The sequence below is a fragment of the Armigeres subalbatus genome, chromosome 3, assembly GCF_024139115.2.
Source record: "Armigeres subalbatus isolate Guangzhou_Male chromosome 3, GZ_Asu_2, whole genome shotgun sequence".
In the NCBI taxonomy this organism is placed as follows: Eukaryota; Metazoa; Arthropoda; class Insecta; order Diptera; family Culicidae; genus Armigeres; species Armigeres subalbatus.
The window spans coordinates 53528351-53600439 of NC_085141.1; the positions used below are offsets into that span (position 1 = coordinate 53528351).

At 42.3% G+C, this 72089-nt stretch overlaps 1 protein-coding gene across 1 annotated transcript; it reads left to right on the plus strand.

Moving 5' to 3' along the window:
- Positions 1-16993: 16993 nt before the first annotated feature.
- Positions 16994-22640, plus strand: LOC134221637 (uncharacterized). The gene is given in 2 exon segments (XM_062700826.1): positions 16994-17239; positions 21630-22640. Coding segments are annotated over 2 exon segments (1257 nt in total).
- The last annotated feature ends 49449 nt before the right edge of the window (positions 22641-72089 follow it).

Sequence of the window (72089 nt, forward strand, 5' to 3'; positions counted from 1 at the left end):
TTGGAGGAAATCCTGACGTAAATCCCGAAACAATTTCTGGAGAAAACTAGACATTTTTTAGGAAAATTCAATGAACATGGTATCGCAAATTCCTTTGAAAACCCCTTCAGGGATTCGTCCAGAAGCTCCTTCATTAATTTATTAATTTATCTAGTTTACATCTAAACAGATAACACCAAATCAACAATTTGACACCATAATACATGGTTCGAGGCCGCATCTCTCCATCCTCGAATGCGCCCCACGCTCGCTAAGTCATTTTGCACCTGGTACGGAAGCGGACATCATCTTTGCAGGGTTGCTGTCTGGCATTCTTACAACATGTCCTGCCCATCGTACCCTTCCGGCTTTAATTACCTCCAGGATACTGGGTTCGCCGTAGAGCTGGGCGAGCTTGTGGTTCATTCTTTGCCGCCACACACCGTCTTCTTGCGCAGCGCAAAAGATGGTCCTAAGCAACTGTCTCTCGAATACTCCGAGTGCTTGCAAGTCCTCCTCGAGCATTGTAAATGTTTCATGTCCGTAGAGGACAACCGGTCTTATTAGCGTCTTGTACATGGCACATTTGGTGCGGTGGCGAATCTTTTTTGACCGCAGTTTCTTTTGGAGCCCATAGTAGGAACGATTTCCACAGATGATGCACCTTCGTATTTCACGACTAACATTGTTATCAGCCGTTAGCAAGGATTCAAGGTAGACAAATTCCTCGACCACCTCGAAGGTATCCCCGTCTATCGTAACTCTGCTTCCCAGGCGGGCCCTGTCGCGCTCGGTTCCGCCCACCAGCATGTACTTTGTCTTTGACGCATTCACCACCAGTTCAACTTTTGTTCTTCTTTTCAGGCGTTTCACGTTGCCACCTTTGCAAATGTTCGGCCGACAATGTCCGTGTCATACGCGAAATAAATAAATTGACTGGATCTGTTGAAAATCGTACCCAGGCTGTTACACCCGGAAGCTCCTTAATTAATTCTTTTCGAACATCCGCTCGGGTTCTTCTTAGGAAAATCTTTCAAAAATTCATTTGTAAATGCCTCCAGAAATACTTTCGAGAGCTTCTCCAGGAGTTTCAAAACATTTTCAAAAAATCCGCCAGTTATTCCATTGAACATTCTTCCAGCGATACCATCGGAAAAGCATTTGAAATTTTTTTCCAGAAGTTTCTTTGGAAGTTTCTACGGGAAATCCTCTGAAAATTCTAAGAAATCCATATAAAATTCCTTAAGGTTTTCCAAAAGAAATGCTGGAGGCAGTTTTAAAGAATGTTCTAGGGGAAATTCCTAAAGAATTATTAGAATTTTTTTTTGACTTTCAAAGGAATATTCGAAGGAATTTCCAAAAAAACTACTGGATTTATTTTTGGAGTAATTTCCTGAGGGTTTTCCAAATAAATCCCTGGAGGAAATCCCGAAAAAAATCTTGGATGGATGTCCACAAGAATTCTTGAAGAAGTTTAAGGATTTTGAAAATTCTTTGGAATTCTAATTTTGTTATTCGTTCGGAAATTGACAAATATCGACAAGAGTGTAACTGAGAACGATATAAGAACGATGGTGTCACGATCTCTATGTGCGCCGCCATCAACCTGCAAAAATGTTGAAAAACTAGTGCCGAAATGGAAAGACATTATTACTTTGGACTACGTGTCATTCAAGATAGTGTTAAGTACCGATCTAAAAACTTTAGCGCTGACACGAAGTACTTGGCCAGATAGAGTGAAGTTTCGAGAATTTATAAACCATTCCAACGCAACATGGAAGCCTAATCAATGAGTATAAAAAAAATTGAGCAACTTTGATGAAATTTTGTTTTATGTATTTTCGTATAACAGTTAAGAATGTGTGATGTATTTTGTGAATCTCTACTAGGGTAAATGATATATTTTGGACATGTACATATTTTGGACAAGCCTGTGCTTCTTCGATCAATTTTAGATAATGGGTAGGAAATTTTTTATCGAAAGTATGATCATTGCATACTTTTACCTCAACTCTAGCGGCTCCTAATGAGAATTCACAAATCAACTATTATTTATCTTTCGAATTACCTAAAATGTAAAGCTTTCTACCAAAGTGCCTGCTGGACGCCAGTATGCAGGAGAACATGCATTATAGGACTCTTCGTAACATGCATTTAAATTGGTTCAAACGGCAATCTTGAGGTCTTGCGGCCAAAGTTTGATTGTAATTGAGATACTAACATATTCCAATCGCTTAACATGAACTTGAGACGGATGAAAAAGGAGTGACCAAAATGAAGTTATGTTTTTATTCATCAGACATTTATTGGTCACCCCATGTACAGTACATGGATGAACCACTAATTGCCAACTTTCAGGCTGTTTCCAATGATATCGATAAGATTGCGAAACAATGTTAATTTCTGGTTCAATCTATGTCAGTTAAGCAAATAAATGCATTTAAATGAATGGGGATACGTGCAGGTAAGTCATACCATTGAGATCTGTAGGTGGTCATTTTTAAATTAGGAGAAAATGACTCTGTCCAAAATATATGCATTTTCCATGTCGAAATTATATATTTGATGTCCAAAAAGAAAATATTTCAGTTCGCAGTATATCACTGTTTACACCTAGTAAACGTAATTTACTCAAGAATTGGGCAATGGAGACACAAGACTAATCATAGGTTATGTATTTGGATGAACCTAGTGGTTTTCAATTGTTTTATACTATTCAATCTCGATATATTTTCTAATGAATGTCCTGCGCTTGTCCAAGATACACCATTTACCCTATTTTATGCAATTATGTTAATTTTAGTTTTAGGTCTCGTTTCGACCGTCTTCCAGTGCGGTTGGTTTTTGTGCTCTACTTTTGTGCGGTGATTCGCCTAAAAGTATTCCGTGTATAGTAGAAAATCGAAAATTTGTTTTCAGTAAAATGAAATATCTGCACTTATCAGACGTCGCAACTCATTTCTGATTAGTGCGCATGATAGTACATACATCCATGGGTGCATGATGCGCACTACTAATGAAATATTTCAAATTGTCGCGATTCGCGTCGCAGCGCGAGTGCTCAATCGCGCGGTCCGGTTTGGTGGCGGCCCGACAATAGAACAATAGAACAAGTGCAGTGACCGTGGTCGAAACAAATGTGTAGTGTATAAAAAAGTGCTGCAGATCCGGAAGACGTGCGCATGTTTGTGCTTGCAAGGGCTGATCGATTGTTATCAAGGACAATGCCCTTGCTAATATCAAGCCTATGTAAATGCTCAAACATGTTCAGCGTCAGATTTATTGAGGAGAGGTAAAGTTTTGATAATTCGTAAATTTAACACGCACGCACTCACACAAACGCACACACACATTCACATTATACACACATACATATACACAAATACATACATATACTGATGGACATGAGTATTCGTCATATTTTCATAGTAGCTCTATTAAAACATGACAAATACTTGTGTACATCATTGTAGACATATAAACACACATACACACTCATATACACACATACAGATATACACAAACACGCTCATATACATCATACAAAAAACACGTCTTCTTCTTCTTCATCTTCTTCATTGGCATTACATCCCCCACTGGGACATCGCCGCCTCGCAGCTTAGTGTTCATTAAGCACTTCCACAGTTATTAACCGCGAGGTTTCTAAGCCAAGTTACCATTTCTGCATTCGTATATCATGAGGCTAGCACGATGATACTTTTATGCCTAGGGAAGTCGAGACAATTTCCAAGCCGAAAATTATCTAGACCGGCACCGGGAATCGAACCCAGCCACCCTCAGCATGGTCTTGCTTTGTAGCCGCGCATCTTACCGCACGGCTAAGGAGGGGCCCTAAAAAAAAACACGTACACGATTTTTATCATATATTAGGTACCTATCTAATATTATTGGAAACGTTTGGTACGGGAGGTCCACGCTTTCTTCCTTTCCCCTCGATTCCAAGCTATTAAGTGACTTTAGGTATTCCTGAAGTCGCTCAATATCTAGGAGTCATCTCTGCGGTACATACTGCATAGTTGGCATGGCCATATGAAAAGAAAAATGACGGAATTCAGAAACCGTCATTTTCCAGGATGCTTTCAAGTATTGGCTACGCATGTATGAGATTAGATTAGATTATGTTAATTTTAGTTTTAATGAATAGTGTACCAGTGATTTTAACATAGTTTTTATAGTTCAATAAGACCAAATTGGTCAGTTGAATGTAATTATAAATAAAGAAATAAAGAAATAAAGGAATTTATCAGAAGTTAATAAAATTCGATAGAAACTCTTTTAGGAGTTTTCGAAGAAACTTCTGAATTTATTTGCGGAGGATTTAAAAAAGAGTCTTGTTGGAATATTGAAATGAATCCCTGGAATAATTTTTGATGAAATTTCTAAAGAATTTCCTTTAAAAAAATAAGGTAGACATTTTTGGATGACTTGCCGAATTAATTTCCCATAGAATTATTTGAGGTTTACAAAAAAAATGTTTGTAAAACGTTTCAAAGATTTTGTGAATAATAATTCAATTTAGGCATTGCTTTGGGCTTGATCCAACGCTATCCTTGCTTGTAGTGACTTTTTTTTTTATTATCTTTATTAAGAATACTTTCAGCCTTCGGCTAGCTTGTCTCCGGATTCGTAGTGACTAATTGTCATCGGAACATTTCCGTCCTTAAAATAGGAAAAGTCTTCTCGGCATTGTTCTCATGTAAGGTTGATATTCAAGAATGCTCAAACCTATTAACACTAAACAGCCAAGTAATTAGAAGTCCATAATATTAAACTGATGTTGAATCAAAAAAAGTTCAATAAATAACATGCGAAAATGTTAGTATCGGCATTGGAAACAGTCACTGTCAAAAATATGTATAGCAACTGCCATTATGACGAGCGTGGAAAACTGTGCCTATAGGGCATTGTGCCTATGAATATCTTTCTTTTTGGATTTTCATGAAAGTTAGGATATAACAAGACCATCAGTAAGTAAAAGTTTTGACGGTTAGTGGTCTTGTTATTATCTAGTTTCTGTGCATTTAGATAAGTTAGATACAGTAGCCGTTCGATAACTGCAACATGTTTACGTTTCAGTTAGCGAATGGTGTTCGATAACTGCAATACCTTCTCGACTAGGGTTTTAGTACCGGGAGTACCGGTACCGGAATTCCCGGGAATACCAACCAATTTTCGGTACCGAAATACAGGTACTGGCTTAATGAAAGTACCGGTATTTTCGGTACTAAGGAAAAAGTTTTGGTTAAAACTTCCGATGGTTAAAACCACATTATTTGAATGCAGCAGCTAGTAAGAAAGATATTATTTTTTTTACTAAAATTTCAAACACCTGACAATAGAGGTAATAAACTATAGAGGACGATTGTCGCTTGAGGCAAGAGTGTTCCTGTAAGTTCGATTACTGCACCAGGATTCGTAAAGAGTGTAAGACAAGAGTTAACTCACGACTCAGAAAAAGCTGAAAGGAAAATACTTGTTAAGCTTCGCTACTAAAATACGATCCCGTATGTCTGACGAAACATTGAATAAGCTGTGTGTTTTGAAAGCATATTTCAAGGATAAGGACAAGCCCCAAGACAAGTGTTGAATACATACAAAGCCGAATGAATAAAGTTTGAATCGTTACCATTAAATCCTGACTTTTTATTGATTTTGATGATTTTCGGAAAAAAAAATCTTCCAGTACCGGTATTTTCCCGGTACTCCCGGTACTGAGGGGTTCAGTACCGCAGTACCGGGACTCGCCAAAAAGGGTCGGTACTAAAAACCCTATTCTCGACGTCGAACAGTTCTCAGTCAATGTCAGATGCAATGAAAGTGCATCTGATTGTGCAACGCATCGCAACTTTCATCGACTTTGGCATCGCTTTGAAGTTTAGCAGTCCGGTAACTGCAAAACTGTTGCAACTATCGAATTGCAGTTAAAAGCATTGGATAACGTATACTGCATCTGTCGTGTAATGTATCCTGATTGTGGATGAAACAGGGACAGCAAAAAAATTTAAGTGAATCTACGGAAGAGATGATGAAACAATCTGGCATTGCCTTGCTACATTTGCACTGTATACCGTGGGGGACTGAAATCCGTACAGCATCGAAATCCGTCCACCTCAAGAAATTTTAATTAATAATTTAAGGAGATTTAAGGTAATTAATTTACAAATAATTTATCTTATCCTGTTCATATATTTGACAGTAAACTTTTAGGCCATTGGGATGGAAAGTAGGCTTTGGATTTAAAACAACACATATCAAAAACAAATCGCCACACTTCAAACGCGGAGTTTCTGACGGCATTTGTTTACGCGTAGAACATAATTGCACGAAAAGTCAGGGTAATTTAATTGTAAATTGCTATTAGTGAAGTAAGCTAAGCGGAATACAAAACAAATGAGTTCGCTCCTCAAGGTGCGTATTTTATTAAACTATTTACAGTAGTAGTTTAGTCAATCAGTCTGCTTTAATTTAAATATTTAGATCAAAAATAGCTATACGAATTTTGATCCTTTGACTTGAAATTCGTCCACAGTAGACGGATTTTGGTTCAGGAGGTGATTCTAATATGTAAAACGGAAATTTTCAAAAGTAGAGGCCTTCGTGCATTCGATTCTTAATTTCAAGAGCCTTTTTCATATGAACCGGTGCCAGCGAAAGTGGTACATGTCATATTGAGTAAATTTTACAGGAGACGCATTTTCCCAAAAAACTTTGAATAATAAATTCAAATTTGCATTTTCTTCAACTAAACTATACCAACATGTTATGACTGATGTGTCTAAAGGTAATAGTGAGAAATATGCGAAGTTTCTTAACAAATTTCAAGTTTATTGGAACAAAATGCAGATGTACCACTATTAATGGGACCCATTGGCCATTGTGACCAGAATTTAAAATGTGCATATCTTCAGATTTATTTGCAAAAATATTTTTTTTTGTTATTTTCTTACTAGATAGAAGAAGCCAAAGAAAATAGAAGCCGTTGGTGTAAAAAACTCAAAATTGTTTATGTACCACTTTTTCTGACAACAGTTCATATACTGAGGTTTTTTACAGATTCCGATGCCCCACGGTAATAGTTTTTGGAGCAGCTTTTCACCATTTCTTGTTCAATGCCCTATTTTTGACAGATCTAAATGCTTTTCGCTTCTAAATACTAAAAATGTAATGTTGAAAATGAAAACAATTTTCAATAAATTAGATATGCTTGAATTGAATTATTCGAATTAACATTTTTCCATCTCAAAACTAGCTGACCCGGCGAACTTTGTCTCGCCCAAAACTGATCAATTTGCTGATTTTTTTACGTACACAATTTATCTAAAAAAACAAACCGGTTATTCAAAATAATTTTTCCTTTTTTTCACATTTGTTTTTATCATGACACTTTCGAATTAATTTAGTAACCAAACCAAAATTAACAAAAATCGATCTTTCCGTTATCTGATGATAATGTCAACTTAGATGACATGATTTGAAATTATCACACAAAATGCAGGACAAACCATTTCATCGCAGAGATTGTATTTTGATCGTCAATTTTTTTTTTCAACTTCATCGTGAATAAAAGAAGGAAAGGGATATACATTAGCAAAAAATGGGTTGTCTATTCTTGAGTGATGCGCGGTCGTACAAATGTTAACTTTGTTTTATATATATAGAAGAAGATGTATGACCACGATAGGAGAGAACATTAGATAGAACATAGTAGCGTAGCGATGCATAGTGATAGCCACACTATCACGCCGCCATCTACATGTGTAGGCACTAAGTTATTTGGAGAGATAATCGCATATTTAAAAAATTTCAGTTGAATTTTTTCATGTGAAATTTGATATTTGTTGTACCGTCTCTGTAGCTATTTAGCAAAGTTAACAACGCTCAATAATTTCATCCTACTGCACAGTTGCCAGCTTGGTACCTGCCGCCTCGTTGCTCACTCCATGGAAAACAATGACGAGAAAGTTCCTTGTCATAGAAATCTAGAACCCTTCGTTGCTCGAACACCATAAATCTCGTCGCTGGAATACGGTCGCAGATGACCGACAGCGATGATAATGGTGATGATGATGTTGCTGACTTCCATCTACAGCTCTACACTGGGTTCTCGGCCACCCCAGCAAGGCTCGGCTCGTAATGGTGGCGGAAAAATTGCGACTCAACCGAGCGTGACCATAAATTTACGATGTCTGATTGCAGGGGAAAAGGGTTACAGCCTATGCGCCAACAACAGGTATCCAGCGCAAGCCGAATGTACGTACATATAAGCGATGTCTCTCTCGCGCGTGGCACGGTTGAATAGATTTGCAAAGGAAATGACCCCGATGACCTTCCGGCAGTGGATAGGCTTTTCTTCGTGCAGCCCCAATTGACGATATATGGAGGCGGTACACGAAGGGCCTTAACCGAGCTGAGAAAAACTTACCCCCAATCGGCGAAGTCATTGGGCCGTAGATCCCCTCCCATAAGCAATTGAGGGAGTTTAAAGGGCTGTTGCTGTGAAGTACCTGCTGGCTGGCTTGCTCGATCCGACCAGTAAGTTTGGTGGTGAAAAGTCAAACATCATTAACTTCCAATTGAGAAGGGTGGAAAATTCACACGTTTCGATTGAATTGCATTAGGGTCTGTTCACAAATTACGTAACGCTTTTGAGGGGGAGGTCCAACTTGCGTTATACTTTGTTACATTGAAAGGTGGGGGAAGGGTTGGGTACTACCAAATGTTACGCATAACGCGAATAAAAATTATTTTAAAAGTATTTTTTAAATCACTGATTGAAGTAATTGCTGTTTATCGTTATCGAACATTAGTCATTATCGAAATCAAGCATGCTGACATAGCGGGACTGATATGCGTAAAAATACCAAGCGAATATTGTATTTCTCGACACCATAGTTCCGCTAAACTGTGTAAATGGTTATGATCGCAAATTCTATTTTCGTTTCTACTAGCTGCATTCTTGATATCCTTGATTTTTGATCATGTGCCGTCCCTAACAGTGTTTAAAAAATACCAAAACCCAAATGCTTCAGCGAAGAAAAAAAATCTGCCTTTAAAAATTTCACAGTTACGCGTAACATGGGGGGGGGAGGGGGTACCAAAAATATTACTTTTTGTTACGAGGGGGAGGGAGGGGGTCAAAAACTCGGATTTTTGCGTTACGTAATTTGTGAACAGGCCCTTAGCATAAATTTCTGCCAGCCAGTGGCAGTGAAGGCGACGTGTTTTGGTACCCCAACCAAACCAAATATCTGTGAATGGCCATCGCCGAAACAGCAACTATATGGAAGTACCGATTAACAATTCCCATACGGTTCCGACGCGGTAGGTGGCGGTCAGTGCGGGAGTGTAGCGTTTCGGTACAGGTGCATTCGATGGCGGCACAGCGGAAAACAATTACCTGTTGTGGAAGATAATAGACGCTGTATGAACCTAACTATAGAATCACTCTCAGCGTCCGTTCACGTCCATGTTACAGCCGGCGGTGATGGGGGGAACATGTGTGTAGGTTTTTGTTATTATTCATACGATAGTGCAACCCCAATTCTTAATTGTGATTTAGGTAGCTGAGTTACGTGTTCTATCGTAGCTGACTAGCAGCAGTTAGGGTAGAATGTTCTCACGTTACTTTGCGTGGATTTGTTTTTCTCTAGGATCCTACTTTTGAAAACAATGCCAGTTAGCTTAGTACAAACACATCAGTCGAGCTCGTTCAATGTCACTAAGCCTTAGGGTATTAGAAAGTATTAGAAATATTTATAACTAGCAGACCCGACAAACTTCGTTTCGTCTAAGATAATTCTCTGATTAATTATCGAGTTCTGAAGATATTTTTGTTTCATTTGTATGGGAGCCCCCTTTCCAAAGGGAGGAGGGGACTCGAACCATCCTATAAACCTTCCCCGGCCCCAAAAACTTCTGCATACAATTTCTCACGCCGATCGGTTCAGTAGTTTCGGAGTCTATAAGGTTCAAACAGACAGAAATTCATTTTTATGTATATAGAAGAGAAGAAGAGATAAACAACAATGGATTATTTACATGCATAATTCCTTATGGAATATGTAGGTATATGATTTTTTCATTCCTGAATTTATTTCAATATTTTCAAACTTGAATGAAATTCAAAAGATTTCCAAAAACTTATTAGGGTATCCAGGATCCATAATATATGAAAGTGCAAAACAATTCGAAACATTTCGGGCTCAAGAATTCTTCTTGAAATCTTTCTAGATTTTTCTTTCTAGCTCCCCTGGGAACTTCCCCGGAAAGTTATCCACAAATTCCTATGAAAATCGTCTGAAAATTCTTCTCATGTAATTGTAATTCCTCCTTATCTAGAAGCCGCTCACTATTTTTTTTTTAATTCATGAGGAAATTCCTTGGAGATTTCTTTTCTTCTCTCCAAGTTTTGTCTCCGGCATTTTCTTCAAGTATACATACGGAATTTCCTCCCAAAATTCCACCAGAAGTTTCCTCAGGACGGAAATCCTCCGATTCCGCTCCATAATTTCATTTGTAAACCTATAAGAAATTCTTCCGTCTTCCATGAATTCTTCCGGAATAACTTCCAGGATTTTTTCCGGGAATTCCTCCATAAACTCAATAGCGAAATCTTCTACGATTTCATTCTGGAACTCTTTTCGCAATTACTTCAGAATATCCTTCAAGATTTTTTTCTGGAAATTTCTTTAGGAATTTCTCCAGGAATTCGTCCAAGAATTTCCCCGGAAATTCTTCCATGTATTTTTCCGGGAATTCCTTCAGGTACTTCTCCAGGAATTTCTGCGGGAATTTTTCCGCGGAATTGTCCTAGAATTCTTTCCAGACTTCACACGGAATTTACTCCAGAATTTTTTTCGGAAATTAATTTGAGCGTCCCTCCAGGATATCTTCCAAGAGTTCTTCCATGAATTCCTTCAGATAAAAACCCCGGGAATTCATCCGGTCATTTCTTCAGCAATTCATCTGGGAATACTTTCAGGATTTCTGCATTAATTCCTCCTGGTACTTTTCCGAGAATTCCTTCAGATATTTCTCTCGAAATTCCTTCAGGAACTTCTTCAAGAATTAATTCAGGACTTCCTTGTGGGAATTCCTCACAGGGAATTTCTGGAGGATATTTGGCAGGAATTTCGCGGGAAATGGAGTTTTCGGAAGTTCCTCTAGAAATTCGATTCCGGGTATTCCACCAATAGTTCCTTGAGGATTTCTTTCAGGCTTTTTTTTCAGGAATTCATTCCCGCAGGAACTGTCAGTGAAACTACCATAAGAATTCCCGGAAATTCATCTCAAATCTCAAACAAATTTCGTCTACCTGAAATCTTTGTAGGGGTATGTAGTTGGACCATCATCATTATCATCATCAGAGGACCTCCCGGAGAATTCCCTGAGGAGCTCCAAGAGAAATTCTCGGAGAAGCTTCTGGAGGAATTTCTATATAATTTCCTGGAGAAGCCTAAATGAATTCCAGAAAGAAGGACAGAATGAATTCCCGGAGGAAGTTTTGAAGAATTTCCCGGAAGAATTTTCTTAGGGACCCCCGTAGGAACTCCCAATAGAACTACCGGAATAATTCTCGGAGGAAACCCTGGAGGAATTCTTGGAGGAACTGCCGGTGGAACTCCTGGAATAATTCCCAGAGAAATTTTCCGAGAAACTCCTGGAGGATCTTCCAGTGGAAATCTTGAAGTTTCCACCGGAATTATATTAGGATTTCGGTAATTAATCTCGGAATTCTTCCGAAAATCCCATTATTGATTTCATTTTCGCTATAATTTCTGTATGAGTTTTCGGTGTAGTTCCTGGAGAAATTTTTTGAAATTTTCACAAGAAATTATTCGAAACTTTCACGGAAAATTTTATGGAATTACACAAGAAATTCAAAGATTTTTCGCGAAAATCTCAGGAATGTTTACTGGTAATTCTTCCCTCTCTCCCGCGAAAGTCGAAGGAATTCCTGGAGAAAGCTTGCGTATTGTTTTTTCTGCCTATTTTATAATAAATAATATTCCAGAGAGGATTTGTTTAGAAGTTCAGATGCATGGTACTAGTTTTCTTTTTCTTATGGAAGAATGCAGGATTTTTATAATAATTCGCATAGTCGATTTTATATTCCTTGTGAATACCAAGTTCGTTAATAATTTTCTCACTTTATTTAAAAATATCTGATGAGCAATAAATCATGCATTTTTAAATCAATTATTGTTTTAATCGTTCATTTCATTTATTTAGTTAACATCTAAACAGATAACACTGAATCAACAATTTGACGCCACAATGCACGGTTCGAGGCCGCATCTCTCCATCCTCGGATACGCCCCACGCTCGCCAAGTCGTTATGTACCTGGTCTGCCCACCTCGCTCGCTGCGCTCCACGCCGTCTCGTACCTCGGTACCTCGGAAGCGAACATCATCTTTGCAGGGTTGATGTCCGACATTCTTGCAACATATCCTGCCCATCGTACCCTTCCGGCTTTAACTACCATCTGGATACTGGGTTCGCCGTAGAGTTGGGCGAGCTCGTGGTTCATTCTTCGCCGCCACACACCGTCTTCTTGCACACCGCCAAAGATGTCCTAAGCACCCGCTCTCGAATACTCCGAGTGCTTGCAAGTCCTCCTCGAGCATTGTCCATGTTTCATGTCCGTAGAGGACAACCGGTCTTATAAGCGTCTTGTACATGACACACTTGGTGCGGTGGAGAATCTTTTTTGACCGCAGTTTCTTCTGAAGCCCGTAGTAGGCCCGACTTCCACAGATGATGCGCCTTCGTATTTCACGACTAACGTTGTTGTCAGCCGTTAGCAAGGATCCGAGGTAGACGAATTCCTCGACCACCTCGAAGGTATCCCCGTCTATCGTAACACTGCTTCCCAGGCGGGCCCTGTCGCGCTCGGTTCCGCCCACAAGCATGTACTTTGTCTTTGACGCATTCACCACCAGTCCAACTTTTGTTGCTTCACGTTTCAGGTGGGTGTACAGTTCTGCCACCTTTGCAAATGTTCGGCCGACAATGTCCATGTCATCCGCGAAGCAAATAAATTGACTGGATCTGTTGAAAATCGTACCCCGGCTGTTACACCCGGCTCTCCGCATGACACCTTCTAGCACAATGTTGAACAACAAGCACGAAAGTCCATCACCTTGTCTTAGTCCCCGGCGTGATTCGAACGAACTGGAGTGTTCGCCCGAAATCTTCACACAGTTTTGCACACCATCCACCGTTGCTTTGATCAGTCTGGTAAGCTTCCCAGGGAAGCTGTTCTCGTCCATAATTTTCCATAGCTCTACGCGGTCTATACTGTCGTATGCCGCCTTGAAATAAACGAACAGATGGTGCGTTGGGATCTGGTATTCACGGCATTTTTGAAGGATTTGCCGTACAGTAAAGATCTGGTCCGTTGTCGAGCGGCCGTCAACGAAGCCGGCTTGATAACTTCCCACGAACTCGTTCACTAATGGTGACAGACGACGGAAGATGATCTGGGATATCACTTTGTAGGCGGCATTAAGGATGGTGATCGCTCGAAAGTTCTCACACTCCAGTTTGTCGCCTTCCTTCCACTCCTCCGGTAGCTGTTCGGTTTCCCAGATTCTGACTATCAGTTTGTGCAGGCAAGTGGCCAGCTTTTCCGGGCCCATCTTGATGAGCTCAGCTCCGATACCATCCTTACCAGCTGCTTTATTGGTCTTTAGCTGTTGAATGGCATCCTTAACTTCCCTCAAGGTGGGGGCTGGTTGGCTTCCATCGTCCGCTGAACTGACGTAGTCATCTCCTCCGCTGCCTTGACTTTCACTGCCTGTACTCTCAGCGCCATTCAGATGTTCCTCGTAGTGCTGCTTCCACCTTTCGATCACCACACGTTCGTCCGTCAAGATGCTCCCATCCTTATCCCGGCACATTTCGGCTCGCGGCACGAAGCCTTTGCGGGATGCGTTGAGCTTCTGATAGAACTTGCGTGTATCTTGAGAAAGGCACAGCTGTTCCATCTCCTCGCACTCCGCTTCCTCCAGGCGGCGTTTCTTCTCCTGAAAAAGGCGGGTCTGCTGTCTCCGCTTCCGTCTATAACGTTCCACGTTCTGCCGGGTACCTTGCTGCAGCGCGACCGCCCGCGCTGCGTCCTTCTCCTCCAGAATCTGTCTGCACTCTTCGTCGAACCAATCGTTCCGTCGACTTCGACCCATATACCCGACGTTGTTCTCCGCTGCGTCGTTAATGGCTGCTTTAACTGTACTCCAGCAGTCCTCAAGAGGGGCCCCATCGAGCTCACCCTCTTCCGGCAACGCTGCCTCGAGATGCTGCGCGTATGCAGTGGCGACATCAGGTTGCTTCAGTCGCTCTAGGTCGTACCGCGGCGGTCGTCGGTACCGAACATTGTTGATGACGGATAGTTTTGGGCGCAGTTTAACCATCACCAGATAGTGGTCAGAGTCGATGTTAGCGCCACGATATTTCCTGACGTCGATAATGTCGGAGAAGTGCCGTCCATCAATCAGAACGTGGTCGATTTGTGATTCTGTCTGCAGTGGTGATCTCCAGGTGTACCGATACGGGAGGCTGTGTTGGAAGTAGGTGCTACGAATGGCCATATTCTTGGAGGCGGCGAAATCAATTAGTCGTAGGCCGTTTTCGTTCGTCAGCCGGTGAGCGCTGAACTTTCCAATAGTCGGTCTAAACTCCTCCTCTTGGCCAACCTGAGCGTTCAAATCTCCTATGATGATTTTGACGTCGTGGCTTGGGCAGCTGTCGTACTCACGTTCCAGCTGCGCGTAGAATGCGTCCTTATCATCATCAGTGCTTCCGGAGTGTGGGCTATGGACGTTGATTATGCTGAAGTTGAAGAACCGGCCTTTGATCCTCAACCTGCACATTCTTTCATTGATCGGCCACCACCCGATCACGCGCCTTTGCATATCGCCCATCACTATGAAAGCTGTTCCCAGCTCATGTGTGTTGCCGCAGCTCTGGTAGATGGTATGATTACCTCTAAACGTTCGCACCATTGATCCCTTCCAACAAACCTCCTGCAGCGCTACGATGCCGAATCCACGGTCCTTGAGCACATCGGCGAGTATGCGTGTGCTCCCGATGAAGTTGAGAGATTTGCAGTTCCACGAACCGAGTTTCCAATCGCTAGTCCTTTTCGTCGCAGTGGTCTTCGCCGATGGTTCCGGTCCGTACTCTCTTGTTGATTGTTCGTTGCTTATGATTTTTAAAGGCAGGCTTGCAGGGCCTGACACCAAACCCCTAAATTTCCGGAGGACCATTCCTCCTTATTTCCGGTGGACCATGGTGCACAGTTTCACTTTAGAGTCCCTCGCTGGCACTCGGACGATGATCAGCCGCCCTAACATGGAGAACAGACGCTGTTGTGAGCCGATCCTGACATGGAGAACAGACGCTCAATGAGATTTGCACCTCCGAGAGGAGCAAACCCCCTTCCCTGTCAGCATACGACCATAGTTCCCACCGGGGTTGGTTACCCGATCTTCCCTAAGGTTGCTCGTATCCCGGCCAGCACCGCGGGGAGGTAGGGATAGGAGTTGCTGGGTAAGAGGCTAAGGACCGCGAGATGGGGTCTATTTTATTCCTTCAGGTACGCGAAGTACCAATGGTACGCTTTACCCAGCATTTGCCGTGCCAATCGTTTTAATCGTTATTGTTGTTAAATAAACACACAAGGCGTCACGATCATTGGCGTTGCATTTTGGTTCTGACTTCAACGCCCAGCGCAACGCGCTATTGTTATCCAGCCATTTCTGTTGGTTGTAGATTTAGTTTCAAAGTGTTTGGAACTTAGAAGGAAATAATGCCAAGCACTAATATTCATGTGTTTTCATAAAACTACTAAGAAATTAAGATTCAGAATACCTTAAAAAGTTGGCCCCGTTACTCGAAATCCTGGCTAAGCCCATGTTTAAAAATGAGTTCTTCGACTCTTGACCTATGTTTTCCTGTCCGGATTCCGGAGGGAATCCTGTCCGGATTCCGGAGGGAATCCTGTCCGGATTCCGGAGGGAATCCTGTCCGGATTCCGGAGGGAATCCTGTCCGGATTCCGGAGGGAATCCTGTCCGGATTCCGGAGGGAATCCTGTCCGGATTCCGGAGGGAATCCTGTCCGGATTCCGGAGGGAATCCTGTCCGGATTCCGGAGGGAATCCTGTCCGGATTCCGGAGGGAATCCTGTCCGAATTCCGGAGGGAATCCTGTCCGGATTCCGGAGGGAATCCTGTCCGGATTCCGGAGGGAATCCTGTCCGGATTCCGGAGGGAATCCTGTCCGGATTCCGGAGGAATCCTGTCCGATTCCGGAGGAATCCTGTCCGGATTCCGGAGGAATCCTGTCCGGATTCCGGAGGAATCCTGTCCGGATTCCGGAGGGAATCCTGTCCGGATTCCGGAGGGAATCCTGTCCGGATTCCGGAGGGAATCCTGTCCAGATTCCGGAGGGAATCCTGTCCGGATTCCGGAGGGAATCCTGTCCGGATTCCGGAGGCAATCCTGTTCGGATTCCGAAGTTAATTCTATCCGGATTCCGAAGCAAATCATGGCTTGATTGAATGATGTGATTTTTTTACAAATCCTTTAAATATTATTATTTCTGTAAAAAACGGTTACTCACTCTTATTTAGCAAAACGAGTTTGTTATTTACACAACGTTTTGTCACGGGGATTGTGTTTTCCTCATAGCGAAATTACTGTCGTTTTTTTGTTTTTAGTTTGGTCTAACTTTAACTGTCACGTTTAAGTTTTTAAAAATACTTGTCGTCAAATACATTTGCTGTTCTGGGATTGGGATTGCGTTTATAAATACGGAGAACTGACCGATTCAATAATCTGCGAATATGAGGGAACATTGAATTCAATTTGTGACTGTTGTTTTTATAATACGAAAGTTTGTTCATATTGGCAGCGAACGGTAGTCAATGTGTATAGCGAACCAACATTGTCCCCACTAAGTCGAATCTAACGGTGCAACTCGAAACGCAGAGGATGACAACAGCGGAAAACGATCAAGAATTGGCATCGTTAACTCATCAATCAATTCCATATGTACGCTCGCAGTGTGTATTGAAAATTGGAAACCGGGAGGACCTGTCCCGCTGGAGGATCATAATCGAAGAAACCGGAATCACGGTCGGCATCAACAATCAGCCGCCAGGCCAGCGACGACGACAGCAAACGGACTGTCGAATGGATACGTGCAAAAAGCTGTACCTATGTACGACGATCATCTATGTTGCTTCTATGGCCAGTAGCTAGGCAAAGCCAGAGGCCTATTAAAACAGGACAGACACGCATTATTCCCGACCCGCAGAGCATTTACGCGGTTTAACTGCTGGCATTACCTTGCTTTACTGTGTGGTTATTTACTTCATGAAGACTACGCCGCTACGCCGACGACGACGCACGGATGGAAAGTAAAAGGAAATGAGCCGAGGCGGACCGAAACAAACGAAACGATTCAAAAAAGGTAGCCAGCGCACGGGTGGCGGGTAATTTCCTTCGGTCAGTCGGTAGTGGCGTAATGTGAATTTGATTTTCTCATAACTTGTGGTAATTTTATGCCATTTAGCAACGACCCCGGGTTTCCCAGGACATTCTGATTTTGTGAAACGGGATCAATTTGGGTTGCATGCGGGTGTATCTCCTTTGTTTGTTGATACCAGGTTCTGTCACGGTCATAGAGCATGGCATTCAATGAGTATGACAATGAAATTATTCAACGGGAAACGTTGTCGTCATCGCTGTCGTTGCTCGAGTGCTGAAAGCACCGAAAGAGACAAATAAAAATTCATTTCCCATAACGGGGGTCCCTGCGAATGGGATTTGAATTGTAAATGGCTATGCGCAGCGAACGGTGATTTTGCGTCAGTAGAACAGAATACGCAGCAAAAGGGTGCGCCCAGTTCTCACAATAGGGAACTATATGCCGAGCTTGGGATTTCACTATTTTCGATAAAATTTCTCCACATATGTATGCAAATCCTTCGCGATGTGGTATGCGGTAACAATGTTTATTAATGTTTTCATTTGTAATAGCAATGCTTCCGCTTTACTTAATGCACACATTTTCGCTACTGTAGGGCTGCAACCAGGGTTTCGACTTTTCGTTTCAATGAGACCAAAGCAAGCGTTTTTCGGGCCAAGGCAGAATTTTTTTTTCGTTGTTTATGTTGAGGATCATCTTTCACCCATCAATCTTTTCTCTAGAATTAGCCTTGGAAGATAAACGAAAATCTTGCCTGTCAGATGAAATTCCTTTTTCGTTTCATCACTTTTATCTCTCACTCACTTTTCGCGAGAATTATCGCAGAACAATTACAAAATTGTATGGCCGCGCCGGGATTCGAACCCAGAATAGTAACAATAATAGCCGTAGGGATGCGCTTACTCTAGCCACACCACCACGCTATCTGTATGAAATAGGGTGGTCTAACCGGTAGTACCGAAACCGGTAATACCGGTATTACCGGCCAATTTTGGGTACCGAAAATACCGGTATTAGAGACGGAAAATACCGGTATTTTCGGTATTCTGAATTTTGCTGTCAGTATGATAAATCTCGAATAGTTTTCACCTAAATATATCAGCTAAACCGCATGTAATTGCATATCTGTCCCATATAAATAGGGAATCCAGCATAGATAGGACAAATATTTGGTTACCAGCAGTAAGGCATCGTTCAAAAAAATAACAATTAAATGCGCGCATGAGTAACTTTGTCCAAGTAAGCATCATTGACGACGTTCACGATACAACAAAAATCGATCATCATCGTCATTAATCATACGTGTTGCTTCATTCTCTTAGCCATCTGTCAAATTGCGAATGACTTTTTTCTCAATGAACATTGTTGACATCGTCCAAAGTTATATATGAAATTGTGAATGAGGCACGTGTCGTAGTAGTTCTTTTCCGTAGATCGTCTGTGAAAAACAATTTATTGCAAAAATATGTCCGTTCTGAATTCGGAAAAGAATTTAAGTTTGTGGCTGATGCCAAGGCACGCTGGAATAGCTTGTTATCTATGCTCAAACGGATCTATGAGTTGCAGATTTAATCCAAATTCTACCTCAGTGATTGTTTGACGGTTGGTGAAATAATTCAAGCCCTCGAACCTGTTCAAGCTGATGTGGAACTACTCTGCTGTGAGTTCTGCACTCTATATGAAGCCGACGTGGCGCTCCAATTTACATTGGAACAATTATCAAATTAAACCAAAGAAATTTCCGCCACTTATCCCAAGTAGCACTTGTAACAACTCTTAAATATAAAAAAATAAATGAAAGGTTACATAATGTTGAAGTGTTTATCGGCTATGCAGTCAGATGACCAGCTAAAACGCTATATTAATTCTGATCCGACGTTTCGGTACCTTTATTGGTCCTTTTTCAATGGATTAAAATCGCTTAGCGTTTCATTGTCATAAGTGTCCTTCGTATAGTCAAATAATTGAGTGTTCTAAACATCAGCTAATTCGGTATCCGTTATATTATGTGAACTGTTAATTTAAACACCGGATTATTATCACGTCAGGTTATTATCTATGGCACAATTGGTTACATAATGGTTGGATTTAGGATGCTTGAAACCTTCCAAGTCACGGTTGATTACATTTGGGTAATTTTTCAGTCATCTTGAAACTAAATGTGTTATCAGTTTTAAAGCAGTTACAGGGTAATTGAATTGTAACCATAGCATTGAACTGTCATAAGCACTCAAGTCACAATAAAGTTTTTAATTAGTTACCGAAAGACTATCTGGATAGTAGATGCCAAGTAACAAAAACAACACAATAATATCATGATATATAGTGGGGGAGCCTCCATCCTGATTTGAATTCCTAACACTATTGATGTCTGGTGCCGAATTATAATCTTGATGCAGAGATACTGCACATGCATACTTTTTTGTATATTCACTAATTTGGACATGAATTTAATAATTAAAATAAAACACAATGCGAATTATTCCAAAAGTTGCCAAACGTCAAACGAAGCAAGTTACCCTGCAACATCAATAGCTATGGAAGCAAATTACAATGTAACTAAATTCAATGTTGAGCTGAGTCACATCAGTGTTGCAAAAAAAAAAAATTGTTACTAGTAACTAATCTTCGCAGGCGTACTAGTTGCAATGTAACTTGTTTATGATTTGTAAAAATGATAGGTTACTTGTAACCCGTATGTAACGGATTTGTATAGCCCTATTTATATGATCAACACTGCATGTGAAATGATTTTGTCCATATCGAAAATCGTTGTATACTGAAAAATTTCATGTGCACTTAGAAAAACAAATTTCGGTATTATCGTTTACAGTACTAAAAATTATCGTCTAGTTTAATATTGTTTAGTGCACCGCAATTTGACAAAACTATGATTTGTCTTAACAGGCATTAGTTTTATAAAATAAGGTAGGTCGAACGTACTTGAGTGTTAACTCAATACAGTTACAGTTACCTCAAGTTAAAGTCTATCTACTGCCTAATACCTTTCCGAGAAAAGTCGACTTTTGCTTCTGTATTCGCGCGGGAAACGGATCCGGTTTCGGACACTTCCAGAAGCTGTAATTAAACACTCGCTTAACTGAATCGCGACACTTTATTCCGTGCAAAAACTTAGAATTTTATTCGGGTACGAGCGACGTGTATTTCCCGGCGGTCTGGTTGTAACTAACTACAATTTATTTATTGGGATCAGCTGTCTACTGAGATATCAGATAAAACTCAAATTGCCCTTATCTCTTATCTCCTGCTATGTGCATCTTAAAACGAAACAGGCTAACTGACACCGCGTGTTAGACAGGGATCAATAGATTTCTGCCTCTGCGCTCTCTCGTGTTAACCCTTGCTTGACCAGCTTCTTTGAAAAATAATATCTCGGAAATTTGTATAGTTTTTTTTTTCACATAGCTGTTTTTTCCCATAACTTTTTGAACCAAGAACAACAACAGTGCATTAATGATTAGATGCTCCTTTTCGACCAAAGTGCTTGTTTTATAAAATGTGGGAAAATACTTATCCGGCAGAATTTTTGTATCGATCTTCCTATGATATTACCAGTGGAAAAAAATTCCATTCCTATTTATAAAGGAAAACGAAACCCAAAGGTGTGCATAAGTGATGCTAAAATTATGTCATTTAAAAATTAATAATTATCTAACTATGAAGTGTTCGTTGAACAACTGCTTTTGAAAGATGTTGATAAATCTACGGCTTCCATAAAGGTCATGTTTTGGAATTGACAGTATGAAAAGTAAAAAATATAGAGATGCAAATTAGCAAGAAACGATTGAAACATACACGAACTTTCACGTAAGGCAGAAGCATTATCCAAATCCAAAGATCAGTACAATGAAAAATTACATAAGTTATCAAATCTTTCGAACTATCATGTATGCGGTCGTTTGATGAAATATGCTCGGAAATATGCCTATAAGATATGTTTTTGGTAAAAGATTGATATAATAAATAAGAAAACGGCTGTTTCTATGAATCTACTTTTAATTTCAAATTCGAGATTTAGAGATTTAATAATGGAGACATTTTTTTTCTTTACTGTTATGGATACTTATTTAACCACAAAAATGCATTCATGTTACTATAAATGATAAAACCTAAAAGTTGTTAAACCAATCAATTCTGAATCAGGTGAACACCTACGCTGTCACCGAAGGCATGGACGAATACACATTACTACGTTCAATCAAACACTTGCTGAAAGGGAGAGCACTTCAATGGTATACTCGCTCTTATCTGGACCTAAGAAGTTGGGACATCTTTAAAGCGGAAATCAAACAGGAGTTCTTACCTCCGAATTACTCGGAGATTGTGAAGCAGGATCTGTACTTACGATTCCAAGGTCCAAATGAGTCATTCACAACATTCTACAGAGACCTAGTAGCGACGTTCGATATAATGGAACCAGCAATATCAGAGTCAGAGAAGTTATTTATCTTGAAATCACATCTCAACACGGACTTCTCCCCAATTGCTTCGGCGTCCCGATCGGCGAGTGTCCGTGACCTCGTGGCAGTATGCAAAGATTTCTAAGTTTCTCGTTCTTACGCACTAAGAGGGCGAGCACCAACAACGCGAGTCCTAGGAACCCGGCATGAGAATTCATCACTTCATCAGCCCGTGATCAATAGATTGGACAACAGTGGTCGGCCGCCATTAAATCGACAACCGTACGGCACAGCGCGGGTCAGCATGGTAGAGCATAATCAAGAGGTCGAAGAAGAAGTGGATCCGGTGAGCATCAGGGAAAGAGAAGCGGTTCATCAGGACATTGCTTACCGGAACGAAGCTGCGTCGAATATAACAGAAGAGGTAAATGCCATTCGAGGGCAGAATAATTGGAACGGAAGATCGGCGTCTGACACCACATCGAACCAGTCGGGTAGGAATTCCATACGGGAGGCTCCAATAGTAACAGTATGTTGGCAATGTGAAAACCCTGGACACACTTATTTCAGATGTCCTAATCCAAAACGCTACTTGTTTTGCTACAGCTGCGGCAAGAAAGGATGTACAACGCGCAACTGCGAAGCCTGCATCTTACGCTGGAGACAATTAGACACACAAAATGAGCTTCCGATTTCGGGAAACCGGAACTGGGAGAACCCACAGTAAAGGTGGTGGGATCTCCCGAAAAATCGATGGTGCCTTTGCTACGTAATATTCCGGCTTTTTGTAAGGCGGACTCTATTATAATTGATACGGAAAACAACGATAATCGACCATATGCAGCTATATCGATCCTTGGGAAAAAAATACGAGGATTGTTGGATAGCGGCGCAACCTGCAGTCTTATAGGAGGATCTTTAGCAAAAATTGCAGACGAACTGGGACTTCAAAAATTTCCGGTTATAGGAGAAGTAAAAACAGCAGACAACTCGCCACACAAAGTCTCGTTTTTCTCCCACGTACCAATCGCTTATAATAATAAGAAGGCAACTCTTCCTATACTATTCATCGAATCTATGCCTCCTTTATTTATCCTAGGAATGGATTTTTGGACGAAGTTTGGCATCAAACCAAGGATCTGCGGAGTCACAACTAGCGAGGACTTGGAAAATTCAGTAATAGGAACATTAACGCGAGAAGAGCAAGATCAACTACAAGCAACAATCCTAGAATTCCCAACATCGGCAAACCAGGATCAGTTAGGTAGAACAAACCTATACTGCCACAAAATAGACACTGGCACCGCACCACCATTTAAACAAAAATACTACCCCATGTCCAGATTCGTACTGGAGGACTTGAACAAGGAAGTGGACAGAATGCTTGAGCTGGGTGTGATAGAAGAAGCAGTTTGCTGTCCTTGGAATAATGCCACGGTGGCAGTTAAGAAAAAATACGGTTCTATGCGATTGTGTTTGGACGCCAGGAAACTGAACTCAGTCCTAGTTCAAGAAGCATACCCAATTCCGCAGATAGCATACATCCTCAACAACCTGAGCGGATCGAAGTTTCTCTCCTCAATCGACCTAGAATCAGCATTTTGGCAAATACCACTTGAGGAAGAATCAAAACAGAAGACAGCTTTTACCATTCCGCAACGAGGGCACTACCAGTTTACAGTGGTTCTATTTGGATTATCAACGGCCAGTCAGGCCCTATCGCGTGTCATGAATCACTTATTCATCGACCTGGAGCCAAAAGCATTCGTTTATTTGGACGACCTAATATTGGCAACAGAAACGTTCCAAGAGCATCTCGAACTACTCCACGAAATCATTAGAAGACTGAAAAGCGCTGGTCTGACTATCAATGCCGAGAAATCTGCCTTTTGCAGGAAAAGCTTGCAGTATTTAGGCTACGTACTGGATCAACAAGGCTGGCGCGTTGACGAAGGGAAAGTAGAAGCAATAACAAAATTTCCGGCTCCGACAAACAAAAAGGAGGTTCAACGATTTATTGGCATGTGTGGGTGGTACCGAAGATTCATACAGAATTTCTCCAAAACAGCTGCCCCTCTGACGGAACTCACAAAAGTTGGAAACAAATTTAAATGGACTGAAGAATGCGAGAATGCCTTCCAAACTCTCAAATCGCACCTCATATCGGCCCCGGTCTTGGCAACGCCAGATTATTCAAAGCCATTTTCCGTGGCATGCGACGCGTCCGATGTGGCAATAGGAGGTGTATTAACTCAAGTAATCGAAGGGGAAGAAAAAGTAATCTGTTACTTCTCCCAGAAACTCGCTTCCTCCGAACGAAAGTATTCAGTGACCCAACGCGAGTGTTTGGCGGTTATACGATCAATTGAGAAGTTTCGTGGATATCTCGAAGGAACGCACTTCACGGTTTACTGCGACCACTCAAGTTTGACCTACTTCAAAACCATGAAAAATCCAACGCCGCTTCTTGCTAGGTGGATCCTGCGGATGAACGCATACTCCTTCGACATAAAATACCGCAAAGGAAGTTCCAACACTGTCCCTGATTGTCTAAGTCGAGTAGAAATTGTAAACTCTTTGAGCGCATCACCCACAACAGCTTTGGATTCATGGTTTGACCGGTTGCTTGAAAATGTTCGGAAGGATGCTGATAAGTTTCCGGAATTCAGGATAATCGACGGACAACTGTACAAAAATTGCGCTATGAAAGACGAGACTGGCGAAAAAGTTCATCGTTGGAAAAAGTAGTTCCAACTCATCTTCGTCGTGAGCTCATGCATCGATTCCATGATATACCCACCGCTGCTCACCTCGGAGGAGATCGCACATTGCTTCGTATTCAACGCGACCACTATTGGCTTCAGATGGCGGCGGATATCAGGAAATACGTACGAACCTACGACGTATGCAAAGCTTGCAAGGCACCTAATAAAACCTTAACACCAACATTAGGCAACCCTAAACCAGCACAACTGCCTTGGGAGTTAATATCAGTAGACTGGATAGGCCCACTCACACGATCGAAGAAAGGAAACACAGTTCTTCTAGTGATAGTCGACTGGGTGACAAAATTCATCGTCATAGAGCCATTTCGATCGGCAAATGCTCAGAAAATGTCTGAGTTTCTAGAGCACTACGTATTTCTTCGATTCTCCACGCCAAGGATCATCGTTTCGGATTCGGGATCCCAATTTTTATCCCAGGTCTTCCAGACCTTGCTCAAAAGATACAATGTAATTCATATGAGAACTGCTTTCTATACACAAATGCCCGAGCAGCACAAGTCACGCAAATCTGGTTGCAGCAACTTGATTGCGACTAGATCTGGTCACATATGAGTTACAGTAACCTATGTGGAATATGTGTGCTGCTAGGGTGTGTAACACAGCAGAGAGGACAAATCGAACGCTCATCACATGTGTTAGATCGCTACTCGATGAAGACCAAAGAGATTGGGACGTGCATATTCAACAAATAGTATGTGCAATTAATACTGCAAAGCACGAAACCCTGGGATGTAGTCCTTACTACTGCAACTTTGGAAGGGATCACATTCTATACACAAATCAGTATGTTGCCGCCAAAGCCAATTCGGTCGAAGACTCTCAAGCGGCCCAAAAGGCAAGAATAACATCGGTACATAACATTCAACATTTCGTGTTAGCAAGGATCAAAGCTGCCCATGACAACAGCAAGAAACGTTATGACCTAAGAGCTCGGAATAGAACATTCGCAGAAGGAGAAATAGTGTGGAGAAGATCATTCGAGTTATCCAATGCAGCAGAGCATCGAACGAAAAAATTGGGAGCAAAGTTTATACCATGCATCGTTAGACAAGCGCAAGGATGCAACAATTACACACTAGAAGACATCAAGACATCGAAAACCGGCGTTTATCACGCAAAAGATATCAAACCAGACTAAAACCATACCATCAAGCTATGTCCACAGCACCCTGCCGCTGTCAACAAAGAGCAATCGCCGTGAACACATCGTGTTGGATGCAGAAGAGATCGGAAACTCGTTCCAAAGTTTCTCATCCGGACACGATCAAGCAACGAAACCCATTTCTCCAGCTATGTACACAGAATTACTGTCCGACTATGAGCAGATGCCATAGAAAATATACTCGCTGTTGACTCGAAGGACCAATAACTCATCACGAAACCTCGTCAAAGCAAGCAGTTTTACAGGTTCTTCGTCCGACGAATACATTTGAAACCCCAGATTAACGAAACTGCTGAACAACAACATCAACATCAGATCGCTACTACCGAGTTCGCAAGAAACACACTTCCATCGTATATACCACTTTATGATTACTCACTCAGTCTGGTAGAGAAAAACGCCATACGCAACTCAAGGCACTTTTAATACCCCAAGCTCACGGCCCTTACGACTCAATATAGTACAGATCACCAAATAATTGTATTTTCTCGGTAAAATTTCTGGCGCCCAACTACATTACCGTAACTCAGATGATGGAGACGCGATTGACCGTAGAATAGGATAGTATATAAGGAAGTAGTCATAGGATATTCCGCAGCGCATCAGCGGCGGTGAAGACATTTATCTTGGATAGATCTGGCACACTTTGTGTTTCAAGACAAACGCTACCGTTAGCTAATAAGTATGTTTCTGGAGTACCGTAGATTAGGAAAACCAACCAATACTCGATGTCCTAGGTAGAACCTCAGGAAAAGATCTGATCGATATTGTTTAGTATTAGAATCAATCGACCTTTCCATGATTTGATCGTCAGCAGATATAAAATCGAAATTTTTGCGAATTTTTGCAACATTCGCAAAAATTTCGACACCGTTTGAATGATGTTGTGTTACAATTTTTGAGATATTGCCGACAAAATGTACAGTAAATTTCCCGGAGTGGACACCGGTCAATAAACGCAGACAGTCGTACGATATCGCCTCTAATCTCTTTCGCACACCGTAAGTTGACCCCTTCAATAATAGCGCACAAAAACACATACACTAATGGCTCGAAGCAAGATAGAACATCTCGCACAATAGCCACATCAGAGTGATTTGATCAACCAAGTGTGAAGTACCTGGATTGAATAGTGCATGCAATCCTGAAAGGTGGCACAGGTTGCGTATTAAGATCCCTCTAAAACCATCACCAGCATCACGTTTTCGAAAACCAGAGGAAAGTGCTTCAAACCACAACCACGTGCAGTCAATCGGTCCGAGAAGCCAACCATAAAAGGCTCGGTTGCATGTCCCGAGCGACTATCCGGCTCGATTGTAAAAGCGCTGACAGGGTCTAGTCCTCCAGATTCGGACACTGCTAAGGGTGACAAACGTAGATGCCAACACATCCGACACAGATTCCACAATATACGGTTCACACGATTGGCACTCGTTGGCAGCCAAAGACACAGAAGGCCTTCAATAGAAGGCCTTTTGTTTGCAGCCTTGCATTTGCCGGTGAATCGACATCTGTACGCTCGTTGAGCGAGTATCGCACGGCGATCCCAAGCTGGTGGTGCAACTTTGAGGTGCAGGGAAGTCACGGGTGGTGCAGCAGACGATACGCATTGTGCGACATTGAACCGGGTACGACGCAACAAAAGGTAGTGCGACGGAGAGCGTGCGACATCAAGGAAGTAGCATCGATTTGCAGTGTGCATTCTGCTCGCCCGAGATTGCCAGGTGATGCTTCATGCAACAAAGGCACACTAGCGAATGTGCGCTGATAGCGATAATGACGATGCACCAGATGCAGCAAGGGGCCCCCATCGATGCTGATACACGACGGACGGAGGATGAGAAAATGTATGTACGTTAGGCAAAGTGACTGTAAGAACATTATATGAAATGAATACTCAAATGAACCATTATTGTCAATTCTCCATTATTGCCGATTTCATATTTTCTACTTTGAGTCAATGAGCTGGGGTTTGAGACACAGTAACACTTTGTGCAAATTGTGTAGCTGGCCGGGAAAGAAATTTTGAATTAGAAGTCACTAAATAGTTACAAAGTGGCAATCAAGACCAGAATGTTTCAGTTACTGTAACATGGAAATGTTATGGATTGATTACAGTGCAACTTAATGTGAGACCGTATAGTTAGTTACAAAGTAGCTCAATTTTTTGCGCTTTTTTGGTTGCACTAGTGTTACAAATACAGTTACAGTTATTAAAATTTCACATATAATTTTGTCGCATATCGATCACCGTTATTCAATTGTGACAATCTGTGCTACTTGGGTATTCTATGCTTTGAAGGAATAAATCCAAGAGAGCTGATCAGAATACGCCGATCTTGTTGCTTTTTTGAATGGTTCTGCCGTGAAGCAATTGATCAGAAACGATTTTGTCATTTTCTTCAAGACATCTAGAGCTATTTTGATTAAGCAAACGGACGAGATTTTGAAGCGTCGTAATTTCTGAAGCAATCGTTGAAACTGAGACAACGACCATACCTGACAATCGGTACGAAGAAGATGCCTCTATGGATTGGCAGGGGGTTTTTTTATGACTGACTAGGCTCAAATTTGGCCTAAACATTCTTTGCATATCAAAGAATATTGTGGCCAAATTTCATAAAATTTGGTCGACAAAAACCCCCCTGCCAATAATAGAACAAAACCTGCCAAAGCCGTCTTTCCCCCTATAACAAAAATGTAAAAAAAAATTAAAATCATTCTAAAGAAGCAATTTGTTTAGATAAATTATGTCTTCTTCTTATTGGCATTACATCCCCACACTGGGACAGAGACGCGTCTCAGCTTAGTGTTCATTAAGCACTTCCACAGTTATTAACTGCGAGGTTTCTAAATTATGTATTGTATCAGAAAATGAACAAATGAAATGAACAGCTAGTAACTAGGTATAATATTAAAGGATATAAGATATGTGAACTTTGACATCATCTTTCTATCAAGAAATAAAACACTATATCTGGCTTCAATCGAAACTGAGAACGAGCTCGGTGGTTTAGTGGCTACCACTTCTGCCTTATAAGGAGAAGGTCGGGGATTCAATTCCAGGCTCGAATCTTAAATACTTTGTATTTCTATCCTAGTTCTTTCTGTGTTTCACGTTCTACCAAAACGATTCCTACTGTTATAAACTTCCACACAATCCCAAAACCTCCCGTGGCAACTATGAGAGGTCGTTGAGTTCTCTGCATCTTTCTTAAGTAGGTGTCCAGCTAATCATCCTTCCCCTTCCTCAGCATTCGCAATGACGTGGCCTGGAAAGATCTTGCCTATAGGAGAGTGCATTGCTTTCATCTAAGAGATTGTGATTAGTCCCAAATGATTATCTGTGGTAACGGATGAAAGTGATGCTACTCTCATACAATAATCCGGGCTTGAACCACTTACGAATGTGTGTGAAATTCTCAATGCTAATGCTAATAGGGACACGGCAGGTATTTTCGTCTGTTCGTCATAGTCTCGAAAACCAATTAAAGAGACGCTTTTTTGTAAAACTCATACGTACCAGATCGTAAGCTCAGGAGAAACGTTCTTCAAGAGTGGAGTTCTAGCAAATGTACGTTGCTTTCGTTGGTTTTAGCCCCTACAACGATGGACGGAAATACCTGCCGTGTCCCTATCTGGCTTCTATCGAAACTGAGCGCATTTGGATTTGTTCAAATAAAGTTGCTTTAAATCTTACTTTTACTTACGAATCCTGTACACCTCCGGTGGTGCAAAGGGCCGACTTGAAAGATCTCCATCCTGAGCGTTACCCAGCTGTCGCTTCAACCTGTTGCCAGGTTAGATTTCGGTCGACTTCTTTTATTTCTTTATTGAGGCTTCGCCGCCAAGAGCCTCTAAGTGTGCCTCTGCAGCGATGTACCGCTAGATTCCAGTCGTTTACATATTTGGTTCCCCCCCCCTACGTAGAGTGTGGCCGACCCAGCCCCCCTTGCGATCCCGAATTTCTGTTGCTATATGCCTCTGGTGACAACGCCGATGAAGCTCGTTGTTTGAGATCCAGTTGCTAGGCCACCAGGCCCGAATTATATACCGCAGGCATCTGTTGATGAACACCTGCAGCCGTTGAATGTTCTCCACTGATACACACCATGTTTAGCTAGCGTATAACAGCATAGATTTCACGTTAGAGTTGAAAATTCGTATTTTGGTGCGTTCACTTATCTGCCTATTTTTCCAGATATTTCTTAAACTCACAAAGGCACCCCTTGCTTTCTTTATCCGTGCGCCTATGTCGATCTTGGTACAACCGTCTTTTTATTTTTTTTTATTTTTATTTTTTTTTTTTTTTTTTTTTTTATAGAGGGATGAAGGCAAATTTGCATACAGACACCTGAAATTATCACTCAGGGAGTGGGGTTGACGCGGTAGGCAGAAGGCCAGACCGCCGGACCCACTAAACCCACCCAAGTAACAGAAGGTTATTTGAGTTACCCTCTCTTCTAATGCACAATTCCCCCAGGACTACCTTTCAGTATTACTTCTGTGGGGAAAGCAGTACTAAAGTACTCCTCCCAAAACAACACCTTTCACAGTGCCTCTCTTCGATGTTTTGTCATACGTCTGAGCCCTTTGGCTCCCTTATTGCTGCCAGCAAGCACACAAAAGCGTGGGCCCTTAAGCCCTTTACTTTTTTTTTCCTTGTGCCATTCAGCAACGCATCTACTTTCCTTTTATTTTTAGAGCCATTTAGCTCTCAACGTGCTCGCAAGCTACTCAGATAGTCCCCGGCGGCGGATCTACCCTACTCCGACGGGGAGTCCCCGGCGGCGGAAGCTCCCCGATACCGACGACCCGCATTCGTGGATGGCTGTTACATTACCAACACTACACATTCACCTGGTATGCATGTTCATAAATCCGCTCAAGTCCTACGCACATTCTCACTTCAACGGGTGACCGGACGAGTGCCGAGGTCAGGCCAAAGATTCCGGGTGGAGATAGCTTCCGGTTCAGTGGTGCCCCGACGACCCGAAGCAGGTGCATTCACGCGGCACGATCTACTCAACTGGTCCCCGGCGGTGGACCTAGCCTACTCCGATTAACCGATTTCCACTGAACTGCGCCTTTCAGCTTCTTGCTTAACCGATGAGCCATTCAGCTCTCACCTTGATCGCGGAATACTCGGATAGTCCCCGGCAGTGGATCAATCCTACCCCGATAGGAAGTTTCCCGACGTTGGAAGCTCCCCGTAACCGACGACCTGCCTTAACAGGTGACGGGGCGAGTGCCGAGGTCGATCAAAAGATTCCGGGTGAAGATAGCTTTCAGTTCAATGGTGCCCCGATGACCCGGAGCCGGTGCATTCGCACGCCACGATCTACTCAGCTGGTCCCCGGCGGTAGGCCTAGCCTACTCCGATAACCGAGTTTTGATTGCCTTGAGCCAGCTCTCACCTTATTCATTGAGCCATTTAGCTCCCGCCTCGGTCGCGATCGCGAACGACTCGGATAGTCCCCGACGGCGGATCTAACCTACTCCGACGAGAAGTTCCCCGAAAGCGGGAGCTCCTCCGAACCCGGCCGTTTCGCCACGTTCTGCGGCTACGCGCTCGCCGAATCCATTATCGACATATATATTCACGACTTCCACGACTCATGGTCCGCTATCCGTAACGGCTGCCTGCTGCTGCTCTATGCGCCAACTTCGTTGCAGGATGTCGGCTATCCTGGACGTCGCTCTTGCAACCGCTCTCCACTGTTCTGGGTTCTGGCACATTTTTATGACGATGTTATCGGTGTTGGTGTCCGTTCCGCATGCCCCCAACATCGCTCTCCTCTCCGTTTCGAACCGAGGACATGTGAACAGGATGTGTTCAGCCGTTTCTGTCACGTCTGGGCATTGCGGACAGGTGGGAGAAGCCGCGTGACCAAACCTGTGTAGGTACCACTTGAAGCATCCATGGCCTGTTAAGAACTGGGTCAAGCCAAAGTTTAGCTCCCCATGAGGTCTGCTAATCCATGCCGACACACTTGGGACTAAGCGATGGGTCCACCTTCCCTTAGGCGAGTTGTCCCACTCTCTCTGCCATTTGGCTACCGTTGCTGCCTTTATATTCCTTCGAGCGTTATCGGTGCCCCTGAGGGCGTAGCACTCCTCGTCTTCCTCTACCACCAGTTTGATAGGCATCATGCCCGCGAGTACACATGCCGCTTCGCGAGATACGGTGCGATATGCGCTGATAACTCTCAGGCACATTAGCCTATGAGTACTCTCCAGCTTTCGCACGTTGCAGTTTACGCTCAACGCTGACACCCAAGCTGGTCCTCCGTATCGTAGTATTGAAACCGCCACGCTTGCCAGCAGCTTGCGCTTGCTGGAGCACACCCTAGAGTTGTTCGCCATCATCCTCGATAGTGCCGCTATCGCCGTCGACGCGCGCTGGCAGGCGTAGTCGACATGACTTTTAAAGCTCAACTTATCGTCGAGCATCACCCCCAATTGTTTCAGAGATCTCTTGGAGGTGATGTCGCAGCCGCCGACTCTAATTGTCGCCTCCTGAACCGATTTCCGATTGTTAACGACTATCATCTCCGTTTTATGATGCGCCAACTGTAGCTTCTTGCTGCGCAACCATTCCTCCACTAGGCTGATCGAATAGGCTGCAGTCAATTCGACCTCTTCGACGGATTCTCCGTACACGGTCATGGTTACGTCATCGGCGAATCCCACTAACTTGACTCCTGGCGGGAGCTTCAACCGCAGCACGCCATCGTACATCACGTTCCACAGCAATGGACCCAAAATTGATCCCTGTGGGACACCTGCCGTGATGGGGCGGTAGCCAAGCCTTCGTCTGTCTCGTAGATCAATAATCGATTCTGAAAGTAGCTTCCCAGAATCTTATACAGCCCTACCGGTACTCCCAGCCGAAGCAACGAGTTCGCGATCTCCATCCAGCACGCACTGTTGAATGCATTCCGCACGTCGAGTGTTATTACTGCGCAGTAACGTATACCGCGCCGCTTGCATTCGATGGCGACCTTTGCAGTGTCAACCACCGATTTAATGGCACCCAGAGTAGACCTTCCTCTCCGAAAGCCGAATTGCTCGCTCGATAATCCTCCTACCTCCTCGACGTACGGCGACAGTCTGTTCAGGATCAACTTCTCCAGTAGCTTCCCTACCGTGTCTATAAGACAGATTGGTCTGTACGCTGAGGGGTCTCCTGGTGGCTTGCCAGGTTTCGGTAACAGGACCAAACGCTGTCTCTTCCATATATCCGGGAATGTCCTCTCGTCCAGACACTTCTGCATGGCCAACCTAAACATGTTCGGGTTAGTCGTTATGGCTGCCTTCAATGCCATATTCGGGATCCCGTCCGGACCAGGTGCTTTACTCGGGTCGAGGGACTTTGCCACCGTCAATATCTCTTCTACCGTCATCCTCTCCACCGCTTCATCATTTGCTACCCTCGCTGCTGGCGGCCAGTGGGTTGGGCCGTGGTGCGGGAATAGTGCCTCGATTATAGTCTTCAGCCTCGTTGGACATCGCTCGGGAGGAGCCAGTGCTCCTCTTGTTTTGGCCATCACCACCCGATAGGCGTCTCCCCATGGGTTCGAGTTGGCGCTCTGGCACAGTCTGTCGAAGCAGGCTTTCTTGCTTTCTTTGATGGCCTTGTTTAGAGCCAGTCTCGCTGCTTTGAATTGCTCGATGCGTTCCTCCCTCACTTCCGCCAAGCGTGTCCTTTGCGTTTTCTTCTAGCCCGGAGACAGGCTGCTCGAAGGGCTGCAATTTCATCGCTCCACCAGTATACCTGTGGCCTGCAGTTCCGTGGTCGCACCTTCCTCGGCATGGTCGCGTCACAAGCTCGAGACAGGACCGCAACCAGTTCGTCGCCGCTTAAACTTCCCGTGTTTTCTTCCAGACCCATAGCTTCACTGAAGGTCCCACCGTCGAAGTGGGCGACCTTCCACGACCGGGTTGTGGGAGTAGCTCTCCGGCTTTCTCTTCTTGCCTCGCTGCCTATCCTGTACCGGATAGCTAGATGGTCACTGTGGGTGTAACCGTCGTCGACCATCCACTGCATATCACCGACCAAACTTGGACTGCAGAACGTTACGTCTATTATCGATTCCACTCCGTTTCGCTGGAAGGTACTTTTGGAGCCTTCGTTGCACAGCACGACATCCAGCTTGGCGAAAGCCTCTAGCAGCGTTTGCCCTCTCCGGTTAGTAAAGCGACTTCCCAACTCTATCGCCCACGCATTGAAGTCTCCTGCAATTACTACTGGCTTGCTACCCACTAGGTCTGATGTTAGCCGATCGACCATCTCGGTGAATTGTTCTATCGGCCACCTTGGTGGGGCGTAGCAGCTGCAGTAGTACACTCCATTTATTTTCGCTATAACAGTACCCTCCGCTCTTGTGTTCAGCACTTCCTGGATCGGGTATCTTCCCGTCGTACAAATCGCCGCTAATTTGGATCTATCCGCTACCCAGTTCCCATTATCCGCGGGGATGCGGTACGGGTCCGACAAGATAGCGACGTCCGTTCTCGCTTCTACTACCGACTGCCACAGCAACTGCTGGGCGGCCGCACAATGGTTGAGGTTGAGCTGCGTTACTTGCACGGCTTCCTCGTATAACCACTCAACGGGCACGCAGGTCCACCCATAGCGTGGTTATGTTCCTGCTTCCTGCTCGCGCATAGCGTACACGATGGTGCTTTCTCGCACGTGTGCGCCTTATGGCCCTCTTCGCCGCATCGCCTACATAGGTTACTCCTATCCGGCCCTTTGCACGCCCACGATTTGTGTCCCGGTTCGAGGCAGCGGAAGCACTTGTCGACTACCGGTGGTTGGTAGAGGCTGACTGGACATACTGACCAGCCAACTTTCAGTTTACCAACTTTGATCACCTTGTTAGCGTCGATGGCCGGTAACTTCACCGTGGCAATCTGCGTCCCCTGCGGTCCTCTTCGCAGACGGATGGACGCATTTGCTACCACCACTCCACCTTGGTCCTTGATGGCCGAGGCGATCTCTTCCGATGTCGTGACCTCGTCCAGCTGCTTGCATTGGAGAGTCACTTCGTCGTGTAGAGCCCTCACTTCTACGCTCTCGCCTAGGACTTCCTGGGCTAGCGCTCCATATGAGGTACCGTTCGCCTGTGAGCCCTTCCTTAAGACAAGGATCATCTCGCCCGCTCTCGTCCGCCTTATGCTACGAACCTCTTTACCAAGGTCCGCCAGTTTCTCGGCGCTGCGCATCGCCTTGAGCACGTCGGCGTAGCGCTCTTTCTCTGTTTTAATGAGAAGTGCTTCACCCTTCTGTCTGGCTCTCGCCGGGCGCGTGATTGCCGCTTTCACCTTCGGTTTATTTACTACCGTTTGCCAGGGACCGTCCGACCGCAGGTTGTCTTGGTCGGGTTGGCTTCCCTCCTCCGGTGGCCGACTGGCTCGTTTCGTCCTCGCTTTCTTCTTACGCCGTTCTCCCACGTTTGCAACTTCCGTGGGCCCGCTCTTCTGACCACCGTCTGACGCCATTTTACTACCAAGATATTGGAAGCTTTCAACATTCTACACTGGTTGGGCAGCTACTCTGAAACTGGAAGGAATCACCGTGTTTACATCTAACGATTTGGTTTTGTTGACGTTGAAGAGAAGCGCTCGGCAAGGTCGTTGAGCTTACTCTGCATATCAGAGCGCCGTTGTGCGAGGAGTGCAACGTCATCAGCCAATTCGAAGTGTTTTAGGTGCTCCATGGTTATAGGCTGCCATAAAAGCCCGCGGTTTGGTTCACGGTCAATAGAACCTATCAGAATCTCGTCGATTACGATGAGGAACAGTAACGGTGATAGAATACATCCTTGCCTCACACCACCTACGACCCGGATAGGGTCGGACAAGATCCCATTGTGCAGCACTCTACACGAAAAGGCCTCGTACTGTGCCTCGATGAGGCCGATGATTTTCTCAGGAACCCCCTTGCGACGGACAAAAGCTTTTTCGTAGTCAATGAATATCAAGTAAAGGGACTCTTGGAATTCATTGATCTGCTCCAGAATGATACGGAACGTGACAATATGGTCCACACAGGATCTTCCGGCACGGAATCCGGCCTGCTGCCGCCGGAGAGTCTCATCGATCTTCTTCTGAATCCGGGCTAGGATAATTTTGCGTAGAACTTTGAGAACGGTACACAGCAACATAATGCCTCGCCAGTTATCGCATACAGTCAGGTCACCCTTTTTGGGCACCTTCACTAAGATACCTTGTATCCAGTCGATCGGGAAAGTTGCGGTGTCCCAGATATTACGAAATAAACGAGTAGTTGAGCGGATGCCATGGGGTAAGCTTTGAGCATCTCGGCTGATATGCGATCGACCGCTGAAGCTTTATTCGGTTTCATGCTTTGGATGGCTGTTTGAATCTCTAGCAGTGATGGAGCTTCGGTATTGACGTGTGTTATACGTCGGATTCTAGGCAGATCATGCCGAGGTGGCGATGGCTTGGCTGACACTTGAAAAAGTTGTTCGAAGTGCTCGAACCAGCGTTTCAGCTGGTCAGTTGGGTCGGTCAATAACTGATCATTCGCGTCTTTCACAAGCCTCGTTGCATTCATCTTCGCCCCGCTTAAGTGTCGTGAGATAACGTAGAGGAGGCGAATGTCCCCGGTTGCGGCGGCTCTCTCTCCTTCGTCGGCCAGAGAGTCTGCCCACGCTCGGTTGTCCCGTCGACATGAGCGTTTACTTCCTTCTAAAGAGCCGAGTATCGTTGACGGGCTAAGACTTTGGCTCCTCTGGTTTTTGATCGCTCTATCGCGGCTTTGGCTTCTCTTCGCTCCTCTATCTTCCTCCAGGTCTCATCGGTGATCCATTGTTTTCTCTGGGTGCGCAGTTCGCCCAGATTGTTCTCGCTGGTGGCGATGAAGGCATTCTTGATGGCGGTCCATTGGTCTTCTACGCTGCCACCTTCCGGAATATCTGCAGCACGCGTCTCCAGTTCTTCAACGAAGGACCGTTTCACCGTGGCATCTTCCAGTCGGCGTGTGTTGAATCGTCGTCCAACTCTTTCCTCCTGCCGACGAATTCGTGCAATGCGCAGGCGTATTTCGCCGATGAGGAGGTGATGATCAGACGCGATATCGGCACTACGTTTATTCCGTACATCAAGAAGGCTCCGTTTCCATTTTAAGCTGATGCATATATGGTCAATTTGATTTTCTGTAAAGCCGTCACGGGAGATCCACGCGACCTTGTGAACCGGTCGATGAGGGAAGAGCGATCCCCCGATCACCATGTCATTATTACCACAAAATTCTGCGAACAGCTCTCCGTTTTCGCTCATTTCTCCGAGACCATGGCGTCCCATAATGCGCTCATGGTTCGAGTTGTCGGATCCGCTCTTCGCATTGAAGTCGCCCAAACAGATCTTGATATCACCCTTCGGAATTCTATCTACGACGGCATTGAGTTGACTGTAGAAGTTCTCTTTGTCTTGCAGATCGGCAGCATCGGTTGGCGCATAACATTGGATTATAGTAAGGTTTCGGACCCGTGTTCTAAATCTTAGCATGGCAATAATGGCAAGGATTTCACAGGTGCACATTTGTTTCGTTTAACAATTCTTCAAATATTACCGCTTTTACACAAACAACTTATTCAAATAGAAGCCTAGAGCTCGGAGGTGAACTAGCCTTGGGCTAAAAACCTCTTTAATAAAGATTTTAATAATAATAATAATAGAAGCCTAGACTTAGAATTGTGTGATTGCTCCTAAATTATGTTTATTAATTGGGTATGTTCGCTGGATTGCGCAAACATTGTTAAGGATGCCAACAACCGTCGCACCCTTCCAATGACGTATTCTACTCTATTCCGTAGCAACTGTTTTAAACCATAAATGTCCTCCAGACCACAAAAACCATCCTCGATGCTAAATATTGGATTTTCTGTGCATTTCTTCTTAAATTCATCATCGATAAATCATATCGCACTTAACTATGTTTCCTGGTTACAGCGATTACAAAAATTAAAAACCCTAAAAATTTGGCTGAAGGGCATTCGATTGTGATTTCATCATATATTATATATTTGTTTTATCTAGAAATGTGATCACTTTAGTTATTGATTCCTACATATTTATTACATTATATAATTTAAAATACAATTTGTATATATATTTGGCTTTTTCTTCATTTGTGAAAACTGTTTCGATTCCGAGCGCTTTTTTAAGCAGATGATAGGAAATTTTCTAAATAAAAACACTTGTAAAGACGTGGCCGGGTGTGTGGAGAAAATCGGATCCGCTTAGTTGTAGATTGTGGCAGAATTTACAATGACCGTGGATATGTTTTTTTCAGTATCTACCTACAAATATTATATTTTTGAAACCAATGTACCAATCAACTTTTAGGGAGAAGACAAAGTGCTTGGCATTTTGTGTAGGGGCTTAGATTCACTATTCCCGCATATTAAAGCCAATGGTCCTACTCTACTTAAATTTTAGGAAAATCTTATCTAATTGTGAGGAGTTTGGTCTTCATAGCTCTTCTAAATATTTTAGCTGCTTTCCAACCTAATCCCGCGTAATTTCGATACTCCTACAAATGGTTATTGACCTACCGGCACAATTCTGTATCGTTTTGTTTTCCGACCACATTCCACCGAAATTGATTTGTTTAGGATCAAATTCGAGTAAGGGTTCCGATCCCAATTTTGTTCGAGTAATATGTTTGGATCACGTGTCATGTACCAACAACTGTAGCCCGAAAGACAGACAAAAGGGTATCCTGAAGGCTCTCGGAATTATTTCCATTAACCTTCCACCGTCATTCAAATGTTTGCTTCGACGAAGGTAATTTGACACTCAGACAAACCGCAACAGGTGGATTGGTAGGACATCACCCCGGTATTCAATTGAATATCGTATTCGTCCATGCCGAAAAAAGAATAAACAAAGCCAAATAAAGTGTGATATCTACTTTGAGTTTTGACGCTTTGCGGTCAAATCAAATGCATCAAATTTCATTCAGAAGAAAGACCACATATCGAGTTGAGTATTTTTTAGAGCTAGAGCCGAATCACAAACAGAAGTGAGATTCTGTTTGTGTTCATCGATGGGAATCTCGAAAGAAAAAAAAACTTAAACAGAGACAATATTATGTGGGATGAATGACCGAGGGAAGCTATTTTCGGAGCGCAACCCCTATTTGGGCACGGGTGTGATAGAACAGACGACAAGCTACCCTCATTTGTTATCCGAAAAACGATTCCATAAATAACAATTTCCCTCAATACCAGCATGCCGACAGACCGTGGATGCGTTATCCTTGTTCAAATAGACTGTCGTGTTCAGCGGGTGGGACGATCGGGGTCGATAGCCTTCCCATTCCCGTGCACCAATCGGGAATACCTCGCATTTCCCATAAATGCCAAGTCAAAATATGATTCTTACATAAAAGTTTGTATGAAAAATCCATATTCCTGTCGATTGCTTTCCTTTTTTTCACAGATTCGATCGATAGCCATAACTTTTGGATCCAACAGTTTCCTTTTAGCAACACTTTTTTCTATGCCTAATTAGTTCCAAACATCGCATCGGTTTCCTAATTCCCATTCCGATTTCTTTGTTTCGGTTTTTCGCTTCCGGCATCACTATAGTCACTAGCCGCGCTGGATATATATTTCTCTCACAGTTTCGATCCGTGCGATGAGACGATGCGACGTGGACCGCTCGGTGCACCACCTCATAGCCGCCCTGGTGCTGGTGCGGTGTGGGATAGAGAACCGATCTGTTAGATTCCTTGCCCACTTGTTGCTGTACCTCTGCTGTGGGATCCATAGCAATGCGGTATGCGCGGTGGAGCTTCGTTTTTGTTTGTTTCTTCCCCAAAAAAATAATCTTATTTCTCATTATGTATATCCCCCCGAAATAGGTTACACGCTCGCGCTCCACCATCTACTTCTTCCGTGCATTCCTTGATGGATGATGCTTCGTGGCTTCGAGAGTGCAAGACGATCACGAACCGACCTGTTGTGCGCTGCTCCAGTCCCGGATCGCGATTCAACTCTGGTTGGAGTCGTTTTTATCATTCTTACACTTCCAGAGGGGTGTAAATTTCGTAATTGGAAATCAGATTTTAATCCACAGCCTTTGGGATCGAGTATGATAAGCTCAAAGAACTTGAAGTCAAGTAAACAAATTAACACGAATTTGTTTTTTGATGTTTAGATTAAAACTACCACAGTACCATGGTTTCGAGTGATGTTTATTTAACTTTGGTTATGAGACGGGTAAGTTGACTTTAGGTGAATTAGTTCAGGTATATTTCCTAGGCAAGGGAATCTAATTTCTCTTCCTTTTTGCTGTGTGTCTATTCGTCCGTCTTTGGGAGCTGCAGGCTCTCCCGTTTTCCCGTAGCTTCCCGTCGACTATCATTTTTGGACGCTATGTGTTGCTCAGCTCATCCCCATAACTTGTAGCGGAGCTGTAAAGAGGAAACATTCCCGAGTCAATAACCCCTCGGTTGCAATGGGCGCGGTTCTCACAATTCCCCCAACTAACCCGGCAGACAAAGCAATGGGTTAGAAAAGTCTGAAGAAAAGTAGAACACCATTACATCACATCTACCAAGGATGACATATTGCTTCCCTCTCACTGTAAATAGCTGCCAGATTACGACTATTCCATCACCACGTCGCATGCGCATACCACCAGTCAATGCGTTGTGAACATCTCATACTCTGTCATACAACGGGAAAGAACTTCCTTACGTCCGTTCCGTCCGTCCGTTGTGGGCACAACAATCGAAACAACAACAGACACAAACTGCTTTAAATTCCAACGACCATGTAATGATACGCTCGAGCGTACCAGAGCGAATACATCAGACTTGTTCAGACGTCCCCGGCTTTTCCCGTCCGCACAGCCCCCCCCCCCCCCCTTCCCATCCATCCCGGTTTATGAAACAGAAATTACAAACAATTCCAACTTGAACTCGCTTGGCCCTCAGCTGTATCAAGACAGAACATACATTTATGTAGGGCAGGATCCCAAGCGCAAGGGAAACACTAGCTTATAGTCTTTCTTTGCTTTTCTCGATCCGGGGACGACTGCCGGTTGAGCGAGGATGTTTCGACGCTTACGCGACCAATACGAGCGGGGTTGACTCTCTGCTGCATGCAGAATAATGTGTCGAGATTGTTCCAACCGGGCAAGGATCAAGGAACCGTAACCGAAAGGGGTCGAGCTCAAGGAAAAGTGAATCACCAGAATCGTTCTGGTATATACATGCATGTTTTGGAAGAGAACATTTTTTCTGTAGCTGTTGAGTTTGGATGGCAAGTTTAATTTATATTTGAATTTGAACTGCCTTAGTTTGATAAAAAAAATCTATCGAAACTATTTAGAACTGAATTGTAAATAAAAAAAAAAAAAAAATTATGTATTTGTAATCAAAGTTTGTGTGTCTTTATTTAACATTGCTATTTCAATCTTTTGAAAATCTCAGCATTAACTGTTTCTCTTATCATACATGAGTGACCCTGATATTACCCTGTTTATATTAGTTTATGTTAAAGGGTAAACGCAATGAAGTGCGGCAACGGAATAGCAACCGCACTATTGCCGCTGTTGCAAAACGCAATGCATGTGAATTAGCCGGATTGGTTTCAGAAATTTAAGAAATTCTGATTTTTTTAAAGATGATTTTCATTATTTCTAGGAACGATTTGATTTAATTTCAATTACCAAAAAAACCTTCAATTAAATTCTAGTTGATGGATTGTCAGCTTTAAACATATCAGAACATAATGGATAATGTTATTTGATGCCACGAATTGCTCCGGAGATTCGTAGCGTTTTAACACACTTAAATAAGGGCCCTCCTTAGCCGTGCGGTAAGATGCGCGGCTACAAAGCAAGACCATGCTGAGGGTGGCTGGGTTCGATTCCCGGTGCCGGTCTAGCCAATTTTCGGATTGGAAATTGTCTCGACTTCCCTGGGCATAAAAGTATCATCGTGTTAGCCTCATGATATACGAATGCAAAAATGGTAACCTGGCTTAGAAGCCTCGCAGTTAATAACTGTGGAAGTGCTTATGAACACTAAGCTGCGAGGCGGCTCTATCCCAGTATTGGGGATGTAATGCCAATAAGAAGAAGAAGAAGAAGAAGAAGAAGAAGAAATCCGAAAGCTCCAGGAATTCCTCGTTCAGGAAGTTCCTACAAGAATTCATTCGGAAGTTCCTTCATGTACTCCCTCAGAATTTCATCCAAGAATCCCTCCGAAGGTTCCTCCAGGAATCCCTCTGAAAACTTCTCCAGGGTTTCCTTTGAAAGTTCCTCCAGTTATTCCTCAGGAAGGTCCTCCAAAAATGTCTCCAGAAGATACTCCAAAAATTCTTCCGGATGCTCCTTCCGGAAATCCACCGAAAGGACTTCCAATATTCCATGAATTCCTTCAGAAGTTCCTCCAGGAATTCCTTCAGAAGTTTTTGCAGGAATTCCTTCGAAAGTTCCAATTGTCCAAGAATTACTTATTTTTTGAGATTTGTGCTAACGTAAGAACTGTATCACACATACAAAACGCGACGGAGACTGGACGCAACAATTATGGTTCTTACAAGCGAAAAAGGATTTTTAAAATTCACCTTTTTGTCGATCGGTTTCGGGCTCGATGGTGCCCATTTACAGGATGTGGTCCAACTGATTGGACCACGTCCTGTAGATGGGCAACAGCGAGCCCGAAACCGGTCGACAAAAGGTAAATTTTAAAAATCCTTTTTCGTTTACAAGAACCATAAGTGTGGTGTCCAGTCTCGTATCGCGTTTTGTGAGTGTCCAAGAATTCCTTCAGAAATTCCTTCAGGAATTCCTCCAGAAGTATCTGCAGGAATTCCTTCGAAAGTTCCTCCAGGAATCCCTCTGGAAACTCCACCAGGATTTTCTTTGAAAATTCCTCCAGTTGTTCCTCAGGAAGCTCCTAAAAAAATCTCCAGAAGACCCTCCAAAAATTCCTCCGGAAGTTCCTCCAGGAGTTCCTCCGGAAGTTCCTTGTTTGATTTCGACTGTTAGCAATGTACTTTTCGGTGGTTATTTGGCGTTTCAGTCTATATTGTGAATGAAAAACAACTATATGTTTTCTTTCTCCAACGTTTCGATCCTTATCGGATTCATTTTTTCAAGGATTCGAAAAAATAGTTGGTTTTGATTCACAATATAGACTGAAACGCTAAATAACCACCGAAAAGCTCGAAAGTTCCTTCACGAATTCCTCCGGAAGTTCATCCAGCAATTCCTCTGGAAGTTCCTCCAGGAATTGCTCTTCCTCCGGAAGTTCTTACAGGAATTTCTCCGGAAGTTCCTCCAGGAATTCCTCCGGAAGCTCCTTCAGAATTCCTCCGGAAGTTCCTCCAGGAATTCCTCCGGAGGTTCCTCCAGGAATTACTCCGGAAGTTCCTCCAGGAATTTTTCCGGAAGTTCCTTCAGGAATTCTTCCGGAAGCTCCTCCAGGAATTCCTCCGAAATTTGCTGCAGGACTTTCTCCGGAAGTTCCAGGAATTCCTCCGGAAGTTCCTCCAGAAATTTCTCCGGAAGTCCCTTCAGGAATTCTTCCGGAAGCTCCTCCAGAAATTCCTCCGGAATTTGCTCCAGGACTCTCCAGGACTCCAGGACACAGCTGTGCAGAACAAGTTGAAATGCAGCATCAGAGCCACTGCTCCCCACATTTGGAGCTTTCTAAAAGAAATTTATTATGGGGTATAGCCTCCCGGATTAGTTCTCTATCATGACAGCTTGCGAAAAACGTCTCTCGCGGTATGCTACATGTTGTGTATTTATACAGAGATGATAAGTGAGAGACTTGTTCTTTATCTTTAGGATTCAATCCCTGATGGCAGTACATATTTTGAAAATATTTATTCCGATTTAAAATGTAAACACACATTATTTTGCATGTTTTGTCTTAAAAATTACATGTCGTAAGGCATAATAGATGTCACTAAAGAACAGCCTAAGCGATAAAGAAGGCAGAATTATGCTCTTATGCCAATTGGCATTATGACCATTAAAATCTACCTTGATCAAAAGGCCTTGGCCTGATAATAGATTTTACTTTGGATACTCATTCTAAGCCTTGTAGGTTAAAGTTTAAAGAAAATTAGGTGGAAGTTACATAAAAAGATAATTGTGACAAAAGTTGGGCTGTTCTTTCGAGTTTTGCATATTAATATGTAGGTTTGTGTTTCACCTGATAATAATCATTTCTAGATGTTTTCCTTCTTTTAAACATAGGGGGTTCTCTGTGAGTTTTATCATTATTGGAATTTTCAGTGTTACAACTGCATTCTGTAATTTAGCCTTCTTTCAAACATAGGCTGTTTTTCAGAGTTATTTAGTCAAATGACAATTTTCATCAAGGTGATCATAGTATATATTATTTTTCGTGTTCTAGTATTTTTTCGATATTTTCTTTTAGGTTCGATATCTTCTTTTAAAGCATGCATTTTGATTATACTAAGAGAATATGATTCCTTCCTTTACAATCATTAAAGGAAATATCATTTTTTGTGTTTCGTGATTTAAGATAAAGATCCATAAACTTTTGATCCTTAATCCTAGCAAATCCGTAGAAACAAGCGATCATATTATGCCCTTAACTCTAACATGGATCATAAAACATCAGTGGGAAATTACTCCTAAAAAATCTGCTGGACTGTATTACCAATTCGAGGGGTATGGTCTTTTCGGGCGTGTGATCCATTCGAGCAAATGATCTTTTCGGGCGTTTGGTCTTTTCGGGTATTTATTGCATTCGGGCCTTTGTTATTCGGGCGAATGGAATTCGGGTATATGTCATTCGAGCGCTTGTGATAGAATCGTAATGCCAATAAGAAGAAGAAGGAGTGAGTAGTGAGACGTCTTACTTCTCACTTCGCCCTTCTCACTTTTCACAGTGTTATATGAGAAATGATGAGTGAGAAGTGAGTAGCGAGACGTCTTACTACTCATTTTTTTCTTCTCATCTCTCACTGCTTACTGTGAAAAGTTGGAAGTCTCAATACTCACTTTGCACTACTCATTTTTCACAGTGATATGTATGACATGAGCAGTGAGAAGTGAGACGTATCTTTTCTCATTTCTCTTTCATCATTTCTCACTTATCACATAACACATTCGGCCGAACGACCTTTTCGGACGAATAACTTATTCGGCCAAATGACCTTTTCGGCCACATGGTTATTCGGCCATATGATCTTTTCAGTCAAATGACTTCTTTTCGGCCAAATGACCTATTCGTCCAAATGACCTATTTGGCTTTATCACCCTATCGGCCAAATGACTTTCGGCCTAATGGTCTGTTTGGCCGAATGTTATATTCGGCGAAACAACTATTGAGTCAAAATAGAAATAATATTTTAAGGGGTTCCTGGGCCACTTGGGTTCAATCTGTCCACATCAGTAGAAGTTCGGAAGACAGAATGGGCCTTTTTTAAATTGAGTCCCAGCATGCCGTGTAACACCTCAATCTTCATGACGAGAAAGATAATTTTAGGATTCCTGGGCTACTTGGTTTCAATCCGGTCACATCAGATACAATCCAGGTCTTCGAATTCCGACAGCAGTTTTAATTTATGAAAGACTTTCAGAAAGACGTCAGTGACGGAAAGGTTAAAATTGAATCAGAATACATCGTGTGACACCTCAAAAAAATATATATATAATAAATAATATTTTTAGGAGTGGCCATTTTCCAAATTGAGTTAAAGTACGTCGTGAGACACTTCAAACTTCTTAATTACAAAATGCAACGATGGGACTCCCAGCGTTCCACTTGGATTGATTCCGGTTACATCGGCTTCAATCTGAAGAAACTAATGGTTCTCAATTGAGTCAAAACAGGTCGTGTGGCACCGCCAGCTTCATAATTTTTCAAAATAAATATCGGAATGATTAAGAAAATTATTTTGAGCTTCGGAAAATCGGAATGATATTTTTATGATTCCCTGGCAATTTGGGTTCAATCCGACTAGATTAGGTTTGATTTTGACAACCTGTTTTAAGTTTGAGTAGGTATAACGGATCGCAGCCAATGTGATCGAATCGCCTAAGAGCCACAAAAACAGAATTTATTTCATTGTTTCGTGAAAGCATCAAGCATGAGGTGACACACCTCCTATTTTCATTGAATTAAAAAAAAATGTCCATTTCTTAGGTCTTCGGATTGTGGCCAATGTGACCGGATTATGAAGTTTGAAGTGTGATATGATCTGTTTTGACTTAACTTAAGGAATGAAGGTCCTCCGCATTATGCAGCTTGTGTACCAGATTGAAACTTACACATTTAAAATAAATCGCAGATTTCTGGGAAATTTCACCGAAATCTCAACAGCAGAACTGTTCGGTGAATAATTTTACAGATTTTCGGTAATTTTGACAGTTGAACAAAGGAAAAATCGCCGAAAATTTTGTGAAATAATTACCGAACAATTCTGCTGTTGAGATTTCGGTGAATTGAAGCAGAATTCACCGGAATTTGTGGAATGATTTAAGTGTGTAGGGTAGACTGGCCTAGGATACAAAAAGTCATCCGATTCTACGGGGCACCCCCAGGATTTTGTTTTTGGGTAAGAAAATCATTATCTGAAAATTTTAGCCTGATCGGTTATTGCATAAGCTGGCGCAATTGATTTGAAGTTAATATTGATTGAGCCCAGATTTGCAGGAAATGAAGTTAACATGCCCATGAACAATTCGACATAAAATTCTACTATTACTAAATAAACTTTAAATCAGTTTTTGGCTGATTTATTTGGAGTTCTGTTAATCACTTTATAATTCATTAATTGCCTTGAAAACAAGCGCATGGAATCGAAGGTAGCTACGATATGTGTTGTGGCGCGCGTGCAGTTACTTATGTTTCAGTGCGTGCGAAATCACGCATCGCAGGCACCTTTGAATCATGGCAATTAATGAATTTCAAAATACTCAACCCAACTCCAAATAAATGAGCCAAAAACTAATTTAAAGTTTATTTAATAATAGTAGAATTTTATGTCAAATTGTTCATGGGCATGTTAACTTAATTTCCTGCAAATCTGGGCCCAATCGGGCTCTTCCATCCAATTTCCTGTACGAAATAGTAACAGAGGTGTATTTTCTCATATATTTCGCCTGAAACCCCCATATTAACTTCAAATCAATTGCGCCAGCTTATGCAATAACCGATCAGACTGAAATTTTCAGAGAATGATTTTCTTACCTAAAGGCAAAATCCTGGAGGGTGCCCCGTAGAATCCGACGACTTTTTTTTCTCCCCATACTAGGCTTGGCCACTCTAGTGTAGGGACTGTAAAACTCTTTCTCATTTGCATTGTGAAATCATGAAGTTTGAGGTGTCACACGATGTGCTGTGACTCAATTCAGAAAAAGCTCATTCTGTCCTCCGGCTTGTGACCGGTGTGACCAGATTGAACCCAAGTGACGCAGAAACCCCTTAAAATTTCATTCTCATCATTGTTTTGTAAAATTATAAAGTTTGAGGTGTCATACGACCTATTTTGATTCAATTTAGGAAATGGCCATTCCGGAGGCCCCTGGCTTGTGACCAGATCGAACCCGAGTTGGCCATGAGCCCTGAAAATATCATTCCGATCATTGTTATGTGAAATCATGGAGTTTGAGGTGTTGCACGACCTATTTTGGCTCAATTTAGGAAATGGCCGTTTCAGAGATCTCCCGTGTGGAGTTTATTCTGACTGTAGGCAAGCGGGAGCCACTTGCACTTCGGACACCTTACGCCATTTGATGGTTCACTACATGTGGCTGTCGACACATTGCCCGATCGTTTTGATTGGTAATTATGAGAGTGTCAGTTGTGGTTCGCATTCGGAAAAATGCTTATTACTTTGTCGGGTAAACCCTAATCTTCTCGCGGTTTTAGCATAACATTCAGTATTATCAAATTCTTTCTTGAAATTTTGTCAGGATCACCAGGGCATCAAAAAGAATGGAATAAAAGGGCGGTTCATCCAAAAATTTAGAATAAGTTTTTTCTATGCTAATTTGAGCCACCCTACAGTGCCCATGGTATGATAAAAAGTTTTGTCTTTTTCTCTATTGGACTCGTACTTATAAGTTCTGGTTTTTTGGAGTCGGAGTGTTTGGATTTGGAGTCAACCGTGGCCATTATTAACATTTTTTGGACTACATGCAAGCAAAAAAATTTGTTCATGAATTCGTGTAGTAACCCTGCCCTACACGGGCCCTGCAGAATTCGGTCATCTGAATGGTGATAGTAATAGTGTCCAAAATTGGAAATAAAACAACCAATGTTAAAACACGATTTGAATGAGAATTTTAAACTTTTCGTGACCTAGCTAGCTAGAGAGTAGGAGGTTGAGGGTTCGAGTCCCTCCAAGACACGTGGATTCTTTTTCGCAAATTTCATATCAATTTGTCCATTTCGAAACATATGCTGTGCATATGCACAGCCAAGATATTTAACAAAAAAATGGTTTTCGTACGGCCGAGTTGCCGAATAATATGCAATTAAATGCTAGAAATCTTGTTGGTTTCCCAAAAACCTTAATAGGTTCAGAAAACCATAGGTGTGAAGCTCGACCCTGATCTTTTAGGGCTTTATTGATTTGCTTCGAACCTAGCATACATTATAGATAAAATATTGGATAAATTAGTGAGGAAAATTATTTTCTTCGGCTTTCAATGACCATTTCTACGAGCTTTGAAGGCGATTTGACCACAACAAACTAACCTTTCTTTCCTGTTAAAATAAATTCTAGGATGATTTAGAAAAATCCATTCTACATCCCAATACAACTCATTTGTCATAAGTTTTTAATTTAGTTTAAAAACAAATTAACTTATAGGAACATATTTGACCTATATTATCAAATAAACTGTCTAAGAAGCTGCACGAGTTGTTACCTAACTTAGTGATGAACTTTGTAAACAACTTAAAAATCACTATACTTTTTAACGCCTACTAAGACATTTTCATTGGTTATATTGCTGCATCGACAATAAGAGCTTAAGGCTATGAACCATTCCATCGAACTGTCAAATTTTAACTAAAAGTTAAACGAATCGGTGGAATGGTTCACAGCCTCAAGAAGCAAAATAAGTCTGCGAAAGAAGCCTTCGGTGATAATTGAAAATTCGTTTTTGCCTTTCTCGTACAACAAAGTTGTACCGAAAGGCTATCATTTCACTCCGAATACGAACTTTTTATATAAGTCTCGGAGACCCATAGTGTTATATACCAATCGACTCAGCTCGACGAGCTGAGCACATGTCTGTCTGTCCGTGTGTATGTGTGTGTGTATGTGTGTGCACAAAAGCTAAGAAAAACATTAGACAACTTTTCATATAGTAATCTTTAACCGATTTTCTTGCAACAAGTTGCGTTCGACAGAGGGCAAATTCTAGTTGATCACTATTGAATTTGGTAACGATCAACCGTTGCGTTAAGAAGTTATAAAGAAAATGGTACATCGCACTATATTAGATCCATATAGGGTTGGTGTCTTGGCTAAATGTGAGAAAGGCAGTATCACTACTCGGTGAATTAAATTGGTTTTTGCCTTTCTCGTACAACAAAGTTGTACCAGAAGGCTATAATTTCACTCCAAAAGTGTGTATGTGTGTAGCCCATAAATATTTTTTTTGTTAAAAGCGTTTCATATAGAAGGGCTTAACAGATTCGAGTGCAACTGGTTTCATTCGACGGAGCAAATTTCCTAGTTGGACACTATTGTTTTTGTTTTTGCCTTTTTCGCACAACTAAGTTGTACCGAAAGGCTATCATTTCACTCCGAAAACGAACTTTTTATAGAAGCCTCTGAGACCCATAGTGTTATATACCAATCGACTCAGCTCGACGAGCTGAGCACATGTCTGTCTGTCCGTGTGTATGTATGTGTGTATGTGTGTGTGTATGTGTGTGCACAAAAGCTATAAAAAACATTAGACAACTTTTCGTATAGTAATCCGTAACTGATTTTCTCGCAACAAGTTTCATTGGACAGGGGACAAAACCTTGTTGATCACTATTGAATTTCATAACGATCAGTCATTGCGTTTCGAAGTTATGAAGAAAATGGTACATCGGACCATATAAACCCCATATAAGGTTGGTGTCTAACCCCATATAAGGTTGGTGGTGTTGGTGACTAAATGCGAGAAAGGTACCACCAACGCTAGGTGGATTAATCTGGGTTTTTAATAAATCAAGCAGTTTGGATTATATTTTTATTTTTTAATCAATAAAAACACAAATGCACTTTGAATCATTAATCATTTTAGCCGTGGCGCAACCCACGGTAACCCACGGTAAGTAATTTTTAAGCAACGTACTAGAATTGCACCAAATCTTTTTACCGCCGAGATGTAGGCAATAAGCACTGCATTTACAACATTAATTCGAATTCAACATATTGAATCGAGAAAGGCATCATCATCACCGGTGGATAAATTTGTTTTTTTTTTCATAACAGCAAAATCCTTAGAACACTTTACTAGAAAAATCTGCTTAAAGAAATGTCTTCGAAACGTTTAGATTCGATACAGGCATACGACACGCTGCATCGTATTTGTATGAATAGTCCTGAGATGCGCTGCATCTTATAGGATAAGTTTTGGTTGGAAAGCTAAACTGCCTGTAACCGCATAGTTGTCCCATCTTTGCTGGGTTTCCTATTAATTTGGGACAGTTATGTAATTACAGGCAGTAAAGATCATACACTCGTTTTAGATAACAATTACTCACAAAACTTTGGAAAAAAGTCTTTATGAATTGATGATTTGCTGATAAATTCCGCTGAAAAATCAGGATTTGTTAGAAAATCTACGGTAACCTAAGGAAAAGTTAGCATTCTAAGCCATTTGAAAATAAAATTTGTCCAAAATTTCATGTTTGCTCAATATAGACAATACAGGTAGTTCAGTATTTTAGTTGTATTTTTTTTATTCAAATAAATATCTTAGAAATTTCAAAATCTTAAAAAATATATCAGGCAATTATGTAAATCCTATTCATTCCTATCGCAACAATAGATTCAACTTGCTGTGTAGTGTTTTAAAGAGAGGGACAAGGGGCAAGTAACTCTAAACTTTGGGATAGTATCACTCATTGTCCCGCAATAGTATTTCGTGATATTTCTAGTATCCACGATTTTCATCAAACAATGAAACGGTTGCTAGTTCGGTTGTTATGGCGTTTGTCGGATTGTTGATGAAACACAGTGCTCCTTCGTATAGGAAACACCTGATTTCTACCTTCCACAGGTTCTAGAAAACTTTCAAACCGCATTTTATGTTTTCAATACCATCAAACCCAAACGTTGGCTCCAAAAGTTGCTCAAAAATTAATAGTAATAGAAATAGTTGTTCAGTGTTTTTTTTTAAGAATTTAAAGGAGACTGAAATCATGTGTTGCCTAAAACTGGGTGGACTGTATCGACTGGGTGGCGTTGTGTTTCATGCTTTCTTAACCAGGGCTCTTCGATCAATTTACCGTAGATACAACGTAGTTTTTCGCTAGTATTTGTTAGTATTTTTGGATACTTTCGAAAGTTTAGAGTTAGTTGCCCCTTGGAGAGGGATAATAAAGACAGTTCATTCTCTGCATTACTTTCATTTATAATCAGGGCTAGATATGTGCAATACTTATGCAAAGTAACACATTTTCTAGAGGGGAGGTAGGCTTGCTAGATGGGGCTAAAGCCTCCCCTAGCCCCCCTGTAGTTACGCCAATGGATAAAAGAGATAGTTTTTGGGTGATCTAGATTACTCAAAATATTCTCACCATGAACTTTCGAAATTTATAGTAGGTTTTTTATTAATTGGTCCTATGACTAATAAATTGTTTTGTTTCTCATAACAAAAATCTTGATTTCGGCGTCCCCAATGGGGATTCCCAAACTATTCCATGTATGAAAGGTAGCGTTTAATGGAACAAGCTGGTGTTATTTGCGGATCGTTTTTTTTATGGATCATTCATTAATGTTCATATACAAAAATATGTTTTTCTTAATTTATGTATAAAGCTTTGTATAACTGGATTAAGATTCCTCATAAAATCAACACAATTTGAAAAGAAAAATATTTAATCGTATACTGCCACCCGACGCTTTATTTCGTTAAAAGATAAGTTTTTTACTTTATTAAAGAGCAAATTTGCTTATTCCACTCATATGTACATGAGTTAAATATTCATCCTACCTTCCGTCAAATTAAAAAAAAACTATCCTCAAAATATCATCCTTTCAAATGGATAGCCCTAACTCATATTTCATCTGAAATCGTTGTTAGCAAAAGGTTAAAAACCTCATTCCAAAAAAAAGCAACGCACCTTACTCATCTACCCAATCTTCCCACGTGGCAACGATGAGGTGGTGCATGTACCTACCGAAAAGGAGAGAACCCGAAAACTGTTTAGCCGCGCTCACACCCCGCAATGCTACCCTCCAACCGATAATACATAGCAGGAATCTACTATAGAGAAGGCCGATTCAACATCTAAACTAATCACTAAGGAGAAAGAGTTCCCATCGTCTTCGTCAAAAACCTTCTCCGTCTCTCGGCGCGACTTTCTGGAGGACCACCACTCAGCGCAATTTGTTTATTCCTGATTTTGGATGGTCGTCGGTGGACTGACTGGAGCGATCGCCTTCAAATAGCTGCATGCAACGCATAGGAAAAGGAATAGGGGCACGGCAGGTATTTTCGTCTGTTCGTCATAGTCTCGAAAACCAATAAAAAAGACGCTTTTTTGTAAAACTCATACGTACCAAATCGTAAACTCAGGAGAAACGTTCTGCTATAGTGGAGTTCTAGCAAATGTACGTTGCTTTCCTTGGTTTTAGCCCCTACGACGATGGACGGAAATACCTGCCGTGTCCCTACCGAGTCGTGGAACAAACACTTCTGTAAATAGCATAAAACATAGCCAGCAGAACATGACGAGAGATAGACTCGGACTCTGGGCTGAAACGGCAGGAATAATTCCCAACCGAGCGATCATCATCCGTCCGTGTCTCTGTGTGGGTATAGTTTGTGGGGGGGACGAGGAGGAGGAAAAAGCCGCCTATTATAGCTCCGTAGCACAACATGCCTATAGGAGAGTCTTGAGATTGCCAGGTTCCTACACTACTCCCGCAGCCAAAAGGGAATGAACGGACCACGACGACGACGACGACGACGAAGGCTATGAAGACGACGATGCGCGATGATCAGATCCCGGTAAACAGTGGCTGGAAGTTGGACGAAATTTTAAAATAATTAATTGCAGTAAAAATATCATGAAATTATGTTTGTAAATTATGTAAAGTTTTCGGGAACTCTTACGATAGATGTAGTAGTTGATGTAGTAACAGTGACATTCGGAATATCTCAATAATTTTCCTCGACAAAACGATGTATCGTGATTATTTGTTCGTTTCCTAAAATTGTAAAATTCGAAAGCATCATGCAAATATTATGCTTTTAGTCAGTCCTTGGAATGTCCAAACAATCACTTATAAGTTTTCTCTAGCTTTTGTCCAGCGATCCGCAACTGTGCCGGCCGTAGCATAGCACTTCTATGCCGTTGCTTCTGTCGATTGCTCTGCTCTATGCCGGCGATTGTATTCACAAGAAGGAAGCGGAGAAAATCTAATCTCTACACGCTCTAAGGAAAAGAAGGTCATTCAACTTGGCGTTCGAAGTCAAGTCAAGGACTTGATGATGTTCGCGCCTAGGCGGCGATGGGGAGTTCTCCGATTTATTTTCTCTATTTTATGCCTTTCGTGGCCTGGATATGTGCATGTTCGTGGAATAGGCCTACGTTGAAAAACTGCTTGAATGCGGATCTTTATGCGTTACAGCATGGGAATGCTTAGGAATTTTAAAGCTGCCATACAATAACGAATTTTGCATAATACACTGCATTTCACTAGATTTTAGTTGATCGTAGTACAATAAATAATGTTTCATACATTTATTACAAGCTATGAACACTCCAACAACAAATCCTTCGTCCCCTTCTTCAGTAGGAAGGCAAAACACTTGATGTTCTAGGATACAAAACCAAAAAATAAGAGAGAAAAAGATACAAACGAAATGCACAAGTCATCGACCTGAAGATGCGGTGCATCGACCAGCCGGAGTCGAACCGGGGGGAAGCGCGAGGTGGGACTATCGAAACTAGAAAAAGGAGTTTGTTTTTCTTCAACCTCTTATTGCTTCATATGGAACGATGGGCACAGCCAGGAGCGGCAGGTTGAGTGTTTGATTTGTTTTATGGAAATTCCCGATTTTCTACACTTGTTTGGTTAGAGTCAGAGAGACAGGTTTAATTCGACGTATGGGGAAAGGATTCATTAGATGGGATGAGTGGAAAGTTCTTCGTTTGAAAGTTTTCTCAATAATGCAACGGTCGAACAACATGACGTGGCAGGATTTCAATTTGAATACTGTATTTTTTACGAAGAAACAACATTTATTAATAATTGGGATGCAGACAAGAAGGAAAAGAAAAAATGTTAGGGCACAGGTAGCTTAGGAAGAAAATAGAAAATACTGTTAATTCCTTGAATATATTTCTTTTATATTAACGGAGATCATTTTCAATTTTATCGGTACTAGCATCAAATTAACTAATATCTAGCTTATTTTTGCGCTTTTGTATTTATTCTGCGTTCCAGAGTTCACGATTTTCAATCTCACGAACTAAAATATTTCAAAAATGTGCAGTTTATTAGGGTTCAAAATGAAAACTGTTCATATTAAAAACAGACAAATTCCTGAGGACGATCCAAGATACTATGTATTAAAAACTTGAATAATTTAAGAACCAATTTTTAAATCCGTCAAAATTTCTTATGTAAGGCAAATGACGGCTTTGGCAGGTTTTGTTCTATTATTGTCAGGGGGTTATTGTTGACCAAAGTTTATGATATTTGGCCACAATATTCTTTGATATGCAAAGAATGTTTAGGCTAAATTTGAGCATAATTAGTTATACAAAAACCCCTGAAAATAATAGAACAAAACCTGCCAAAGCCGTCATTTCCCCTACCTAGCTAGAAGAATATTTGAAAGGGTAGCAAACCCAAGTAGCACAGATTGTCACAATTGAATTACGGTGATCGATATGCGACAAAATTATATGTGAAATTTTAATAACTGTAACTGTTTTTGTAACACTAGTGCAACCAAAAAAGCGCAAAAAATTGAGCTACTATGTAACTAACTATACGTTGCACTGTAATCAATCCGTAACATTTCCATGTTACAGTAACTGAAACATTCTGGTCTTGATTGCCACTTTGTAACTATTTAGTGACTTCTACTTGTCAACATTTTATTTGTTGTCATGAAACTTTGTTATGTATTTAATAAGAAAATAAAACAAATCTGGTCACAATGTCACTGAAATTGAATGTCAGTAATCAGAAAGTTGAAGACATGAATCTAAAATAACAAATGGTAAATGTTTATATGCGAAGTGATATTTTTATGTGATATTAGCAGAGATTAATGTGCGGAATGGAATTTTTGGTGAAACCTATCATTTTAGCTAGCATAAAACCTCGCGCCCTCAGTTAAACCAACTTTTAGGTTTTATCATTTATAATAACATGAATGCATTTTGTGCTTAAATAAGTATCAATAACAGTAAAGAAAAAATGTCTCCATTATTAAATCTCTAAATCCCGAATTTGAAATTAAAAGTAGATTCATAGAAACAGCCGTTTTCTTATTTATTATATCAATCTTTTACCAAAAACATATTATATAGGCATTTTTCCGAGCATATTTCATCAAACGACCGCATACATGATAGTTCAAAAGATTTGATAACTTATGTAATTTTTTATTGTACTCATCTTTGGATTTGGATAATGCTTCTGCCTTACGTGAAAGTTCGTGTATGGCTCAATCGTTTCTTGCTAATTTGCATCTCTATATTTTTTACTTTTCATACTGTCAATTCCAAAACATGACCCTTATGGAAGCCGTAGATTTATCAACATCTTTCAAAAGCAGTTGTTCAACGAACACTTCATAGTTAGATAATTATTAATTTTTAAATGACATAATTTTAGCATCACTTATGCACACCTTTGGGTTTCGTTTTCCTTTATAAATAGGAATGGAATTTTTTTCCACTGGTAATATCATAGGAAGATCGATACAAAAATTCTGCCGGATAAGTATTTTCCCACATTTTATAAAACAAGCACTTTGGTCGAAAAGGAGCATCTAATCATTAATGCACTGTTGTTGTTCTTGGTTCAAAAAGTTATGGAAAAAAACAGCTATGTGAAAAAAAAAATAAACAAATTTCCGAGATATTATCTTTCAAAGAAGCAAAAGTCGACTTTTCTCGGAAAGGTATTAGGCAGTAGATAGACTTTAACTTGAGGTAACTGTAACTGTATTGAGTTAACACTCAAGTACGTTCGACCTACCTTATTTTATAAAACTAATGCCTGTTAAGACAAATCATAGTTTTGTCAAATTGCTGTGCACTAAACAATATTAAACTAGACGATAATTTTTAGTACCGTCAACTGGGGGGAAGATGATCATTTTTAAGACAAATCATGCAATAACAATGTGTGTTTACATTTTAAATCAAAACAAATATTTTCAAAACATGTACTGCCATACGTTGCAATAATCAACAACTTTAGTTTTCTGAAATGCGTTCGCATTTATTAAAATAAATTAAATTATCACACATTTTTTGAGTAATCTGGTTTGGGGTGAAGTTGATCAAGACAGCTGTACTAAAATCATTATGACCTAGTAGTCAAAATACACTAGGTTATTTGTATGAATGTTGAATTTACTACATAAAGAAGACTACGAAGTCAATATTTGAAACGAAAATAGCGTCATTTATGACTATCTCTCTCTTTCTTCCACAAAACACATTTTCATGATTATAATCGAAAAACTCGGATTTCTACCTAGCGGTAACATTACTTGAACGGAGAATATTGTTGACTACCGTTTCATAAAAAAAATTGGCACTTTTGACTGACACATCAAATGATCATCTTCACCTCAATGATCATCTTCCCCCCAGTTGACGGTACTGTAAACGATAATACCGAAATTCGTTTTTCTAAGTGCACATGAAATTTTTCAGTATACAACGATTTCCGATATGGACAAAATCATTTCACATGCAGTGTTGATCATATAAATAGGGCTATACAAATCCGTTACATACGGGTTACAAGTAACCTATCATTTTAAAAAATCATAAACAAGTTACATTGCAACTAGTACGCCTGCGAAGATTAGTTACTAGTAACAATATTTTTTTGCAACACTGATGTGACTCAGCTCAACATTGAATTTAGTTACATTGTAATTTGCTTCCATAGCTATTGATGTTGCAGGGTAACTTGCTTCGTTTGACGTTTGGCAACTTTTGGAATAATTCGCATTGTGTTTTATTTTAATTATTAAGTGCAGTATCTCTGCATCAAGATTATAATTCGGCACCAGACATCAATGGTGTTAGGAATTCAAATCAGGATGGAGGCTCCCCCACTATATATCATGATATTATTGTGTTGTTTTTGTTACTTGGCATCTACTATCCAGATAGTCTTTCGGTAACTAATTAAAAACTTTATTGTGGCTTGAATGCTTATGACAGTTCAATGTTATGGTTACAATTCAATTACCCTGTAACTGCTTAAAAACTGATAACACATTTAGTTTCAAGATGACTGAAAAATTACCCGAATGCAATCAACCGTGACTTGGCAGGTTTCAAGCATCCTAAATCCAACCATTATGTAACCTTTCATTTATTTTTCATATTTAAGAGTTGTTACAAGTGCTACTTGGGAAGCTGAATAGTCTGCATACTTAAAGTCAAGTTCATATCGCATAAATAATGTTCACACAACACGGCGACGCCTTTGCTGAATCTCACACTGTATGAACATTTTGTGTGAGACATGCACAGTCGGTAGTATGTAGGGTATGACGGTATAATGCGCCCCATCTGGCCAAAACGCACAACATTGATTTCTAGACAACTATAACTAACTGAGGGTCAAAATCAGTTGGTACCTATAAATATTTGTAAAACCATCATACTATGTGAATGTGGAAGTATTTTTGTATTACATAATGAAAATATTTGCAAAATACAAAAAGTTACAGTTTTGATGAAACTTTTAATGTTTGTTTGCTCAACATTTTGAAGCGACACTAGCATACTGTCCGCAAAACTTGCAGTTGGAACACTCAGTTAGGCAACAAAATAACTTTTCGCAGTGGTTAATATGATATAAAATTGCTTCCATCTTCAAAAATGTAACGTTTTTCATAAATATGTTTCCCTGGTCTAGGTAGGACAATATGCCCTTACCAACTGGACACAAGTGCGGCGAGCTTGCAGCAGTTGCTTCCAAATTATATGGAAACTATCGAAATGTAATTCAAATTTGCTTAAATGGACTTATGCTGGTTTTTCAATGTCAAACACATAAGGATTTGTATAACCTTTTTATTATGGGATTGATAAAATACTAATGAAGCGCTATGAAACGTATTTGGTTAAGGTGGGCGTATTGCCCAGGCACTTTTTGAAATCATTTTTTTTCATGACTTTCCGTGTTATCTGTAATATTTGTATATGACTACTCACTGGCAATGCATTTGCGACTTCCTGGACTACCAAATAACACAAAGTTTGTATAAATTGCGTTGAAAAAAAAAGTTATCAGAGAGTTGCCTTACATACCGAGTATTTCCAATGAAATTAACAGCATATATATCTATCGGCATAAATATTATATATCCTATCAGGTCACACATATTAAGGGGACTCTTGCTTGCAAATCCGAATCCGAATTGTAAATTTTAAACATCATCTGCGTTATATTTGCCTATATACTCAACACGTTTCAAGATCGAGTGGTACACTCGAACTTTGGTGCGTGGATCAATCCGGTTGGGTTTCCAAATATTTCGATAACTAGCAAAGTTATCCCCAGCTCGTGATTCCATGTCGACCCCAATTTCGCTATCTGCTGATATCAGACTGTCAAGATATTTAAATCCTCCGATCGTCCGGCTACTGCAAAGTGGGGAGGGGGGGGTGCTGTTTCCGTTGACACTCAACATCCTGGTCCTACTGACTTTGATGGTTAGACGCCGCAAAAAAGCAAACGGTCAGCCCTTTGAACCCACTCAGTATAAATGAGCGTCGCAGTACTAAAGCCTGTTAAATTTCAAACACCCATCTCATCAGGCAATTTTTGAAAATATTCACGAACCACTGAGACGATCAATTTGCATGACAGCTGAATCTGTCTGCTTTATGTGCTGCTTTCAGATATTTTGAACACGCCCAAATTGTTAAAAATGGCGACAAATCAATTGGACAGTACCTAGGTGTCCGAAATTTAACGTGGACAAGCTTTAATAAAGTGTTTTGTTATCATTAGCCAATACTTCATGGATGGGTGGTTTTCGAAGAACACTGGCTGAGACTTGAAGACGCTATTCGAAGTTCTCGAACCAACACTTCAGCTGTCCAAGTCAAAGAGAAATTGAGGTAATAACCTTCGGTTGCTGCACCCATCCTTTCTTCATCGGTCACGGTCAGGAAGTCCACCCATGCCCGCCTGTCCTGTTTGCAGTAGCGCCCTACTCTCACTTACAGGAATACATATGGATGACGGATTCTACTTTACTTCTCTGATTCTTCACTTTCCTCACCGTTTGCTTCTCTACGCTCATCAATCTTCCGTCGGGTTACATCCGTAATCCATTCTTTTCGCGGAGTGAGCAGCTCACCCAAGTTTTTCTCTCCGATTTCGATAAAAGCATTCTCCACTGCCCACTTATGTATCTTCTACGCTGCCACCTTCCAGAACATCCACGAACGATCTTTTCACAGCTGGATCTTCTGGACGGTCTCGGTCGCCCGAGCTTTCCCTGACACCGCTGAATCCAAGCAATGCGTTGTCGCCAATTAGAAGATAATAGCCAAAAGCGATGTCAGCGTTGCGTTCATTACGGACTTAGGAAGGCATCGTCTCCGTTTTTAGCTGATCCATTTCCAGATGAGCTAGATACTACTAGTACTGCCAACTAAAAGCGGGTCTGGGAAGTAAGTCAAAAGCTGCTGCCTGCCTGCTGAAGCGGGCGCAGGAGGACTTCCGGGCTGACGATGCACATAGGAGTAAAAAAGTCAAATCTTGGCCAAAACTATTTCTTGCTGTTATTTAGGCCTATTGGGGTGAAGTAATAAATGTAAATTATAAGTGAAATGCAATTTGTCTGCAATGTATCCACCTTACAGTGTAAAATTGGATCGGACTACGTGAACGTATTGGTTTTAAAATGCGTAAATTTCACTGAGTAGCAAGAAACCCGTAATTAAAAGTTACCGTGACAATCCATTAACTACTCTTTTTCATTGGACGTCCCAATCCATCGAAACTTTCCCTAATTTTACAACTTAAGATCTGCAGCTGCCAAAAGGCTTTTCTCGTTTTTAAAAGTTCGAAACGCATTCAAACGTGTTTGTCATGGAAGGCAAGGAAACACCGTACGATATCTCTGAGATGTTTTTGGGTCATCCAAACTATTTCTAAGTTCGGGACATGAGGTCTATAGCTGCTAAAAAAAGCTTTTTTGTTAATCAAAGTTCCTATATGTTTTCGATTATATCCATTATGTCCTCGACAGTTATCGTAAGATAGTTTTGGAATATACTGGGTCATCCAAACTATCCTTGATGCTTGTATAACCCATAATATCCCGAATCTATCACACAATGTCCGTTGATCTACAAGGACATGCTATATACTTTAAGTGACGACATAGAACTAGTGTCGTGGTTGTAAACCGAACTCTTTCTGGATGACCCAGAATATCCCAAATCTATAATATATATCCAAGATGTAAAAGATTGGGTTGAATACATACCGAAATTTTGAGTAACTGAAAAGCTAATGTCGTAGTTGTAGACCCCAATTTCTCACTCCCAAATATCCCAAAACAATTTTACCATGTCGGTTGATGTTCTAGAAGATGTAAAGGATATGATTGAATGCGTATTCAAACCTTGAGTGACAAGAATGAGTTCAACCAAAATTTGGACTGTTACTGATTTCTCTGTATTTAATGCAGAATTTATGGGAAGTGGTTTAAATATGAGATTTCCAAAAATATATTACGTGCTTTATGAACGATTTATTATTTCTAGTCATGACAAAATATATGCACACTATCTTTACACCATAATGTATCTTTTTTCACTAGCGTCACTAGCGCCATATAGATATGTGTTAAAAATTTGCTTGAAAATGATAAAAAATTACATTTAATTCAAATATCTCAAATTTTAATTTGCGGACGTTTGCGGACCAGCTTTCATGTGCTATGCTTAGTTCATAGCTGGAAGTTACACCCTACATAATCCTCTTCGCCGGATCTTGCCGTATAGATAACCTTTTCTTCCAAAGAAAAACTCGAAAAATAGACAAAAATAGTAGATCTTAAGAGGCTTTCACCTGAAACATAAAATTTATAATTTGATTATAGTGATAAGCATAAAATAGGCATACAACTATAATTTACTCATTGTGTGCAAATAATAGCTTGAAAATAACATTTTTGACATGTAAAAATCAAATTTGCTTGATACTTCATTTAATAAAGCACGAAAAATTCAATTCAAAACCACATTTTCAAGCCCCAATTGTATTTTTTACAATAATCTGGGACATTTATGAAATAGCCACAGTATGCAGAATGTTCTTGAGTATCTTAAAAAAATATAACAATGTAAAAATGTTGAAAAAAAATATTTTGGGTTTTGGCCACGAATTTGTTCTAGTTACTTTTCTGTGCGATGGTAGGAAACCCGCAACAAGCGGCGATATTCATTTCCTCTTCGATATTTCACGACGCCTGGAAGGAGCAAGGACAAATCCGTAGATGATAGATAAAGACGTGACATGTCAGTCACTCATCGATCCAGCTGATCAGCTGGAACGTTGGCTCGACAACTTACAACAACTTCTTCAAGTTTTGACAACCTCTCCTAATTCAGATATAGGGAAAGGTTGACAATTCTCCGACGGCAGTAGGCAGGATTTCGCTTCGGACGACCATGTGAGAACTATTCTGTCACGCTTTGCATCATGTTGGAGCAGGTCATTTAATTTCAAGAGTCCCTCCATTTGGTACTGATTGACCACGGAATCGTGAGTGAGTACAAGAGCAAGACAAGGGTGCATGTATTATACCTCTTGTGCTATTTCACATCGTAGTTGACCATATCATGGACCTCTCTAGCAGTCTACCTCCATAGAGCAATCGAACGAGATGATGAATGACCTGGTCGCATGTTCTCACTCAAAAAACTCCAACTCCACGGTAGCCGGGCAACCAGTGGAGAAGGTCGAAACCAAAGCCAGCCAACGTCGGACGGCGGATCAAGATCAACATAGAACATGGATATCCAATCTGTCCAGGCAATGCACCAAACCTCGAATACTCAACTCTAACATGAAATCTGTGATGCTATACACCAGTGAGACAAGTAGTCATCACCCGATGTCTATGTTTTACAGCCCGGGCCTGGTGGGTTCGCAACTGGATCCTGAAATCGACGGCAACTCCACAGCAAGCAGAATGGGCGCAGGCAACAGACAACTTTAGAGCAGAGACGAAATCTGCAAGCAAGCGCTGGAATCCGGCAGGACATCGCAGCAGAGGCAGACCCAGAATCGCCTGGCGGTAAAATTCTAACAGAGAAATAAACAAAGTCGATGGGAATCAGACTTGGGCTCAAGCCAAGGATGGAGACCCTTAACGTTGTCCCCATGTACCCTAACAAGTGCTCAGAACACAATGATGGAAAATAAAGGGTGGTTAGTTGGACATCTACTTACTAAAATAATATAATCAGTTTTAAAAATGTTTAGGACATGAAAAGATCCTTGCGGACAGAATGCTTTTCTTGGATTTTCAGGACAAATAATGCTTTTCCTAGATTGTTTAAGAATTTCCATGAAATATAACTGTTCACACCGCTGCTGGGCGCTAGTTGGTGTCTTCATTGTGGTATCCGCGTGTGTTAAGCACGAAGGTGTATACAAGACTAAGTTCTCTTCAATTGCACTGTCCAGCATGCAATTGCTGTTGCACTACTACTTAGATAGTGTGGCATACGCGGATGTACTTCATAGATACTACCTAGAGCAGATCAACATGATATGGCGCATATATCAACGAGATACCTGTCACCACAGTCATAATAACCAAATCTTTTTTTATTTAAAAAGTATCTCAAAAAGAGATCAACGCAAATTACAAAGAACATGGACACGACAAACAATAGATGAAGGACCTAAATTACATCTATCTAGTTTGTATCATACTGCCAACACAAAGGCAGACCATAACCGTGCACTCGACCGTATACTGACGGTAGTTTTTTACAAGATAGTTGTAAATACCTAGAATGAAAAATAGTAAAATCATTATTAAAGAGTTGAATAAAATAGCAGGAGTAAAGAAAAAGGTGAAGGAAGGAACAAAAATACACTAATTTTATTCAGGATGAAGTTAAAATAATCATCGTTGAAATACTTATTGAACTCTACTGTATTACATGGTACTGGTGTTTTGTAAATAATCCGGTTTACATTCTTTTGGTTGTGGTTCGGAGCAATGAAAGAGGGCAATGCTTTCCTTGAATGAGTACCTCGGGTCGGTATAAGACAAAGTGTGGAAATATTGCCTTCTTGGACACGTTTGCTCGGAATAAGGCGAAAAAAAGCTTCTTCAAATGGACGTATCTGCATAAGGCGAAAGGAGGAAATAATTCACAACTTCAAAAGAAGTCGTCTGCCGGGTATAACGTGAAGGGAGGGGCAATTCCTTATTTAAATGGCAACGTGTGCCCGATACAGAGTGAATGGAGGAGATAAAGCTTCCTGCCTTTTTTTTCTTCCTAAGCAATGGAGCGGGAATCTGCTCAACAGACATCCTGGGTTGTCCAGGAAATGCGGGGTTAGGGACCACCTGCAACAGCAAACGAGGGAGGCAGGGCTACATCCCCGAGCCGCTAAACAGTTTCCATTGCCGTCAAGCCCATCGTCTCTTCGGTACAACCAGAAAGTAATGGTTCAAAGGGGAGCCATTGCACAATGCACCTTCGAGGTTAGCTGCGTGTCCTTGCAGCATCGAACATCGTGACTTGCTTTTTAGAAGAACTCAATGGCGTCGTGTCAGCGCATTGCTGGCTTTCCGGGTGGCCTTACCACGCCCTATATCCTCGGAAGGTGGGAAGGGTCGACTTCGCGCCTGCTTCTCTCTGCACGACTGGTATCAAGAATGATGATGCCGCGTGCACCCCAAATTGACCTCTCTGCGATAGAGAGGGACACAGAGGGACTTACCGACGCCGTGCCTACGCCCGTCCCAGCCTTGACGAGAATTCCTTTCCGTCCTCGGGCTAGAAACCCGCCCGGTTGACCGACGCCGCGAATGCGACGATACCATGTTGTTCTTCGCGCGGCCACTTGTTCGATAAAAGGATCGAGTTTGACTACAGGGCACCGGTATGACCATGAAGCCGACTCCGAACCCTTGGACCACCTCTCAGGCGGCGCCCTTTTGCGAGACGCCCGCTTCAGCTCGAGGATCATCTCGCCCGTCCGGCTACGTCTTATTCGACGTACGTCGGCGCCGAGTTCGCCGAGCTTGACGTCACTCATCATCGCCTTCAAGAAGTCCGAGTACTTAGCCTCGTCCGTCTTGATGACTAGGGCATCGCCCCTGAAGCGATTGGCGCATACCCTAGGCTTCTTGCTACCCTCATTCGCCTGGGCCTTCTTTTCGGCCCTTGACGTCTTCGGTTTCCTCTTGTTCTTGACCAAGGTCCAGGAGGCGTCATCCCCCTCTATTTCCCTGGTCTGATGCGGCTGATAGCTCTCAGCCTACCGTAACCCCTTACTACCGTCTTTCCTGGGTGGACGAAGCTTTCCAGGTTCTTCCTCCCCCGGTTTTGGAGGTACCTGGCCGCCCTAGCAGCACACATGTTCCACGTAGGTTACTGTAACTTATATGTGACCGGATTCAGTCACAATCAAGTTGCTGCAACCGTTTTTGTCTAACTTGTGCTGCTCGGGCGGGGTTCAGCTTCCCAGCCACACTACCCTTGTTCGGGGTGGTAACCCTCCGCGTTTTGGAGCGGTCCTCAAGGTTTGCACTTGGCAGTCGGGACTGCCCTCTCCAGTTTGGCGTCCAACATCGACTTTCGAAGTTTCAGCAAGCTCCCCTTGAGGTCCTTACTGATATTATGCTTCGATGACGCAAAGTCGATGATGGCGTCCAGCTGTTCCGTCGCCACCTCGAAGGCCGAAAGCCCATCGCGTTTGCGGCTCATCGCCCTCATGCCATGGGGCCATAATCACTACCTGCGTAGCTGGGGATAAGGCTAAGTGACCCACGCTGGCGCTGCGCACCGAGCTGCTGACTATTGCCTCTGACCTCCTAGGCGAAGACCTGAACAACCCACCTCTTGCGAAGGGGTTGTCGCCTACACTACTACCACTAATTGAAGAATTGACTTGGTTTTCCATTTTGGTCCCACGAGTTGCTCGGGAAAAGAGGTTCACCACGCCAGAGCCCAGCACGACGCGGTAAGGGACAATTACTGTGGAGGATGCCCAGGTACCCCACAGGCTCCGTTAAAGGCCTAGCTCAATATTTCACCCTCCTGGCCATGCATCCCCTCGGCACGGGTCGCTTAACGCCTTGGGATTATGGATTAGGGACGATGGTCCCTTTGGTAGCACCCCCTCACTCTGGCTGATGTCAGAAGGACAACAGTGCCCAGGCTGCACTAGCAGCTAAGTACAAAATCCGTAGCTGGTCGATTATCATCGGAAGACACGTGGAAGCTGAGATTGGAACTTGTGAGCTGTCTAGGTCGCTTATTCCCAGACGTCGACTCACCATTTCACAGCCCGTGTGTGTGCGAGTGTGTGTATGTCTGTGCGCAAAACACGTGCAAAAAACTCACTCATTTTTTAGGCACTTATCTTTTTGCCTTTCTCGTACAACTAAGTTGTACCGAAAGGCTATCATTTCACTCCGAAAACGAACTTTTTATAGAAGCCTCTGAGGCCCATAGTATTATATACCAATCGACTCAGCTCGTTAGTTCGTTTATTGGTAGGCTCAGGCGTGTATAACACTTTACGGAGCCACGGTTCTTTGTGGTATGTACAATCGATATCTTCTTATTATTAGATTAGTAAGACAGGGACATAAACCAATGTACTCGTGGTGACTCGAGGTTAGGTTTACAATGTTTAAGGATGGACGGGGATTAGGAAACGGGAATCAGGAAATCATCATGATCAAGGAATTTCAGCAGCTCATCCGGTCATTTGGCGTCAGGGACGATGTGGTGTGTCGTCGTGCTCGAGGAATGGTTCGACTGGGAGCATCTTCCAGATGGCCAGAGCTACGGCACTCTACGGAACAAAAAGACAGAGTCAAAACAAAAAATACTTTGAAGAAAAAGAAAAAAATAAGGTATTAGACTTTTATGTCAGAGGAACAAAGAAAACTATAAATTGCCTGCCTGCATATAGACCACATTACGATCCCCCAAAACACCTTTTATCTCCTGGAAGGGTTGTTTTTCGCCGGCCAATAGCTCTCTGGAGACGTCGATTTCCGAGCAGAACTAAACTACATTATCGATGTCATCATAACCGGCTCCGCACACGAATGAAGCCTAGACTTAAATCCTCATCTCTGAACCACTCTCGCCCAGAAACTTTAGTGTGTCCTTTGCCAACTTTAAAGAGTACTCTGACGAACTAATGGAAAAACCCGTTGCTCCAGAATTGTCTATTACAAATCTCACCTTCCTGTGCGCCGACCTTTGCCATAGCGAGTCCGCCTTCTCATTGCCGTAGATTGAGCAGTGAGATGGGACTGGGTTCGTAGGATCAAAGCCCACCGAAGAGGCGGTTACCCTCTAATACCTTTTCCGAACTAAATCTATCACATGTTGTGCATATGCATAATCGAGTTTCAGACATAGTAACTATTTTTGAAGTTTTTTGTTTATCCTGTATCAAGAATGTAAATGAAAAAAAGAACACAAACGTCAGTTTTTTTTCTGCAACGAGATTGATTCGTGACTTCTGTCTAGAAATATTTTTGTAATAGCTACTTACTATGTTCTTTAAAACTCTGTTATCCTCCTCCACCATAACAAGTCGCTCCATAGAATTAGTAACTCGTTCCACATCCAATGCGTAATCATGATCATGGACCAAATACTTGTCGCGAGTTTTCCTAGGATTTTCGTTAGTTAAGTGTATTTGCTGGTCTTTGTCGACATTTCCCAATTCAACTTCTCCAGCAGCGTCAATATCGTTATATTCGTGGTCTAAACCCATTGGAGTTGCTTCTTCGATTGATGAAACATCTATTTCCATCGGAGTTGATATTATTGCTACTGGATTAGCTGGAAAAGCGATGCAAGATGCCTTAAACTAAAGTTGATTTAATAGCTGGACTTTGTTATCATTGTTCTTATAAACATACCCTTTTTTCTGTGATTTGTAAAAGCAGAGTTGGCGAAATGCTTCGAGCAGATTTGACTGTTCTTGTTGATACCCGGGTTTAGACAAAATTCGATCTAGGGTCTCACATCCCTGAACATAATTTAATATACGCTTCTTCTTCTTCTTCTTCTTATTGGCATTACATCCCCACACTGGGACAGAGCCGCCTCGCAGCTTAGTGTTCATTAAGCACTTCCACAGTTATTAACTGCGAGGTTTCTAAGCCAAGTTACCATTTTTGCATTCGTATATCATGAGGCTAACACGATGATACTTTTATGCCCAGGGAAGTCGAGACAATTTCCAATCCGAAAATTGCCTAGACCGGCACCGGGAATCGAACCCAGCCACCCTCAGCATGGTCTTGCTTTGTATTCGCGCGTCTTACCGCACGGCTAAGGAGGGCCCCATATACGCACTTCATTAAATGAAAATAAGATGGATGAACAGCCTGCCAGTTCAGATTTAAAGAAACTGTTTTTGTCCATCGCCTTGTATAAGTTGTTTGCATGGTGCAATGGCTCAGCTGTTTTTATTTTATTTTATTGACATTTCTTCATTTATTTATTTATTTATTCAGACTAAGGCCGAAGTGGCCTGTGCGGTATATAAGAGTCTTCTCCATTCAGCTCGGTCCATGGCTACACGTCGCCAAACACACAGTCTACGGAGGGTCCGCAAGTCATCTTCCACCTGATCGATCCACCTTGCCCGCTGCGCACCTCGCCTTCTTGTGCCCGTCGGATCGTTGTCGAGAACCATTTTCACCGGGTTACTGTCCGACATTCTGCAACTCGTGGTTCATTCGCCTCCTCCATGTACCGTCCATGTACCCACCAAAGATGGTACGCAGCACTTTCCTTTCGAAAACTCCAAGTGCGCGTTGGTCCTCCACGAGCATCGTCCAGGTCTCGTGTCCGTAGAGGACTACCGGTCTAATGAGCGTTTTGTGGATTGTCAGTTTGGTACGGCGGCGAACTCTATTCGATCGGAGCGTCTTGCGGAGTCCAAAGTATGTACGATTTCCAGCCACTATGCGTCTCCGAATTTCTCTGCTGGTATCATTTTCGGCGGTCACCAGTGAGCCCAAGTACACAAATTCTTCTACCACCTCGATTTCGTTACCACCGATGCAAACTCGCGGTGGGTGGCTCACATTGTCTTCTCTTGAACCTCTTCCTATCATGTACTTCGTCTTCGACGTGTTGATGACTAGTCCGATCCGCTTAGCTTCCCTCTTCAGTCTGATGTAGGCTTCCTCCATCTTCTCAAAGTTACGTGCCATAATATCTATGTCGTCGGCGAAGCCAAATAGCTGGACGGACTTATTGAAAATTGTACCACTCGTGTTAATCCCTGCTCTTCGTATTACCCCTTCCAAAGCGATGTTGAATAGCAGACATAAAAGACCATCACCTTGCCGTAATCCTCTGGGGGTTTCGAAGGGACTCGAGAATGCCCCTGAAACTCGAACTACGCACATCACCCGATCCATCGTCGCTTCGATCAACCGTGTCAATTTATCCGGAAATCCGTATTCGTGCATTAGCTGCCATAGCTGGTCCCGATCGATTGTATCATATGCGGCTTTGAAGCCGATGAATAGATAATGTGTGGGCACGTTGTATTCGCGGCATTTCTGCAGTACTTAGCGAATGGCGAACACCTGGTCCGTGGTGGAGCGTTCGCCCATAAAACACGCCTGGTACTGCCCCACGAACTCCCTTGCAATTGGTGCTAGTCGACGGCATAAAATTTGGGAGAGTACCTTGTAGGCGGCGTTCAGCAATGTGATTGCGCGGTAGTTGCTACAATCCAGCTTATCGCCCTTTTTGTAGATGGAACACACGACACCTTCCATCCACTCCTGCGGCAAAACTTCCTCCTCCCAAATCTTGGTAATGACCCAGTGCAGCGCTCTATCCAGTGCCTCACCACCGTGTTTAAACAGCTCTCCTGGTAGGGGCTTTGTTGTTCTTCAGCCGGCCAATCTCCTCCTGGATTTCCTGGAGATCCGGAGCCGGTAAAATTATGTCCTGCGCGTGTTCTCCCAGGACCATCACCATACCGCCATCTTCGTCTGCCACATCGCCATTCAGGTGCTCGTCGTAGTGCTGCCGCCATTTTTGGATCACCTCACGCTCGTTCGTAAGAAGGTTCCCGTTTATGTCCTTACACATATCAGGCTGTGGCACGTGGCCCTTACATGAACGGTTCAACTTCTCATAGAACTTTCGTGTGTTATTAGCGCGGTACATTTGCTCCGTCTCTTCACGGTCTCGATCTTCCTGCTGACGCTTTTTCCTCCGGAAAATCGAGTTTTGTCTGTTCCACGCCTGTTTATATCGTGCCTCGTTCGCCCTCGTGCGGTGTTGCATCAATCTCGGACTGCTGCATTCTTCTCTTCTACTAACTGCTCACATTCGCCGTCATACCAGTCGTTTCTCTGATCCGGGGGCACCGTGCCAAGTGCAGCGGTTGCGGTGCTACCAATGGCGGATCGAATATCTCTCCAGCCATCTTCAAGAGACGCTGCGCCTAGCTGATCTTCCGTTAGGAGTGCCACTTCCAGCTGCTGCGCGTATTCTTGGGCTAGTCTACCGTCTTGTAGCCGCCCAATGTTAAGCCGCGGCGTCCGACTTCGACGCGTGTTGTACACCGTCGAGAGTTTTGAGCGCAGGCATACTGCAACGAGGTAGTGGTCGGATTCAATATTCGCACTGCGGTAAGTGCGGACGTTCGTGATGTTGGAGAAGAATTTACCGTCGATTAGAACGTGGTCAATTTGGTTTTCCGTTTCTTGGTTAGGTGATCTCCATGTGGCCTTGTGGATATTTTTGCGGGGAAAGAAGGTGCTTCGGAATACCATTCCGCGGGAGGCTGCGAAGTTTATGCATCGTTGGCCGTGGTCATTCGATACGGTGTGTAGATTATCCGGTCCGATGACCGGTCTATACATTTCCTCCCTTCCTACCTGTGCGTTCATGTCACCGATGACGATTTTGACGTCCCGCAGTGAGCATCCATCGTATGTCTGCTCCTGCTGTGCATAGAACGCTTCTTTCTCGTCGTCGGATCTCCCTTCGTGTGGGCAATGCACGTTGATGATGCTATAGTTGAAGAAACGGCCTTTAATCCTCAGCTTGCACATCCTTGCGTTGATTGGCTGCCACCCAATCACGCGTTGGCGCATCTTACCCAGCACTATGAAGCCGGTTCCCAGCTCGTTGGTGGTGCCACAGCTTTGGTAGAAGGTGGCCGCTCGATGCCCGCTTTTCCACACTTTCTGTCCTGTCCAGCAAATCTCCTGCAGCGCTACGACGTCGAAGTTGCGGGGATGTAATTCATCGTAGATCATCCTGTCGCAACCTGCGAAACCTAGCGACTTGCAGTTCCATGTTCCAAGCTTCCAATCGTGATCCTGTATTCGTCGCCTAGGTCTTTGCCGATTATATCGAGTCGCATTATCTCTTATATTGTTCGTAATGATTGGTTTTCCAGGCGGCTTATTGGGCCTGCGCAAACCTCCTGTCTATTCGGAGGGCCGTCGTGTCAGGGCTGTTTAGCGTCCCACCTAACACCAGGACTTGGGCTTGTGCGCTTTGAGCGGCACACGGTCGCTTTGGTGGGGCCTACTTGCGGATACATGCTGCTTTTTATAGAGGTTTAACAGGGCCCACTGTCAAACCCCACCACATCCTAGGCAAGCCCCACAACTCGCAGATGGCCTGGGGAGGGATCGTCAAGCCCTTGGACATAGTCCTGCCTGTGTGTTGCCCTGTGTGCTGCCCTGACATTTCTTCAAACGATGATCGATTAAAATTAAGATTGTACTAATTCGGTTTTTGTTCGCTTGCGGCGCTTATCGTGTCTCCGTAAAATCATAGAAGTCGGGTATCTAGCCAACTTTGCTATCCGAGAAGATGAAATAATGGTCTACGGGCTGATCGGAAATTATCCCCAAAGCGAAGTTAATTGCTGCCAGCTCAGCAACATAAACCGAACACGGTTCCTAAAGTTTTGGGAAGGTGGTTGAATTTACGTTGAAAACACCAAAGCCCGTGCTGCCATAATTGATATGTTCATATTTTTCAGAAAAAAATTGGAGGGAATACAAAGATTTCGAAGATGACATGGTATTCCTTGAATAGCATGTTTCATGGACAGATCGTATGAAATTGAGAAACTGTCATTGGGGAAGTCAACTCGAGGGGGAAAGGCACTTATCCTTAACCGATTTGCTCACAACAAGTTGCAGAATCCTGTCCCATTGTTTCCTATTGAAAATTGGCCAGATCGGACTATGGACTCAAAAGTTATGGCCAAAACACTATTTTTATAACACACGAGAAAGGCTCCATCACCGCTAGGTGAATTTATCCGTAAAATATATTAGCTCTTTTAGTGGAATGTATTCAACCGTCTAAGACGAATTAAGCACTGTCCATTTGATTCCACCAGTTAATTTTCGTTATCTTTGCAGATACGTATTTCGACCACACAGTTGTGGTCGAAATACGTAGGGTAAGACGGTATAATATGCCCCCCCTAAGGCAACTCCTTGATAACTTTTTACTTTTCAACACAATTTATGCAAACTTTGTGTTATTTGGTAG